The 70,829-nt window shown below is 43.0% G+C and overlaps 4 protein-coding genes across 5 annotated transcripts in view; 3 read left to right on the top strand and 1 right to left on the bottom strand.

Moving 5' to 3' along the window:
* Positions 1-18,790: 18,790 nt before the first annotated feature.
* Positions 18,791-28,216, top strand: LOC125427855 (5-hydroxytryptamine receptor 3A-like). Its single transcript, XM_048487410.1, has 8 exons — positions 18,791-18,835; positions 19,532-19,641; positions 20,989-21,158; positions 21,952-22,109; positions 24,441-24,651; positions 25,639-25,803; positions 25,991-26,172; positions 28,202-28,216. The coding sequence occupies exons 1-8, from the start codon at positions 18,791-18,793 to the stop codon at positions 28,214-28,216; spliced, it is 1,056 nt and encodes a 351-aa protein (XP_048343367.1).
* A 3,073-nt stretch (positions 28,217-31,289) lies between these two features.
* Positions 31,290-37,939, bottom strand: ATP5PD (ATP synthase peripheral stalk subunit d). 2 transcript variants are annotated; one of them, XM_048488161.1, is made up of 6 exons: positions 37,449-37,939; positions 36,618-36,748; positions 35,164-35,260; positions 32,940-33,011; positions 32,013-32,075; positions 31,290-31,494 (listed from the first exon to the last, which is right to left on the bottom strand). In XM_048488161.1, the coding sequence occupies exons 1-6, from the start codon at positions 37,542-37,544 to the stop codon at positions 31,363-31,365; spliced, it is 591 nt and encodes a 196-aa protein (XP_048344118.1). In that variant the 5' UTR covers positions 37,545-37,939; the 3' UTR covers positions 31,290-31,362. The 2 variants fall into 2 exon arrangements, with proteins under 2 accessions (XP_048344118.1, XP_048344120.1); XM_048488163.1 differs by having other exon boundaries at positions 37,415-37,509.
* Positions 37,940-38,011: 72 nt separating this feature from the next.
* KCTD2 (potassium channel tetramerization domain containing 2) lies at positions 38,012-54,783 on the top strand. The gene is made up of 6 exons (XM_048488160.1): positions 38,012-38,462; positions 41,256-41,364; positions 42,494-42,585; positions 45,034-45,129; positions 50,240-50,365; positions 51,144-54,783. The coding sequence occupies exons 1-6, from the start codon at positions 38,169-38,171 to the stop codon at positions 51,171-51,173; spliced, it is 747 nt and encodes a 248-aa protein (XP_048344117.1). The 5' UTR covers positions 38,012-38,168; the 3' UTR covers positions 51,174-54,783.
* A 4,251-nt stretch (positions 54,784-59,034) lies between these two features.
* LOC125427854 (E3 ubiquitin/ISG15 ligase TRIM25-like) overlaps positions 59,035-70,829 on the top strand; it is a 22,358-nt gene continuing 10,563 nt past the window's right edge. Inside the window, exons 1-3 of the mRNA XM_048487409.1 lie at positions 59,035-59,625; positions 62,621-62,716; positions 68,417-68,650. Of these exons, the coding sequence (XP_048343366.1) occupies positions 59,035-59,625; positions 62,621-62,716; positions 68,417-68,650 (921 nt within the window). The remainder of the gene's footprint in view (positions 59,626-62,620; positions 62,717-68,416; positions 68,651-70,829) is intronic.

Genomic DNA, 70,829 nt, shown 5'->3' with positions numbered 1-70,829 from the left:
TCAGGTCATAGTAAGGAGAGTACATCCCTGGATATGCTAAATAACTGTGGCTTAGAGCAGATGGTTGTAGAACCAACCAGGGGAGAGGTGATCCTAGATCTAATTCTATGTGGTACCCAGGACCTGGTGCAGGAAGTCAGTGTTGTTGAGCCAATAGGGAACAGCGACCACAATGCTGTCAGATTCGGTATCTCTGCATGCGAACAAGTGACAACTACTAATGTAGTTACATTTGCCTTCAGAAAGGGAAACTTCTCAAAGATGAGGGGGATAGTGTGCAGGAAGCTGAAAGGGAAAATCAAGAGAGTCAAAACTATCCAAGATGCTTGGAGGTTATTTAAAAACACAGTCTTAAAAGCTCAGCTGGAATGTGTTCCACAGGTTAGGAAAGGCAGCGCCCAGTCCAAAAGAAAGCCACCATGGTTAACAAGGGAGGTTGAGGAAATTATTAGGGAAAAAAGATGTCTTTTAGAAAATGGAAGTCCAACTAAACTGATGAAGAATACCAGAGAGAACACAAATGGTGGCAAAAGAGAAGCAAGTTAGCTGTAAGGGAGGCAAAAAAGGATTATGAGGAACGCATGGCTGCGAACATCAAGACCAGCAACAAACAGTTCTTCAAGTACATCAAAAGCAGGAAGCCAGCTAGGGAAGCGGTAGGCCCGTTAGATGATGAAGGAACAAAAGGTGTGCTAAAAGATGACAGGGAGATTGCAGAGAAGCTGAATGAATTCTTTGCATCTGTCTTCACCCAAGAGGAGATGAGGAAAATTCCCACACCTGAACCAAGCTTCTTAGTAGGTGAATCCGAGGAACTAGCAAAGATAGTGGTAGACAAGGAAGAAGTTCTGGCAGCCATTGATAAACTAAATGCTACCAAATCCCCTGGCCCAGATTGCATTCATCCAAGAGTTCTTAAAGAGCTCAAGCATGAAATTGCTGATGTTCTCACTTTAATATGCAACTTATCCCTCAAAGCTGCCTCCATCCCTGAAGACTGGAAAATGGCCAATGTCACCCCAATCTTTAAGAAAGGGTCTAGGGGGGACCCAGGAAATTACAGACCAGTCAGTTTGACATCTGTTCCTGGTAAATTAGTAGAATCTATCATTAAAGATAAAATTATTAAACATGTAGAAAAGCAAGACCTGCTGAGGAAGAGTCAGCATGGCTTTTGCAGAGGCAAGTCCTGTCTTACAAACTTACTAGAGTTCTTTGAGGGTGTAAACAGGCATGTGGATAAGGGGGAACCAGTGGACATTGTCTACTTGGATTTCCAAAAGGCTTTTGACAAAGTTCCTTACCAGAGACTGTTGAGAAAACTCAGCAATGAAGGAATAAGAGGGGAAGTCCTCCTATGGATTAAAAACTGGTTGAGGAACAGGAAACAAAGGGTGGGTATAAATGGGAAGTTCTCACAATGGAGAGATGTAGGGAGTGGTGTCCCCCAAGGATCCGTATTGGGACCAGTGCTCTTTAACTTATTCATAAATGACCTGGAAGTAGGGGTGGGTAGCGTAGTGGCCAAGTTTGCAGATGATACCAAATTGTGTAGGGTGGTGAGAACCACAAAGGATTGCGAAGAGCTCCAAGCGGACCTTAATAAATTAGGTGATTGGGCTAAGAAATGGCAAATGCAGTTCAATGTAGCAAAATGCAAAGTTATGCACATAGGGGCTGTAGTAGTGCACTGCCGACCCAGCAGCGCCGTGGTAGAACGTTGGGACGCCAACGGACCCGCGGCCTTGCCGGTCGCATCGCACCCCCACTCCTCATCCCCCCATGAGTCACGGGTCATGAACTGTCTGGCTCAATCACCGGGCGCAGGGACAATGGTCTCGCCCCCAGGTGAGGATTAGGCTCAGACGCGTACGCTCCTCTCCGCACGTAGCCAGATGAGATCATACATCACATGATGATCTCCCGACCTCCCGCCTCCCGTTCTCCCGGAACTCCCCCCGGTCCTCCCTCCTACACGCCCCCGATAGAGTAACAATAAAAGGTGCCAGGAACCGGCAGACGGGAGATTCGCTAGGAACACGGACCTCCGGTCTCCCGCTGCTGGCGATCTCCACCAGATGTTATCTCCGCGTCTCGTCTCGTTCTTACGCTGACCGCGTGGGTCGACTACAGGGGCAAAAAATCCAAACTTCACATACACGCTACAAGGGTCAGTGCTATCAGTCACAGACCAGGAAAGGGATTTGGGTGACCGCACTTGGAGTACTGTGTTCAGTTCTGGTCGCCACATCTCAAAAAGGATATCGAAGAGATAGAAAAAGTGCAGAGAAGGGCAATGAGGATGATTGAAGGATTGGAGCACCTTCCTTATGAGGAGAGGCTGCAGCGTTTGGGACTCTTTAGTTTGGAGAGGAGGCATCTGAGAGGGGATATGATTGAAGTCTATAAAATTATGCATGGGGTAGAAAATGTTGACAGAGATAAATTTTTCTCTCTTTCTCACAATACTAGAACCAGGGGGCATTCATTGAAAATGCTGGGGGGAAGAATTAGGACTAATAAAAGGAAACACTTCTTCACACGTGTGATTGGTGTTTGGAATATGCGGCCACAGGAGGTGGTGATGGCCACTAACCTGGATAGCTTTAAAAAGGGCTTGGACAGATTTATGGAGGAGAAGTCGATCTATGGCTACCAATCTTGATCCTCCTTGATCTCAGATTGCAAATGCCTTAGCAGACCAGGTGCTCAGGAGCAGCAGCAGCAGAAGGCCACTGCTTTCACATCCTGCACGTGAGCTCCCAAAGGCACCTGGTGGGCCACTGCGAGTAGCAGAGTGCTGGACTAGATGGACTCTGGTCTGATCCAGCAGGCTAGTTCTTATGTTCTTACGTTCATACAAGGATGCCCATCTCTTGACACAGTATGATGGGGTGCTAGTAGAGCTCCTCAACTGGGAATTCTGACCACCACCAAACAAAAATCCCCAGGATATTGGGGGTTAGGTAATGAATTGCATAAGAAGAAGTTGGTACTACACATCAGTCAATAAAAAGTGACAGGTGTCCTACCCCCTAGGATCCTGACCACTGCCCCTTTGTTGTCTTCCAAAAGCATGCTAACAAAAACGTCTTTAATTTAAAAAGTCTACAAACATCACCTCTTTGCTAATACATATAACAGCCATTTCACTCAGAAAAATTATAACTGTCAGCAGCCTCCTGTCCCCTTGTCCCACTGAAGCAGTACTGCTGTCCTGTGCCAACTATCCTAAAGCCCATCCTCCACTACCAATGGTGAGAACCTTAGGGGAGGCAAGGCACCTATCACTTTTTATTGAGTAATGTGTGATACCCCCTTTTTTCGAACAAAAAAATGGATACATGGGGTAATATTAGATTTGTTTTTATGGTACTGATTTTAGTGATTGTGTAACTGATTTTATATTGTGACCAACCCTGAGCCCTGAGGGAATAGGGCGGGATACAAATAAATAAATAATATAGCCATATTCCAGTGTTCCATTTACCAAGCCAAACCCATCATATTTGCAAAGAGTGCAGTACCCACAATCAATCACAATATCTATCAAAGAGGATTTGCAAAGTCAATTAAATGGAGTGGTTACTGTCTGGAAAGCAAAGTATGTTATGCATATTAAAGTATATAGCAGCTCTGAAATCAAGCACAAGAGGAAACATTTCTGAGAAAGACAAACCAGCAGGCAAAAATGGAGGCATTCCAGAGCCAGTAGCTAGGTTGAATGCTTAGAAGTGAAAGAAACAATCACAGATATGAAAACCATTATCGCACAGCTGAGTGGGAATTCAGTTTAATGTGAAAACTTGCCTCAATCAGTTGGGGCAGCCCAACAGTTTGGCATCCTACTTTATATCTTCTCCTAAATCTGTAAAATAGCAGAAGAATGTGGAGAGCTGCTGCAATTATTTTTCTAATCTTTTCTGTGTCAGGTAAGACAGGTTGAAGCAACTTCTTATCCTTCCACACAGCAACCAAATCAAGAATGATCATAGATTCACCGAGGAGTGAAGACCAGCAATTTTCCACTAGCTTTCAATATGATTGTGAACAGCTAAGCAGGTGAAGAAGAATGAGGTATGTGATTTTGCTTTTTATGAAACGGTACTGAATCTTGCTATTGTTCTCCTTTCACTCAGAAATCACACCAGAGGAGATCTGTAGATATTATGATGTGGCTAAGCATCTGAACCTGTCTGCTAATAAGGAACTTTTCTCATACACCATACCCAAGAGGAACTGGAAAGAACCTTTGGAAGTTGGTCTGGAGTTCACCCTGGTTTCCATCCTTTCTGTAGTAAGAGAAACATGTCACTCTCTTGTTTATAATGGAACTAGCTTAAATATTAGAGAACAACAAAAGGGCAAAATAGTTGCTAGTGGTGGGAACTCTATTAGATATGTAAGCTGTCAGGATGCAGAACGCTCATTTACTTGTTCATCAGCCACACTTGCAGCTCTCAAAGTCTAGCAGTGCCACTTTTCCACCCAAGGGAGGGTAAATAGTTTTTGAATAATTTCATCTACTTTGTCCCTATTTAGTGCAATATCTCTCTCTCTCTCTCTCTCTCTCTCTCTCTCTCTCTCTCTCTCTCTCTCTCTGACAAGATATATTCATATTTTCATTCATCCTTCCAGAATGAAAAATTGCAAGTGGTCACATTCTATTTTTGGCTCAATCTGGTAAGGCATGCTTTTTTCTTCCTCTTTTTATGACAATCAGATCCATCCTCCAAGAGAACTCAAACTAAACTCAAGCTAATTGATTTACCTAATTTTCACCTCCACTAGATCTGGAACAATGAGTTTGTTTCCTGGAATCCCTCAGATTTCTGTAATATTACCAGCATCAGCCTTCCTGTAAACCTTTTCTGGATGCCTGACGTCTACATAGATGAACGGTAAGGTGGCTTTCTTTCCATTTTCTCATTATTTTCAGACTCTGTTCATGTGATTGCTTTCCCTACTGCAACCATATAAAGTAAGTTCAAATTACCATTCTCATGTCCAGACACTGAAAACCCTAAAATCATAGGCAGAGGTTTAAGAATGCTGGGTCATGAGATTAGTATAAATACAGGAGATAAATTGGAAGTTCCTGTGAATTTTGCTCCAAGGGTTGACCTTTTTTTTGGAGCACCTGACATATGCTTGGAAAAAGAAAAATTGATCTACCAGTATGTGGTGGTTAGTTAAAAAACATTAGAGCTAACTTGCCTGAAATGCAATCCAAATATCAACCTTAAAAGGTAGCTTGAATTTTCTTTCTCTTCTATTCCAAACCTTTTTACAAGAAAAATCAGTATTCTGCCCCATTGATACTACTGACACAAAAGCACACATATTCAGATTTGTAAGATGTATCATAGAAGTATGGGGTGCCCCTTAGTAGAAGAAATCAGATATCAAAGAACTAGGACAGAGTAGGACTGAATATTTTGCTCTCCATGAAGACAACGGCAGTCCCTCAGGCCATTTCTTGGCTCACCTTCTTTTTATTGCCTTCATAGGACTGGTAACCCTGGGGTGGGAAATATGAAGTACTTGGCAGGTCATCATAGTACATGACTGGTGGTCTGTATTCTGGTTGGTGGCCACATGTTTTGCAGGCAACAGATTGCATGCTGAACTTGGACCTCAGTTTAAATGTCAGCTGAGCTAAGGATAAATTGGAAAGGATCTACTCAAATTGCTATCTCCTCTTCAGTTCTTCTTCTACAAAATAGGAATCAATCTGAGGTCGAATCCCCACTAGCGTCTTAGCCAGGTTTCAGAACACAAACTAACCAGGTTTGAGGGACGACCTCCCCATTGCTTGGGTGGCAGATTCCGTTTCTGGCGCTCGTTCTCCCAGTTAATCCGCGTTTCGGCAGGACCTAGTTGCAAGTGGCATAGACCCCATTAACACGGTTCAGAGCTGATCCGAGGGGAGGGATGAGAGTTGAAACCCTGACTCGTTTCCCACCCTGGAGTGTGACATGTAATTCGGGCAACCAATCAGCGCTGAGATGCGTGCGCAGCCTTTCCTTGGTTTCATTTCCGCTTTTGTGAAGGGTATGCAAATGTTAAATAGTCAAACGAGTAACTTTGAATTGTTAATGGTTTACACAGGTAATGATTAACTGTTTATACAGTTAAACAGTTAAACATTAAACTTTTACATGCTGGTTTTTTTATCACGCCCCTACAATGTACGTTTCCACAGTGGGAAAAGGTCCCACCCCATCAAGGCATGCCAGCCAATCAGGGGAGAATGGCGAAGCAAGCTCGCCTGGTAGTGGGGATTGCTAAGAGTTCTGCAACCGGGGTGTGTCTGCTGTGTGCTCGCTGCAGTGGGGAGGGAGAAACTCTGATGAAGAGGACACGGTTTCACAACAAACAGGTTTGGATCTGCGTGCAAATTTCAAGTGGGGATAAAACCTGAGTAAATTCACAGCTCAGATTCAAGTACTGAATTTCAATACAAACATTTTCATGGCAATTCCCTGCATCCAAGTAGTTGGTGTTAAAAAAAAATTCAAATTGAAGTGAAATTTCAGTTCAAGGTGAATCTCAAATTTATTTTACCACTCAAATTCTTATTTTGTCATTGTTAATGTGTACAATATGGTTAGACATTTAAGTGATGTTTCATTTCAGTATCCGAATAAAGTACACTTTTGTTACTGAAGCTGAAGGGTGGGAGATTCAGGTTTTTTTGAAAAAAATTGAAGACTATATATTGCTGGAATCAGCAGGAAAAGAAGAGTCAATTCCTGTACTTTATTCACTGAAAAGATGCCCAGCCAAGATGCCTACAGAGAAAATGTCCTAAGGCAACTTCATCAAATGGCAGGCGGCATGGAGGATCCAAGTCTCACAAAATGGCTAACTGAAGAAAATGAAAGTGAGAGCTTGCAGTTTGGGCTGGGGGGGGGAAACTGCTCTCTCCTCAGACGCTTCGTTTTTGTCCTCTCCAGACAAAAAATGAGGAGACAGGTTCCCCAGGACATCTTATTTTGGTTATGCGGAATCAGCCGATGATTGTATAGATATGGAGAATGCTCACATAGATGCCAAAGTCCTAGATTGCCTAATATGTGCAAAATACAACCCCTGCCTGATTATAATCCCATGTCTTTAGGGCTGATGAAGACAAATTCACATCCAGCCCCTATGTTGAATTGTCATACGATGGTTCTGTTTTTGTACACCAAATATATCGACTCACCTCAACTTGCAACCTGGATGTCCATGCATTTCCTTTCGATGAACAAAAATGCAATTTAACTTTCACATCTAGTTTGCATTCAGGTAACCCAGCCAGAGGCGTAGCTTCAAGTGGGAGGTGGGGCAGGGGGGGGCGCAACGCACTTGGTGTTCGCCCATGTGGGAGTGTGGCAAGGGCATGGTGGGGGCGTTCCGGGGCGGGGGCCTGGCGGGGTGGGACAGGGCGGAGGACACATTGGTCACTGGGCGCTTCTCCCCCTTGCTACGCCTTTGAACCCAGCTAAGCATGGTGAAATTTTTCAGCTAGGATTTTCTTCTCCCCATCCACCTAAAATATTTTCGAATATTGCCTCTATCATGTACCCCATTTGATTTATGTTCATCTCTAAATTCCATCCCTTTCTCACCTATGTCTGCAGCCTCTGCATGATCCTGTGTGCATCCTTCATCCTCTATCCACTTTCCTTTTTCCTTCAGCAACTACACGCTTTCCTCCATTCTCCATATTACTGCTGTTCCTTGTACATTTTTGCTCTTTCACCTACATACCCTAGTGTCCCTCCAAAATTAGTTGCTGCCACAGGTTATTAACCACTATAAATCAGTTTACTATTGATACAAATTTTACAAATGGCCACTAACCTGGATACAATTGACCGCTAACCTGTATAGCTTTAAAGGGAGCTTGGACAGATTTAGGGAGGATCTATGTCTACCATAGATCTATGTCGATCTCTGGCTACCAATCTTGATCCTCCTTGATCTGAGATTGCAAATGCCTTAGCAGACCAGGTGCTTGGGAGCAGCAGCAGCAGCAGAAGGCCATTGCTTTCACATCCTGCATGTGAGCTCCCCAAGGCATCTGGTGGGCCACTGCGAGTAGCAGAGTGCTGGACTAGATGGACTCTGGTCTGATCCAGCAGGCTCTTTCTTATGTTCTTATGTTCTTACTATGATCTCACACCATGCAATTTGAGCGGCTACTGAAAAAGAATTGTGACCAGAATACATCTCTATGAATTTTACTTTCTACAAACATTTTGCATGTCCATGATGCACATGATAGTCATTTGTCCCCAAAGTAGCAAACTTGTGTCCTCTGTTGATTCTAGATAAGCAAATGTTAATGAAGAACATGAAAAGCTCCAAAAAGACAAACCAAGATAGTCGTGAGAATTACCTCATAAAGGGTGAATGGAAATTTGAAAAATTGAGGATCACGGAGGAAATAGTCCCTTACGATGATAACTACAGTACAGTTGTATATGAGGTATTCATTACAAATGCTTGCTTGCTTATGTTGGAAATATGGGAATAACATAGAAACTATCTCTGCATAAATTTGAGTTGTGTTATCTTTGCAGATTTGTATCACCATTTATTAAATATAGGGTTTTTTCTAAACATACTACTTTCTGAAGAAAAAATGATCATCTCATTCTAAAAACCTATGCTAAATTATATGTGCATTTTTATCCTAAATAATTGTTTAAGTGGCAAATTTATTCATTTATGTCATTTCTAACCATCTTTCTCCCAATGTCAATCAAAGCAGGCAACACCTTTGGGACTGTTATTCTATACATATTGACCTCTAAGTAAACATGCATTGAGTCTGGTTATATTATTATTGAAATAGGTGATGGCTGGTAGGTTTATAATACTCGCATACCACTTTTTAGCCACAATAGCTCTCAAAGTTATTCACAATAATAAAATCACTCAATAGGTAGACAATATTGTCCTGAAATGGATAAGCCTTTTGAAGTGTTTCAGTGGACTTGAAGAGATACTACCTGAACACTGTTATCTAGCGGGTCTCAAACACGTTCTAGACATGTGGAAGATCAAGGTGGCAATGAGAGGGGCAGAATACCAAGGTGGCAGAATGAACAGAAGCAGGCGAGGGATTACTGTTGCAAGTGCCATTCACCCAATCCAATAATGAAGAAGTTAATATCGTGCATGCTAATTAGTTAGTGAGGTCAGAAGTTAGTGACCTGGTAATTGACCCCCATTGGTCAGCCAAGTCTACATGCAGATCTGTATGTAAGCAATGGGTATATATCCTTTGTTACTTTCTGCACCTGCTCTCTAGTAGCTTATTAGCCATGTGATAGCCAGGCACAAGCTAGCTAATGGAGCTAGCCAGTTAGAAAGATATTTTCTTGTTTTGTATCCAAGTTTACCCTTCCCTTCTTTTATAGTCAGTAAACTTTATTTTCAGTAAGCAATTGCCTCTGCCACTCTATTGTGCAAACTCTGCATTTATAAGAAGCGTGATATAATTATCACAACTAAGATTCACATCAATTACACTGTTAACAAATGTTCTACTGTAAATGGGAAATTGGCACAGCATATGAAGGTCTAGGCTAGAACCTTTCTCCCTAACGTTCTAATTTTTATTGTGCAGGAAGTTTTTTCCAAACAATAATATTAAAAATACGGATTTCCCCACATGCATTCTGAAATAGTACAGCTCATTTTATCATTTCAGAATCCCATTTGCTTCATTCTTCTGCATGAGTAGATTGGGCTTGAAAGAAGCTCCTTACTAAAGGCAGATGAGCCTCATCTCCCTTTGGAGCTGCTGATGGTGTTAAAAAGCCTACGCTGATGCTCAAATGCTGCAGCTCCTCCTGATTCTGTTTTTCCTGAGCAGCTGTCATTGGAAATATGGGGCCGGATGGTCTTCAGAGTCCACTTCCCAAACCTCTAGGTGCTCTTGCCGCTACTGCTGCTGCACTGGTCACGTAGCATCAATGACTGCCAGATTTCTGAACTTTTGGTGGTGCTGGCTGTTGAAGATGCTGTGGGAGCTGTGATTGATGAAGGCATCTCCTCAGATCTCAAATCTATTTGGGTGCCACACTAAATAATGAGGATGGTGTTATTTCTTGGGTTTAACTAAGTATGATGTGCAGTATAATTAAGGCTATAATCCTAAACGTACTTCCTTGGAAATAAGTATGTTCATCAATAAGCATGTGTCTGAGTGAATACTGTTAGTATTTTATACATGGTGTTGGTTAAAACAGAATCTTTCATTTTAGACTAAAAATGCTAACTTCCTGGTGAGCTCTGAGGATCCTCCAGAATTATAACCCATCTCCAGAGTACAGAGATCTGCTCCCCTGAAGAAAATCTATGTTGGGGGTGGGGGTGGGGGTTTGTGGACTACAGTTCCCATCATCCCCTGCCAGCATCATACTGGCAGGGGATGATGGGAACTGTAGTCCATAACATATGGAGGGCCGCGAGTTTGACACCTGTGCAGTAGACCATAAAGATTCACATATACAGACAATAAAGGCCAGAGACCAGGTGGAAGTTTAGAGAGGGACAGGATTGCTGTTGGCTGATGTATCTTATGGGACTGAAAACCCTGGAGGCAGTTTTCAGAGCTTTTTCAGGTTGAGTGATACCAGGCAGGAAATATACGTTTTAAATTTAAGATTGCTGAGGGAAAGACCTCTTAAGAAAAGGGACAGCTGAAGGGCTGGGCTTTGATCTGGATGTAATTACAACTGATCTCCAGATTTCAGAGATCAGTTCCTGTGGAGAAAATGGCTGCTTTGGTGGGCAGATTCCTTGGCCTGATAGTCTACCGAGTTTCCTCTCTTCCCCAAGTTCCATCATCCCCAGTTCCACCCCCAAATCTTCAGAAATTTTCCAACATCTACTTAGCAAGCCTAATCACATTTTTGCAGAGCTCCCACTGCCCCACCACCAACACTGCCCTGTCTAAGCACTGCCCCTATCTCCAGGAATTTCACACTGGATTTGTCAGCCCTACCTATTGTTCCCACCTAAGGCTTGGCAGTGGCTCCATTATTTCCCCACAATATGAGAATTAGGGAAAATGTCAGGAAAAAGATCACTATGGCCTTGCATTCCATTAAATGCCATTCTAATCAGAGCTATACTTAGAGGTGGGATCCAGCAGGTTCTCACAGGTTCCCGAGAGTAGGTTACTAATTATTTGTGTGTGCCGAGAGGGGGTTACTAATGGGTGATTTTGCCATGTGATTTTTGCCTTAGTTACGCCCCTCCTCTCAGCAGCAGCGCGCAGAACTTGAAGCAGTCTAGCAGGAGGTGCACCGGTGTGCGTGGCAGCCTGCCCCTGCGTGCATTAGTTTCCCGCCCAAGGACCGGTGCAGCGGCTGCATCCTTGCCACAGCCCCGCCCAGGAATGCCCCGCCCCCGGAATGCCCGGCCACGCCCCCGGAATGCCCCGCCCAGCCCCATTGGCGCTACGCCACAGTTTGAATCCCACCCCCATGGGAACCTGTTACTAAAATTTTTGGATCCCGCCACTGGCTATACTGATTGACTTTAGTCATCTTAGAAAGGTGTAACAACTTTGCTGACACTGTAAGAGTGCTAAGAATTTAGGCTCTTGTTAGGAATGACCAAAAAGATTAATGCTCTGTAATAATCTTTGCTCTCTTTTTTTTGACAGATTTCAATGAAAAGGAGGTCGATTTTTCACGTGCTAGTTCTGATCGTACCAACCCTCACTCTCTTTTTGCTGGATATGGCTATTTCTTTTGCAGTTGTGTCTGCGGGAGAGATGATTGCCTTCAAAGTCACACTGATCCTGGAAATCTCTGTCCTGTCATTGATCCTTAATGAAATGCTGCCAGCAACATCAGATGACCCACCAGTTATAGGTAAATGCCTTACTTCTATGGATTTGTTTTCATGTGGCATTTAGGGCCTGTCATATCATTTGGGAAGGTCCCAGAGATCCATTCACACTCTAAGTCAAACTGAAATTAAGCATTTATGTAGTGTCTTAAAACAGTCAAAGGACTTCTTCATGTATATTATCTTGCTGTACTTACAATGTCCCAGTAAGATAGGCCTGTATTATAGGGGACTCAGGTTGAATAACTTGCCTAAGGTCATCTTATGAATTAATGGCAGAGCTTTCTTTGCATCAGGGTCTTGCAGATATCTGAGCTGTGACAGCTCTCAATTCATTGTTCAGTTGAGCTAAGAGTAAGGGGCCAGCAAACATTTGGTCCACCCAGTGATTCCTACATGAGTTAAGAGAATGGCAAAGATCTTCTTAAGCCCCTCCTCCTTACTGTGAAGTGTAGCATCAAACATACTCAATTAAGTATCAAGTACTTCAAACATACTTCAAACATAGTCAATTAACAAATACAAGAATGACCAGACTTGACTTCAGTTTCCTCACATACTGTAGGTGTTAATGTCTCAGCATGACCCACAATTTACAGGTGCTAATTGATTCAAGCTGCAACCTGATATGTCTCCATAATGCTCCATGAGAGTCTGCTTAACTATTCCACACCCTATTTCCATTAGTTAGATTTAAGACACCTTAAATTGCCACTAGCAAAGGCTCTTTCTATCACCCTTTTTGAGGTGTTTCAATTTTATGGTGCTCAACCTACTTTCTACTCAACTTACCCCAGCCACACACTAAACCAAGCAATTCTACTTCATAATTTGTTTTCAGTGGTTATGACATGTATTTGTGTATTTCTGCCACCGTTAGTCACTTTTGATGCTAAAATTAAATTATTGATGATGATAGTGATGATCCTCCTTGAATAAACAGCTTGGCTCTGAGGTCATTAAAAAAACTGCCTGTGAAGCCCATTTTTTGCCACACTGTTTTTTTCTTCTGTATAGTGATGTATTTCACTGGCATATTCATGTTTATGGTGCTTGGAATCCTGGAGAACTTCCTGATGATGTATCTCAATGAGACGAAACCAAACCTTCTTTTCTTCAAGGACAGGAAATGTATGAGCAGGTTCTGGAGAAAGAAAACAGTGGACCCTGTGATTATTCCAGGTAAAATTTTGATACAGTTTTCAGTATGGGAAACAATGAGTTAAATCCAGCAAAGCATTTATGTGGGCGCAAGAACCTGCGGAGCATGATTCTGTCAGTTCCCACTTCCGCATCGGCATGAAATATCCCTTGAAATCCTGTTCTTAAGAGACCCACCTTCTTCAGATACAGAATTTCAGAGGGCATTTCAGACTGCCATGAGGGACAGCAAAAGTTGTGTTCCACAGACAATACCTTCAGCTATGGGAACACTGCACTGAAGCCAACCCACTGCATGCAGGTCAGAAAAAAATGAATGCCCTTATTTTCTTCCATACAGCAGGAAATGTGACAGATGAGACATCCATGGAGAACAAAAAGGTCAATGAAGGTATTTTGCCAGAAACAGATAATGCAAACAGCTTGGTGCTTCTGAAACAACTGAGTGTGGAACTGCAGCAGATCAGAAAACATCTGGTTTTAGAAGGACACCAGGATGAACCAATCCTCGAGGATAAAACTGTATTCTTTGTGCAGAAGGGACTAAATTATACCCGTTTGGTTTTATCCATCTGTTTTTTAACATTTATTGTTATAAAGTGGAGACAATAAATTGCTAGCAAAAAAACACTGGATGCAGAGCTGTACTCTATCACCTTTCCTGACCTCCCAGGATAACCAGGACCCTTGCATTTCATACCCCTATTCCTCCCACTAACAGCCCTAACTGCATGAAACTTATATTGGGTCAATCAACCCAAAGCAATCATCAATCACTGGAGTTGCAGTTGCAGCAAACACAAAGAAAGCTGCCTGGTTCAATATTAGGCTCATTCCGCACATGCAGAATAATGCACTTTCAAACTGCTTTCAGTGCTCTTTGAAGCTGTGCGGAATAGCAAAACCCACTTGCAAACAGTTGTGAAAGTGGTTTGAAAACGCATTATTTTGCGTGTGCGGAAGGGGCCTAGGAATCTTGCCCCAGTGGAAAGGAGTAACTGGAAGATCCAGCTATTGATCCTATTGTGAAGAAAGGCCACCTTTTAGCAGGCGTTATTCTCCTATCCTTCTGCCACTTTGGTGACAGAAACTACGCACATCACAGCTTTCACTTTGACACAACTCAGGAGCCCTTTGCTGTCTTGCATTTGACCACCCCAGGGGGGAAATTAATATGAGAAGTGAAGTGATTCTCAGTTGTGATAATTATATCACACTTCTTAGATATGCAGAGTTTGCACAATAAAGAGGCAGAAACAGTTGCTTACTGAAACTAGAGTTTACTATCTATAAAAGAAGGGAAAGATAAACTTGGGAGCAAAACAATAAAATATCTTTCTATCTGGCTAGCTTCATCAGCTAGCTTCTACTTTGGCTATCACATTGCTAAAGAGCTACTAGAGAGCATGAGCAGAGAGTAACAAAGATTATATACCTATTGTCTACGTGCAGACTTGCATGTATCTCATGCCGGGTCTGCTTGACCAATAGGGGTCGATTACTTGGTCACTGACTTCTGACCTAACTAACTAATTTGCATGCACAACATTAACTCCTTCATTACTGGATTGTGTGACTGGCACTTGCCAAATCACATCAAGAAGTAGTCTTAACTTTAATCAGTAATTAGATATTAAAAGGAACAATAATTAATTTAGGCATGGGCTTTTTGAACCTAATAAAGCTTTTTAAAAATATAATTACTGTCAGAAACATGCTAGTTGTATGACATGAGAAAATAGGTAATAAAGAAAATAAAGATGATGCATTATGGCAAACTGAAAGCATTGGCCTCAGTTTATTCATCCTCCTAGCAAACATCTTAGCTATAAAGTGATTGCAGGCAATCACATTGGTTCAAAGCAAATTAAAGCTACCCTTAATAATACTTTTTATTAAGACCAGTTAAAATGACACAAAACAGTGTTGGAGTTCTCCAGAAGTCTTCACTATGTTGGTTGTGTTGAAGAAAGGATGTGGGAGAAAAATGTCCTAAGCCATGGTCTTAAGGTCTCAACTTGTATGTAATTGGCCTGCGCAGAATGCCGAGAAGTTATACGCATTTAAAATGATAACAGGTTGCTCCCTTGGCTTTTGGGGAGGAAGAAGACAAAAATGGAAGCAGCTCACTGACGTTACAAATCTCAGAATATTTCCCCAGAGTCATTTATGTGTGTGCGTGCGTGCGTGCGTGCGTGCGCGCGTGTGTGTGTGTGGAATGAGTGTGGGAGGGCAGGATCTCCACCCACCCCTTCCTCAGGTCTGTAACATGAACTGACAGCAGCTGGCTCATAGGGGAAATAGTTTTAGAATATTCTGTGCTCTTTTGGAAGTTGAAGCTTGACGTTCAGAAAAAGAAGGGATAGGTGGTATCCTGCAACAGGCGGGAAATCCACTAGGAACTATAGCAGTGATGGTGAACCTTTTCGAGACCAAGTGCCCAAATTGCAACCCAAAACCCACTTATTTATCGCAAAGTGCCAACATGGCAATTTAACCTGAATACTGAGGTTTCAGTTTAGAAAAAAAACGGTTGGCTCCGAGGCGTGCATTACTCGGGAGTAAGATTGGTGGTAGTCTGTGGCTTTGCTTTGAAGCAACCATGCAACTCTTCCAATGGGTGAATCAAGACCCTAGGAGGGTTTACTCAGAGGCAAGCCCCATTGACAGCAACCGAGCTTACTCCCAGGTAAAGGATCAAGCTTTAGTTCTTTGCATGAAATTCAGTGGGGTTTAACAGCACTTAACAGGGTTACCTACACTGCTTCCCCAAAACTAGGTCTTAAGTTTAATGCTAATAATCAATCCCAGCGGCCCAGGCCAGCCTAGATGTGTGGGGGAGGGGGGCGACTCTGCGCGTGCCCACAGAGAGGGCTCTGAGTGCCACCTCTGGCACCCGTGCCATAGGTTCGCCACCACTGAACTATAGTGTAAGCACAGGTGTATCTTGGGGGTATGGGAGGGGTCTCATGCTCTGAGCGCCACTTTTAAAAGTCACGTGGAGGTGCATTTGTAGAGCACATCCCTTCCCCTGGTGCTCTTTAAGCAGCCCATTTTCCAAGCACATAGAAGTACAACCCAAATAGAGGAAGAACAGTCTGGAGGCAGGGTAGCGGTCTTGAGGGAAAGAGCAAGCGCCTGCACAGATGTGTAGGGTATACATTGTATTGGGTCAGGAGGCAGCATTCAGAACCAGGTGGGAGGAAGCAGTGGCATATCTGCCTGGGGATATGGGGTCACCCCTGTCCCTGGGTGCATGCCTTTTGGTCATGTGGGGGGTTCCAGGCATCCCCCCCACGTGACCAAATGCAATGTGCTGCAGCCACCAAGCCAGAGCTTTTAAAAGCACAGAGGAGAAGGGGGTGGGGCCACACCCCCAATTTCTGTGCAGGCCAAGGGGTGCAGCTGAGGGGCAGCACCCCCCACCCCGCTCCATGTAGGCAAGCCGGAGCGCCCAACCCCTGAGCCCCGCCTCCTGGTCTTCAAGGAGGTCCTTTTTTTAGCAGGCCCAGTCCTGCCTTGGACTGTCTTTTCCAGTTGTAGTGTGCATTTCAACAACATATCCATGAGCCTTTGCTAAATATGCAAATTATATATGTAGGTCATACAGAGACTCAAGCAGTGGTGACTGGCAGCTGAAAAATGCTGTTGAAAGGAGGTCTGTGATCTTAATAAGAAAGAAAGAAAGAAAGAAAGAAAGAAAGAAAGAAAGAAAGAAAGAAAGAAAGAAAGAAAGAAAGAAAGAAAGAAAGAAAGAAAGAAAGAAAGAAAGAAAGAAAGAAAGAAAGAAAGAAAGAAAGAAATAGTAGAGTAGTAGTAGAAAAGATATTTAATTTATCAATTAGCCATTCTAGACAGAGGTAGGATCTCAACTAATAATCTGACCAAAGGAATGCTAGTATCAGGATGTCTCCTATATCAAATGTAGCTTTAATGTCTAGCTTGAGGTTTAAATTGCATGGCTTTCTTTTAAAGATTAACTAGGACTAATACTGATTCCCTCTCTCCAAAGAATCTTCCTGCCAGTTCTAACCAGCCAAAGTGATTTAATTCTCCTGTCTCTCACCTGGGACCCTGGAATTAAGCCCTTTTCAAAGTTGCTGTAACCTTGCATACAGGAAATTGTGCCAATAAAAGCTTTGGGCTTTATTTATATATAATATAGAAGGTTCAGGTACACACTTTCTAGACACAATATGATGGGGAGCTAGTAGAGCTCCTCAACCTAGAATTCTGACCAACACCAAACAAACATCCCCAGTTTAATGGAAGTTAGTTAATGAAATTGCATAAGAAGAAGTTGGTGCTACACATCAGTCAATAAAAAGTGAAAGGTATCCAGTGGCGAAGCCACCAGGGGACAGGGGGGTGCGCAATGCACCGGGGGCACCGATTCTGGTCACGTGGGGGATGGAAAAATCCCCATGGCCCCCCTTCCGCGGTGCCCCCCCGCCCTCCCACAGCGCACCGCCCTCCCACTTACTTTTAGGAATGGAACATCCCAGCGAAGAAGCCTGCCTGCGTTGCCTGGGCCTGGTGGGAACTACGTTTACCATGGGCTCCTGGGAAATGTAGTTCCCACCAGGCCCAGGCAACGCAGGAAGGCTTCTTCGGCCTGCTCCTTTCCTAAAAGTAAGTGGAATGGGGTGCTTTGGGAGGGGCTGCCGCGGAGAGGTGGGGGAGCAGGGGGGTGAAAAAGCCAGTGTGTGCCCCAGGCGCACTCTGGCCTAGCTACACCTCTGCAGGTATCCTACCCCCTAGAATCCTGACCATCGCCCCTTTGTTGTCCTCCAAAAGCATGCTAACAAAAAGGCCTTTAGTTTTAAAAGTCTACAAACACATCACCTCTTTGCAAACAGCCATTTCACTCAGAAAAATTATAATTGTCAGCACCCTCCTCTCCCTGTGTCCCACTAAAGCAGCACTGCTGTCCTGTGCCAACCCTCCTAAAACTCCATACCTCCACTTCCACTGCCCATCCTCCACTGCCAATGGTGAGAACCTTGGGGGGGGGGGGGATGACACTTATCACTTTTTATTGAGTAATATGTGGTACCCCCTTTTTATTCTGCCATAAAATGGATATATGAGGCATAGCCATATCAGTAATGTATTTACCAAGCCAAATCTTATCAGTGATGTATTTACCAAGCCAAAACCATCATATTTGCAAAGAGCGCAGTACCCACAATCAGTCACAATATCTATCACAGAGGATTTGCAAAGTGAATTAAGTGGAGTGGTTATTGTTTGGAAAGCAAAGTAAGTAATGCATATTAAAGTATATAGCAGCTTTGAAATTAAGAACAAGAGGAAGCATTTCTGAGAAAGACAAACCAGCAGGCAAAAATGGAGGCATTCCAGAGCCAGTAGCTAGGTTGAATGCTTAGAAGTGAAAGCAACAGGCATAGATATGAAATGCATTATCCCACAGCTGAGTGGGAATTCAGCTTAATGCAAAAACGTTACCATTTCCTTGCCTCAATAAGTTGGGCAGTCCAGCAGTTTTGCATCCTACTCTTTCTTGGCAGCAGACCCACACAAATGCACCTGAAAAAGCATCCTGCTCTGTATCTTCTCCTAAATCTGTAAAATAGCAGAAGAATGTGGAGAGCTGCTGTAATCACTTTTCTATTCTATTTCTGTGTGCCAGGTAAGACAGGTTGAAGCAACTTCTTATCCTTCCACACAGCAACCAAATCAACAATGATCGTAGATTCACAGTGGAGTGAAGACCAGCAATTTTCCCCATCCACTAGCTTTCAATATGATTGTGAACAGCAAAGTAGGTGAAGAAGCAGGTGAAGAAGAGGTATGTGATTTTGCTTTTTATGAAACGGTACTGAATCTTGCTATTGTTTTCTTTCCACTCAGAAACCACACCAGAGGAGATCTGTAGTTATTATGATGTGGCTAAGCACCTGAACCTGTCTGCTAATAAGGAACTTTTCTCATACACCATACCCAAGAGGAACTGGAAAGAACCTTTGGAAGTTGGTCTGGAGTTCACCCTGGTTTCCATCCTTTCTGTAGTAAGAGAAACATGTCACTCTCTTGTTTATAATGGAACCAGCTTAAATATTAGAGAACAACAAAAGGGCAAAATAGTTGCTAGTGGTGGGAACTCTATTAAATATGTAAGCTGTCAGGATGCAGAATGCTCATTTACTTGTTCATCAGCCACACTTGCAGCTCTCAAAGTCTAGCAGTGCCACTTTGCCACCCAAGGGAGGATAAATAATTTTTGAATAATTTCATCTACTTTGTCCCTATTTAGTGCAATCTCTCTCTCTCTCTCTCTCTCTCTCTCTCTCTCTGATAAGATATATTCTTATTTTCATTCATCCTTCCAGAATGAAAAATTGCAAGTGGTCACATTCTATTTTTGGCTCAATCTGGTAAGGCACGCTTTTTTCTTCCTCTGTATATGACAATCAGATCCATCCTCCAAGAGAACTCAAACTAAACTTCTCAAGCTAATGATTTACCTAATTTTCACCTCCACTAGATTTGGAACAATGAGTTTGTTTCCTGGAATCCCTCAGATTTCTGTAATATTACCAGAATCAGCCTTCCTGTAAACCTTTTCTGGATGCCTGACGTCTACATAGATGAACGGTAAGGTGGCTTTCTTTCCATTTTCTCATTATTTTCAGACTCAGTTCATGGCAACTCCCCGCATCCAAGTAGTTGATGTGAACCAAAATTTCAAATTGAAGTGAAATTTCAGTTTAAGGGGAATCTCAAATTCATTTTACTACTCAAATTCTTATTTTATCATTGTCAACTTGTACAATATAGTTAGACTTTTAGACATTTAAGTGATGTAGCATTTCAGCATCAGAATAAAGTGCACTTTTGATACTGAGTAGTCTCAGACATGTTCTGTAACAGCAGGCATATTCCATGAAAATTGTTAAAAATCAAAACTTAAAGAATCCACAAGGACTTGGTTAAATTAACAGTTCTCCTACCAGAAACATAATTTATTAAGTCTCTTACTATGTATATATATCCTTTATTAATGACCCATTCGGCACAGCACAAATAAAACAGCCTGAAGATGGGAAAAAACAGGGTCTTGGGGAGGAAGAAGCCCTCAGATTGTTTTTTTTCCTGCTCAAGCCAGTGTATTTTGAGGATGCTAAACTAGGTATCTTTTTCCCCAAGTCAGCTACAAGTCATCTCCTGCTTGCTGGGCAGAGCTCAGGATAGGTGATATTTCTCCTTCTCAAACTGCAAGCTCTCACGGTTGTTTTGTCCCGCTGGCCATTTTGTGAGATTTGAATCCTCCATGCCGCCCACGATTTGGTGAAGTTGCCCTGGGTCCCTTGCTCTGCAGGCATTTCAGCTGGGCATCATTTCAGTGAATAAAGTATATGCATCAACTCAGCCTTTCCTGTTGATTCCAGCAATATGTAGTTTTCAGGATTTTAAAATATTTTTGATGAGGTGTCTTCAAAGCCACAATGACACGATATGAGAATCATAGTCACTCTCATATATCATGGCTTCAAAGACACTTCATCAAAGTTTTTTTTAATTGAAAACTATATATTGCTGGAATCAGCAGGAAAAAAAGAGTCAATTCCTGAACTGTATTCACTGAAAAGATCAGCCAAGATGCCTACAGAGAAAATGTCCTAAGGCAACTTCATCAAATGGCGGGCAGCATGGAGGATCCAAGTCTCACAAAATGGCTAACCGAAGAAAACAAAAGTGAGAGCTTGCAGTTTGGGGTGGGGGGAAAAACTGCTCTCTCCTCAGACGCTTCATTTTTGTCCTCTCCAGACAAAAAATGAGGATACTTTTTTTTAAGACGACCCTAGGACATCTTATTTTGGTTGTGCAGAATCAGCTGATGATTGCATAGATATGGAGAAAGTTCACATAGATGCCAAAGTCCTAGATTGTCTAATATGTGCAAAATACAACCCCTGCCTGATTAAAATCCCATGTCTTTAGGGCTGATGAAGACAAATTCACATCCAGCCCCTATGTTGACTTGTCATACAATGGTACTGTTTGTGCATTCCAAGTATATCGACTCACCTCAACTTGCAATCTGGATGTCCATGCATTTCCTTTCGATGAACAAAAATGCAATTTAACTTTGATGTCTTCGATGCATTCAGGTAACCCAGCTAAACATGGTCATATTTTTTCAGCTAGGATTTTCTTCTCCCCATCCACCTAAAATATTTTTGAATATTCCCTCTATCATGTACGCCATTTGATTTATGTTCATCTTCAGATTTCATCCCTTTCTCACTTACGTCTGCAGCCCCCGCATCTTGTGTGCATCCTTCATGGTCTATCCACTTTCTTCAACACCTACATGCTTTCTTCCATTCTCCATATGACTGCTGTTCCTTGTACATTTTTGCTCCTTCATTCACATACCCTAGTGTCTCAAGAGTTAGGAACCTCTAAAATTAGTTGCTGCCATGGGTTATTAGCCACTATAAATCAGTGCGGCTCCAAGTGTTTTCTTTTCCATGGAAAACGGGTCCAAATGGCTCTTTGGGTGTTAAAGGTTGCTGACACCTGATCTATGGCTACCAATCTTGATCCTCCTTGATCTGAGATTGCAAATGCCTTAGCAGACCAGGTGCTCAGGAGCAGCAGCAGCAGAAGGCCATTGCTTTCACATCTTGCATGTGAGCTCCCAAAGGCATCTGGTGGGCCACTGCGAGTAGCAGAGTGCTGGACTAGATGGACTCTGGTCTGATCCAGCAGGCTCTTTCTTATGTTCTTATGGTCTTACTATGATCTCACACCATGCAATTTGAGCAGCTACTGAAAAAGAATTGTGACTAGAATACATCTCTATGAATTTTACTTTCTACAAACATTTTACACATTCAGGATGCACATGATAGGCATTTGTCCTTAAAGTGGCAAACTTGTGTCCTCTGTTGATTTTAGATAAGCAAATATTAATGAAGAACATTAAAAGTTCCAAAAAGACAAACCAAGATAGTCGTGAGAATTACCTCATAAAGGGTGAATGGAAATTTGAAAAACTGAGCATCGTGGAGGAAACAATTCCTTATAAGATGAACTTCAGTACAGTCACATATGAGGTATTCATTACAAATGCTTTCTTATGCTGGAAATATAGGAATAACACAGAAACTATCCCTGTATAAATTTGAGTTGTGTTATCTTTGCAGACTTGTATCACCATTTATTAAATAAAGGGTAATCACACTACTTTGTGAAGTAAAGAAAAAAGGGATCATCTCATTCTAAAAACCTATGTTAATTATGTTACAGTTGTGCATTTTTATCCTAAATAATTGTTTAAGTGGCATATTTATTCATTTATGTCAGTTCTAACCATCTTTCTCCCAATGTCAATCAAAGCAGGCAACACCTTTGGGACTGTTATTCTGTATGTATTTAAATAGGAGGAAAAGCTGTGTAACACATTGAAATTTATTTCCAAGTAAATATGCATTGAGTCTGGTAATATTATTATTGAAATCTGGACTGGAAGAGATACTACCTGAACACTGTTATTTAGTGGGTCCAAAGCACATATAGACATGTAGAAGATAAGGGTGGTAATGAGGTGGCAGAATGAACTGCACTGCTTCAGACTGCAGACGAGGGATTACACTATTTACAAATGTTCTACTGTAAATGGGAAATTGGCACAGCATATGAAGATCTAGGTTGGAACCTTTCTCCCTAATGTTCTATTTTTTTTATTGTGCAGGATGTTGTTCCAGAAAAGAACATTAAAAATACAGATTTCCCCACCTACATGCTGAAGCAGTACAGCTCACTTTATCATCTCAGAATCTCTTTACTTCATTTTCCTTCAATGGGTAGATTGGGCTTGAAAGAAGCTCCTTAGTAAAAGCAGATGAGCCTCATCTTTCAGCCATCTCCCTTTGGAATACCAGGTGCTGCTGATGGTGTTAAAGAGCCTGATGCTCAGAAGTATAACTCATCTCCAGAGTACAGAGATCCGCTCCTCTGAAGAAAATCTATGTCTTTGGGGGGTTTATGGCATTGTGCCACCTAAATGGCATTGAGGTACCTACCTTTCCCAAGCTCCATCTCCCGAATCTCCTGGAGAGTTTTTTCCCAGCCTGGATCGGGCAAATCTATCTCCTCGTCCCCCTTCAGTGGCCTGGGGGACCTGGCAACCCTAGCTAAGTCCTGTCAACAACATAAAAAGTGGCTGGAAAAAAACGTTTGCAGATAAAATGGCCATCGTTCTCTCTTTGTTTTTCCGACAGGGTTTGTGTGCTTTCTGCAGCTACATGACAGGTTATAATTTCACAGTGTATCTTTTTCTAATATCAGCTGCTGCAGTGGTAGGGAACTTCGCTTGTTGACTTTTTTTGCGTGCTGGGTTACCATGTCATAGAGAAGGGCAGCTCTGTTAGAAAAAAAAGAGAAAATCTATTCACAGCCACAGACCTCAGGCAGAGCATCACCCCAGTGCTGGGAAGCCACTTTAGACTCTTCCCAAAAGCTCTACTGATATGGTTGGGGCTTAGACTTCTCATGGAATCTCTTAAATCTGGAGAAATCATAAAACCTAGGAGAAATGGAAGTCCTAAAGTGCCTAGACATAGTGGATACTCTGGGACTTTCATTTCTCTTACAGTAGACCATAAAGATTCACATATACAGACAATAAAGGCCAGAGACCAGGTGGGAGTTTAGAGAGGGACAGGATTGCTGTTGGCTGATGTATCTTATGGGACTGAAAACCCTGGAGGCAGTTTTCAGAGTTTTTTCAGGTTGAGTGATACAAGGCAGGAAATATACGTTTTAAATTTAAGATTGCTGAGGGAAAGACCTCTGAAGAAAAGGAACAGCTGAAGGGCTGGGCTTTGATCTGGATGTAATTACAACTGATCTCCAGATTTCAGAGATAAGGTTCCTGTGGAGAAAATGTCTGCTTTGGTGGGCAGATTCCATGGCCTTATATTCCACTGAGTTCCCTCTCTTCCCCATGTTGCATCATCCCCAGTTCCACCCCCAAATCTTCAGAAATTTTCCAACATCTACTTAGCAAGCCTAATCACATTTTTGCAGAGCTCCCACTGCCCCACCACCAACACTGCCCTGTCTAAGCACTGCCCCTATCTCCAGGAATTTCACATTGGATTTGTCAATTCTACCTACGGTTCCTACTTAAGGCTTGGCAGTGGCTCCATGATTTCCCCACAACATGCTAAACTGAGAATTAAGGAAAATTTTAGGAACAAGAGTACTATGACCTTGCATTCCATTGTGCCATCCTAATCAGGGTTATACCCATTGACTTCAGTCATCTTAGAAAGGTGTAACAACTTTGCTGGCACTGTAAGTGTGCTGAGAATTTAGGCTCTTGTTAGGAATGACCAAAGAGATTATGCTCTGTAATAATCTTTGCTCTCTTTTTTTGACAGATTTCAATGAAAAGGAGGTCGATTTTTCACGTGCTAGTTCTGATCGTACCAACCTTCACTCTCTTTTTGCTAGATACGGCTATTTCTTTTACAGTTGTTTCTCCTGGAGATATGATTGCCTTCAAAGTCACACTGATCCTGGAAACTTCTGTCCTGTCATTGATCCTTAATGAAATGCTGCCAGCTACATCAGATGACCCACCTGTTATAGGTAAATGCCTTGCTTCTGTGGATTTGTTTTCATGTGGCATTTAGGGCCTGTCATACCATCTGTGAAGGTCCCAGAGATTAGTTCACACTATGTCAAACTGAAATTAAGCATTTAGGTAGCGTCCTAAAACAGTCAAAGGACTTCTTCATGTATATTATCTTGCTGTACTTACAATGTCCCAGTAAGATAGGCCTGTATTATGGGGGACTCAGGTTGAATAACTTGCCTAAGGTCATCTTATGAATTAATAGCAGAGCTTTCTTTGCATCAGGGTCTTGCAGATATCTTAGCTGTGACAGCTCTCAATTCATTGTTCAGTTGAGCTAAGAGTAAAGGGCCAGCAAACACTGGGTCCACCCAGTGATTCCTACATGAGTTAAGAGAATGGAAAAGATCTTCTTAAGCCCCTCCTCCACACTGTGAAGTGTAGCATCAAACACACTCAATTAAGTATCAAGTACTTCAAACATACTTCAAACATAGTCAATTAACAAATACAAGAATGACCAGACTTGACTTCAGTTTCCTCACATACTGTAGGTGTTAATGTCTCAGCATGACCCACAATTTACAGGTGGTAATTGATCCCAGCTGCAACTTGGTATGGTCTCCATATGGCTCCTTGAGATTCTGCTGAACTATTCCACACCCTATTTCCATTAGTTAGATTTAAGACACCTTAATTTACCACTAGCAAAAGCTCTTTCCATCACCCTTTTTGAGGTGTTTCAATTTTATGGTGCTCAACCTACTTTCTACTCTACTTACCCCAGCCACACACAAAATCAAGCAATTCTACTTCATAATTTGTTTTCAGTGGTTATGACATGTATTTGTGAATTTCTGCCACTGTTGGTCACTTTTTATGCTAAAATTAAATTATTGATGATGATGATCCTCCTTGAATAAACAGCTTGGCTCTGAGGTCATTAAAAAAACTGCCTGTGAAGCCCATTTTTTGCCACACTGTTTTTTTCATCTGTGTAGTGATGTATTTCACTGGCATATTCATGTTTATGGTGCTTGGAATCCTGGAGAACTTCCTGATGATGTATCTCAATGAGAAGAAACCAACTTTCCTTTTCTTCAAGGACAGGAAATGTATGAGCAGGTTCTGGAGAAAGAAAACAGTGGACCCTGTGATTATTCCAGGTAAATCCTGTTCTTTGGGGACCCACCTTCTTCAGAAACAGAATTCCAGGGGGTATTTCAGATTGCTATGAAGCACAGCAAAAGTTGTGTTCCACAGCCAATATTTTCAGCTATGGAACACTGCACTGAAGCCAACCCACTGTATGGAGATCAGAAATAATGAATGCCCTTATTTTCCTCATTCCAGCAGGAAATGTGACAGATGAGACATCCATGGAGAACAAGCAGATCAATGAAGGTACCTTGCCAGAAACAGATAATGCAAACAGCTTGGTGCTTCTAAAACGACTGAGTGTGGAACTGCAGCAGATCAGAAAACATCTGGTTTTAGAAGGACACCAGGATGAACCAGTCCTCCAGGATAAAACTGTACAGTGTGTGCAGAAGGGACTAAATTATACCCGTTTGGTTTTATCCATCTGTTTTTTAACATTTATTGTTATAAAGTGGAGACAATAAATTGCTAGCAAAAAAACACTGGATGCAGAGCTGTAATCTCTAGCCTCCAGTGGCACCTTTCCTGACCCCCCAGGATAACCAGGACCCTTGCATTTTGTACCCCTATTCCCCCCACCAGCAGCCCTAACTGCATGAAACTTATATTGTGTCAGTCAACCCAAAGCAATCCTCAATCCCTGGAGTTGCAGCAAACACAAATAAAGCTGCCTGGTCATATCCAACAATTCTTTTCTATTCGGAATCTTGCCCCAGTGGAAAGGAGTAACTGGAAGATTCAGCTATTGATCCTACTGTGAAGAAAGCCCACTTTTTAGCAGGTGTTATTCTCTTAACCTCCTGCAGAAACTGCACCCTCACAGCTTTCCTTTCGACACAGCTCAGGAGCCCTTTGCTGTCTTGCATTTGATTCCCCCCAGGTGGGAAATGAATATAAAAAGTAGTCTAACTTTAATCAGTAATTAGATATTAAAAGGGACAATAATTAATTTTGGCATGGGCTTTTTGAACCTAATAAAGCTTTTAAGAAACCTAATTACTTGCAAAAACATGCTAGATGTATGACATGAGAAAATATGTAATAAAGAAAATAAAAATGATGCATTATGGCAAACTGAACGCATTGGCCTCCATGTTCTAATTATTTATCCTCCTAGCAACCATCTTGCCTTCAAAGTGATTGCAGGAAACCACATTTATTCAAAGCAAATTAAAACTACCTTTAATAATACTTCTTATCAAGACCAGTTAAAATGACGCAAAACAGTGTTGGAGTTCTCCAGAAGTCTTCACTATGTTAATTGTTTTGAAGAAAGGGTGTGGGAGAAAAATGTCCTAAGCCATAGTCTTGAGGTCTCACTTTGTATGTAGTTGGACTGTGCAGAATGCTGAGAAAAGTTATGCACATTTAAAATGATGATAACAGGTTGCTCCCTTGGTATTTTGGGAGGAATAAGACAAAAATGGAAGCATCTCTGTAATCCTGGCTCCACCTGGAGGTTGCCAAGCCTAATTTAATGTAATTTCCCTGAGGCCCCTTCCGCACACGCAAAATAATACGTTTTCAAACCACTTTCACAACTGTTTGCAAGTGGATTTTGCCATTCCGCACAGCTTCAAAGAGCACTGAAAGCAGTTTGAAAGTGCATTATTCTGCATGTGTGGAATGAGCCCTAGTATATGTAGATTGGCTCGAGAACAGAAGGAACCTTCTAGAATCACTGCTGCCTCCACGGATACTCTTGGGGGATGGGGGAATGTCAGAAGAGTTGGTGCTATTCAGTGTTGGGACTCAAATAATTTAACAACCGGTTCCGTTGGTGGGATTCAAATAATTTAACAACTGGTTGTTTACAAGCACAATTTTAACTACCGGTTCTGCAAATCTGCTGAATTCCACCACCGTTTCCCACCATCTCTTCTGACTTGTCAAAGCAAATGATATTCTGTTTTGACTCACAGCGAAGATATCCACAGGACCTGAGGAGGAGATATGCAGGAGAAAGTATGGTATCAAGTGGGCTACGATGACCCACAGAATGCCACAAGAAAAATCACAGAAAATATCCTCCTGTACAGAATTCCTGTAACTCTTCAGGATGTGACCATGCAAATGACTGTTTGGGCCTTTAAATGTGAGGTAATTAACTTTAGGAAATCAACTTTAAGCAACTTTATCCAACTTTCTTCCACACATTTACTAAAGTGTAACATCCCTTCTCCATTATCTATCATCTGGGGAACCTCAGACGTTGAGAGCATAATGCATTTTTTGAGATTCATATTAATAATGCGCAGTTCTAATCATTAATGGCAGCACCAGAAACGCAAGCAGTCAGATCTGGGAGGGATCATAAATGTTCCATTAGGGACATGGGGTTCTGCCAACCCAGGCTGTCTTCTGTTCTTGGCTTTTTCCTGCTCCTTCTCTTCTGTGATTTAGTTTTACCGCAAGTAATAGATCAAGCAAGCAAATGGAATAGAGTACATGAAAACAGCTGAACTTTTGAGAAGACACAGAAGAAAGGGTAATAATTATTTGGAACATGTATCTCCTTTCTGCCACAAAGAGAAAAAAATGCTTAGAACTACTTTACTTTCCATTATTGGACTTCTGAGTAAGCATGAAAGAGTTTGAAAGGGGTGGGTTGTTGCCATGATGCTTGATGCTGACCATATCCTAAGTACGCCTGATCTCTGCAACCCAGTCCACTGCTGTTCTCTATCAGACACTCCAGAGAGAGATGCTAGTAGGTTTTTTTAAATTTCTCAAGCGTAGAAGAAGAAATCTGGAAATCTTTCATCTCTTGTATATTTTTTGCTCTGTTTTCAGATAAGATTCACAGTAGTTTGTTCTTAAGCAAATATAAGAACATAAGAAAGTCTGCTGGATCAGACCAGAGTCCATCTAGTCCAGCATTCTGCTACTCGCAGTGGCCCACCAGATGCCTTTGGGAGCTCACATGCAGGATGTGAAAGCAAGGGCCTTCTGCTGCTGCTGCTCCTGAGCACCTGGTCTGCCAAGGCATTTGCAGTCTCAGATCAAGGAGGATCAAGATTGGTAGCTATAGGTCGACTTCTCCTCCATAAATCTGTCCAAGCCTTTTAAATATGCTGCTCAACTGAAATTGTGTGTGTGTGTGTGTAAAGTGCTTTCAAGTCACAACCAATTTACGGTGACCCTGTATGGTTTTCAAGGCAAGAGATGGACAGAGGTGGTTTGCCATTGCCTTCCTTTGCATAGAGACTCTGGTATGCCTTGGTGGTCTCCCATCCAATTACTATCCAGGGCCAATCCTGTGTCCTGGGCCATCCAGGTTAGGACAAACTGAATTGGTTCCGGGCAAAAGCAGGTTACTTTTCCATAATGATGGAACAAGGGTGGTTAGTCTGTGAAAAGAGGCCAATTATTTTTAGTTCATATTTTGCCACCAATAGGAGGTGGAAAGTAGATAGTACTGACTGCAGTGGTTGGGATAACATCTCTTCTTTTCATTTTATACTTTACCAGGACTGTTCTGGAACAAAACTGCATATAACTCTATGAGGCTCAACGTTTGAACATTTCTAATGGCAATAAACTCCTTTTATATACCAGACCTGAGAAGAAATGGAAAGAACCTTTAGAAGTCAAGTTGGATTTCACTCTGATCTAAAGCATGGAAGTGGTAAGTAAACAAACATCCTTGACTAACTTGTCTCTCAACGTCAATTATGAAGAGGGGAAAAGGTCACAATCCTGGCCAAAGCAGAGTTTTTATGTCCCACTGAGGTGACATGAAATCAATAAGACTTATATGTACTTAACTTTGGGTGGATTGTGCCCCTTTTATTTATCTCCTTTTTTGCAAGTAGAAACTTTGCAGGTGATAACTAACTTTGGGCTTGTTTGAGGTATGGGTCATTTTTACCATATAATTTAGGAGGGTTAGAGAATTTGTTTTACATTTATTTTTTTCTCTCCACATCAGTACTTAGAAATGGAGGCCCATTATGCATTTCCCTAAAGCTTTTAGCTCATAATTGGTCTCCTTGCATTTCTCTGTTTACACACAAGGAAGTATCCCACTGCCTACTGTGCAACTTGCAGTCATTTTGCCTGCTCCCACTTCCGGGTCATTTCCAGTTACTTGCTAGATTCCCACTTTCCCCCAAAAAAAATCCTTTAATTTTTAAAATCATTCTATTGTGCCATCCCTGCTACAATGGCACGTTAACATTAATTTTAGTAGTTGTTGTTTTTAAAAAAGCTGCCCATCAGTTTCCTGGAAATGCCTTGCAAGGAGTGCACAGGGGAAGATAGAGAGTAGCAGAAACCCTGAAGCCAGGGAAAACACTGGAGTTTTCCTGCTCTCAGGAATTGCGGGGCTTCTGGGATCTGCCACACAGTAAGAATGAGCATGTCTACAATCAAAACTCTGCCCTGAAGGAAACATATCTTCACTGTGGGGCAGAGCACCAATGTATAGTTGGCTGGAGAAATTACTTTGTGTCTTGGAATCCCTCTGACATCTGTAACATTTCCCACATTACACTATCAGCAATGAACTTTTAGGTGGCTTGAAATCTCTAAAAAGGAAAGATAAGGATGGTGTGTTCTTTTGGCTGCTTCTGTGTATTTCTTTTCCAGACTCATACCAAGAGATTTCAAGGAAAAATCAGCTCACCCTCTATGAAACTCCTGCCTCACCAATCTTTCACAGAAGGCTTTTGACAAGGTACTATTCCAAAAGCTCCTTTTATGGATTAAAAACTTATTAACTAGCAGAAATTTGGGAGTAAGAATAAATGGACAGTTCTTACACTGAAGGAAAATGAGAAGGGTTACCCGCAAGGTTCAGTATTAGGACACAGTCTCTAATTTTTTCAAAAATGATTTGGAATTTGATGGGTGGGGTGAGAAGTGTAGTAGCTAAGTTTGATGTGGTTAAGTGTAAGGTGATCCACAGCGGCATGTTAGTCCCAGGTTTAAATACATCCTGATGAAGGCTGAACTGGTAGAAACTGACAACCCCATTCAAGATGCTAGGCTCCTGGCTGTGGAGTCACAGTTGTGCTGAGCTGGTGCTCCCACAGAGGCTTCCCAGTGGCACAGGGAGGCTTAAAATGCCAAAAGGCCTCCCTGCCACCAGGAAGTCTCTGTTGGAATTAATAGAATTAAGCTACCTTTTTGGCAGTGTAGGTCGGCAGCCCTGGCTGCCAGCACTATGGGGCAAATGGCCAGGAGGAAGCCAACTATTGTTGGCTACTCCCCAGCCATGCCCCAGACCATCCCGCTACACCAGTGGTAGGGATGCAGGGATGCTGATGCAGCATCCAGCACTGCATCCCACCACTGAGGAGAGCCACAGCGGCGGCACATCAGCAAATCAGCCCCCTCTACTGGGGCAAGTGCCCCAGGAAGTACAAATCCACCAGTGCAGTACCACTCTGCTCCCACAGGCAGATTCCCCACCACCACCTTTGGATGAGGCTCTGGGAGGGAAGATCACTTGGGGTGTAGTGGATAGAATACGGAAAGATACAAATACTCCAATACAATTATTTTATTTAACAGATTCTATATCTGACCATCATCACAGAGTGCTTCCAGACACAAAGGTTTCACAAGTCCGCAATGGGTCTGTGTGGCCAATATGGATATTTTTCTTTATCCAGTTTAGTTTCAGGAAATGCCTCATTGTAATCCTCAAATGTCATCTGGTCAAAAGGAATCATGCTTTTTAACTTACGGAGCTTGAAAGAAGAAGAAAGAACAACAAGCCATTAGTTCATAAAGACAAATACTAAACACGTAACTTATTTGATTGGATCCAGTGATGCCCAGGTACAGGAAGTGCAGATGTTTGCTGCATTCTCTCAGTGGGAGCCACATATATTAACAGCTGCACAAGCTGGGGTTAAAAACTGAGGAGGGGGAAGAAAGCAAAATCCCCCTCCCCATTCACACACACACACAAACTCTACCACCAGAAGAGGAAAGAGGGGGCAGTTTTAGCCTCTTTTCCCTCCATAGTGCACCTTCTGACCAGCAGCAGATTTGTCCATTTGTTCAGGTCCTGCAGCCCCAATTAATTAACTTTTCTGGAGACCAAAGGGGCTTCTTGGTGTGTGTATGTATGTGAAGGAGTGCAGTGCAGATCCCCATCCACCAGCAATTTTTGCTGACAGATTGCTGGATCCATTCCCACTGGCAGAAAGACAGCACAAACTTATGCAGCAGCCTGTTTGTATCATGAAAACCACCAGCGTACCTCCTTTTCATACTGCACAATACGAGCTTTTGAGGCTTCTGTATAGGAAGCAGCACTCTTGTTCTGTAAGGAAGTAAATTATCCAGTCAGCATATTGATAAAACTCTAGAATGCTGAAGATGCCAAGGAGGCTGAACTTTGGTTCAGATTTCACCATGACATTTTTGATGAACAATTAAGAAAACAAGCTGCAGTAAGCCAGATAAACTCACTTGCAAAACTGCAGCCTTTAATATCTGCAAATTCCATATAGTGAAGGTATCAGGGATACACATTCAATATTACATTCAATATTACAATGAATACAGTAAATATTCCAGAACTAATGTCTTTTCAGTGATGGCCTTAGGAAGCCAGTAAAGCCTTCCAATGGGCCTTTGAAGAGGGTTAAACCTGTAAATTGTTTTCAAGTCAGGCTTTCTAGTCTGTGGGTTTTACTGGGTCTCTTTCTATCACTGCTGAACCTTGTGTGTAATTGGAGTGTTACAGCCATTTCAAGTATTATAGTGGGCTGTAGTCATTGAATTTTTGTTGCTGCTTTTTGCCAATTTCAAATGGTTGTAGAGCACTTAGCTTTCTTCCTTCTACCCACCCTAATTAGCTTTATCAAATGATGTGAGGTTCGTCGGAAGATAGTGAGAGGTCTCTACTATTTTCTCCAACAAAAACATACTCAATTTGTAACTTTACATTTCCAGAGAATTTAGCACTGGTCAAAAAAAGTCCACATATTTTCTCTCCCACAACTAACAGATTATGACAAACTATGAGCTGACAATTATGCCCAAGCTGTTCTCCCACGATGCAATGTACAGAAAATTGTAACCAAAAGTTATAGCTCAATACAGCTTTCTAGTAGTTCCCTTTACTGTGCAAGTCATCTGCATATACTCAAGAAATGCCACACAGCTGGGCAAAACTACTTACAGCCTCTTGTTCTTGGGCTTCGATTTTAGCTGTCTGATTATCCACAGGCTCAGGAACCTTGACTGCCTTATACTGTAAGAAGAGAGATCAGAGATACTTGCCATGAGTTAGCTTTTCTCAAGCAACTCATCTATTAATATTATAGAGTACAGTTCCAGATACAGTCATTAAACCTGAAGATCCAAGACGGAAAATGCGAGGATTGCTCACCCTAGTACAGTTCACCACCACGGCCCTAATACATGAACCAAACTTCATCTAAGCTGCACTTAGTGGCTCATTGTCAAACCAGCCATGAGACTAGGAACTTGAAATCTAAACTAAACTATTAAGGCTAGCCAGGCAATAACCTTAGACAAAATCATGTGGATTTATTTATAAAAGGAGACAAGATCTGTTGTTTCGCTGTTAACTTGTATCGTGAAAGCAAGTTAGAAACACCTTAGAATTGTATTAGTATAGAAACAATAATTGCTCATTCAGCAATCCTCCCCTGGCTAACCAAACTTCAAATATATAAGCTGTTTTTTACTAGGTATGTGGTAAGAAACACCCAGATATAAGGGAGGTACAGTTTCGATCATTAATGTACATTGCACATAGAGATTTACTGGTAATATTAAAGACACTTTAACAGCACCTAAGTTACAACTTTCAAACCACCAGTGATAGTTTAAAAAGAAAAAAAGCAACAATAAAGATTAATAATAAGATCCAGACAATAAGTTCAGGCACCAACCCCACCCCCGATTTGGTTTGGTGAGCCACGCTCCACAGCAATCTGAGCTGGGAAGTTCGCAGCAAGCTCGCCAGCTGAGGCAGCCACTCTCCCAATGCTGATCTGGACTCACAAGCCTGCTATGAGCTCACCAACTAAGCTAAGGCAATCTCCCCCCCACCCTCCATACTGACCACCTTCCCCATATGCGCCTGGCCTGGTGTTTCTGCTGTGGGACTTCCAGCTGTGGTGGCCTTCTCCCCCCATGCCATCTCACCCCTGCTGATCTGGGCTAGCGAGGCTGCTGTGGGCTCACCAGGCTGAGGCAGCTCCCTCCCCACGTGCTGACCAATTCTTCCCAGTCATGATCGAGCCCCGTGGGGGTGAACCTATGGCACTCCAGATGTTCATGCACTACAATTCCCATCAGCCCCTGACAGCATGGCCAATTGGTGGTCAGGGGCTGATGGGAATTGTAGTGCATGAACATCTGGAGTGCCATAGGTTCACCACCACTGAGTTCACCAGCTCAGGCAGCCACCCCCCTCCAGTGCTGACCACCTCCCCCAGTGCTGTTCTGAGCTGATGACCATACTGTGGTCGACAAGCCTACTGGGGGCTCATTAGCCCCAGACCAATCAAGTTACATTTAGATCATATCCAGCCCTTGTAACAAATCATCCTGACGTTCCTTAAATACATAAAGTGTTTGTTTAAATCCCTAATGCCATTAATGAATTCCTCTCTTATCTGTGATTAAGATAAATGGGAGTGTGTTCAATACCAAGCCCTTTGTCAATACCCTGTTTCAACTTTATGTAATTTTGTTTTGTTTTGTTATATTGTTTCTAGATTTGTATTCTGAAAGAAGAAGAGTTTGGATTTATATCCCCCCTTTCTCTCCTGTAGAAGACTCAAAGGGGCTTACAATCTCCTTGCCCTTCCCCCCTCACAACAAACACCCTGTGAGGTGGGTGGGGCTGAAAGAGCTCTGAAAAGCTGTGACTAGCCCAAGGTCACCCAGCTGATGTGTGTGGGAGTGCACAGGCTAATCTGAATTCCCCAGATAAGCCTCCACAGGTCAAGCAACAGAGTGCGGGATCAAACCCGGTTCCTCCAGATTAGAACGCACCTGCTCTTAACCACTGCATCACTGCAAAGGGTTTTTTGTTGTTTTTGGGTGGAAAATTAATAATTTTTTAATTTAAAAAAGTTTAAAAGTTGTATAACTCTAGTCTTAGAAGAACACGAAAGGGTGCATAACTACATTCCCTTCCCGTAACAACAGGCACAGTGCTGAGGATGGACAGAACATTTTAACACAAGAGAATCCTCTGGTGCCTATGGCCGGAAACAAAACGCTACAGGACATTTCCCACAAGTACATAACCCTGCTGGAAAATAGCATTCCAATCAGTGTGAATTCTGGACTTGATTCATGCACAAACAGCCCTCAATGAGATTCTCGAACATTTAAAGCAATCAAATATTACAACACAGGCTCACCTTCTGCTCAAATTCATCCACCATGCCAGGTCTGGCTATTGCAGTTTTGTAAAAAGCCCAGTCTATGGCTGGAGGAGATTCTGGCAAAGTAGTAAGCCTGTTAATAGGAAAAGTACACTTTACTGTTAGAAATTTTAGGCTATTTTTAGTTCTGCACCTAATCGCCATTCTTGTAACACATCCTAACAGTAGCTAGTTAAAGTTGCTAACGCTGCCAGATATTCAACAAGTCACGAGTGAACTTTGTAAGGACCTGCTTGAAATAATCAACAAGTAGTGAGCAGCTAAGATTTAATTTTTCACACACAACCAAATGTGGTACATTCCGGTGTTTTTCTGAACATTGCTCTGGAAAGTCAACCAGCATGGTGATAAGGATGTCAAACTAGGATCTGGGTGACCAAGGTCTGAAACCCCCCTCTGTCTTGGAAGTTTGCTAGATAATCTGAAGCCAGTCACACACTCTCAGACTAAGCTACATCACAAAGTTATCATGAGAAAAATAAAATTATGTAAACCACTTTGGGCCCCCATTGGGAAAAAGGCAGGGTATAAATGACGTAAAATAAAAATCTGAAAGAGTGTTCTGCTAGTAGTTTGTAAGGCATCATTTGATGGCTTTTTCTTAAGGTACACAAGACTGCCCTTTTCCAACAGGCATAAGTTGTCATAGGCTTCTCAAGAATATGTCTCCAAATGGAGGCTCCAAGAAAAAAAAAAGAAAGGTGAAGGCATAAGACTAGTGCTTGGCTTCGAGGTTATGTTTGTAATCTGCCTTGTGCTAAACAGGAACAGCAAGACATAAATATTTTAACTAAACAAATGAGCTTGCATTTAGCTAACTGTCTCAAAAAAAGAGGACAACTGTGCTAAAGGACTTTAAGTTAAAATGTAAAACAAATAATTGAACTTCAGTAGCTATAAAGGAAAAGCACATATAATATGCTGTATTTCAATCATAGTTTTCAGAATGCAGCTTTAACATGTGTGTGTAAAGTGCTATCCAGTCACACCTGACTTATAGCAACCCCATAGCTTTAAGATACCAAATTGGTTACACAGGTCATTAATATTTCATTAAGACCAGTTTTATCACAACTATGGGGAGCATATAGGTGTTTAAGCCAAAGAAAGGGTATAATGAAGTTGCCAAAGAGAACAAAAGACAGTACTCTTATTTACATCTGTCCATTTCAGTAAGTCAACCAACTACTTCATGAACAAAAAATGGAGCCCACATCTTAAACTAAATATTTTGCGAAATATGAGATTTAGATCCATTGAACACTGCTGTAGTCAAAGGAATCTCTACAAAACATAATTCTTTCTAGCAAAAATTAATACCACAAATAAGGCAAAGCTTGAAACCTCCTGCCCCAAATAGAAAGAAGCATTTGTCAGGAAAAAGGTCTTCCTCCCACACGGTGCACTTCTTACACTTAGAAAATACTCACTTGGCTGAAAGTGCATCACTGCGTGTTTTCAGGGCATTGAACATAGGTTTCTGATTGGGAGGCACTCGTTCAGCAAATGCCATCCAATCTATTGCTTTCAAAGTAGCTCTTCGACCAGCCATTGCTGCAATCTACAAAATCAGGAGAAGAAAGTAAACTGTGCAATAGGGAGAGCAAGGCTACAGTAGTTTGTGCCACAATAATTTTACATCCTGCAAAATTCAAAAAAGTATCCCAACCCTTAAAAATAGATTAAACTAAATCTACCATAAACCTCATGAACTACGTAACATTCACTTCAAGTAGGCCTATTTATGGTGTAATTGTAAAGTTTAGAATTGTATTATATACTTTTCAAGGCTTACCCAATAAAATAAGAAATTGTTCATTCAAAATATTAAGTCAAAAGTGTTAAGCATCATCATATTGTTCCTATAACAGTTCACACATATTCAAAGGGCAATACACGCAGAACTAAAGACATGATTAACTTCCTTGCATGGTGCCAGTACACTATTCCTAAAACTAAAGGCAGAGACAAATCAATAGTTGACCACAACATGCCTGCCGTCACCCAATATAACGAAACGCCAGCAAAATGCAGGAGAGTGATCCACAGAAAGACAAGGAAGTATATAGTTCAGCATTTTGAATGTACTAGAAAAACCGGAGTCTGGTCAGTGCCAAGACAGAATAGCTGGAAACCCCATGGAGTGAGATCCACTCATTTTAAATAATACTCAGTACCCAGACGCTAAAAAAAGGAAGAAGAAATGCAGCATAAGAGATTTACTCACCGAGAACTAGAAGATCTGGGTATTCTTCACTCACCTTCAACAATCCTTTACTCCTTGCCTCTTCCGGAAAGGTCCAAGAGAGTGACCAATCAGAACAAAGGTTCCCGGAAGCACTCCTCCACAAAACCATAAACGTAAAACAAACCCACACTCTATAAAAAAGACATGGCTATCATAGAACCGAAATACAATCGCGCCTTCCACACCTTATCAGCGTTTCAGGATTAGATCCAAACGATTTTTACGCTATTAGTAAGCAGGCCAAACGCATCAATTATAGAGATGCCTAAGCCTAGAGCGGCACCACTGTGAACGCACAGAAACTCGGGGGCTATGGAAGATTTTCAGTTTTTACCGGAAGTTCTCTCTTGCCAGTCAAGTTCAGGACTCTATGCTCCGATTTCTTCCGGTGTTCTACGAACATATTGATTTTTTGTCTCTTATTTCCAAAATTATACTTCCCGTCTACTTCAGACATTTACTTTAAAAATCATCTGCCTATATCGGCTTCCTCTGAGGTCCATTATGATAAACCAAGTTATAGGAAAGAAAGATCGGAACTTTGTCTAGGAAAACGGTCGGCGACCCGGAAGTGGTTTTTCATCCCGGAAGTCCGGCTCTCCCCTGTCAGCGGGGGCCAGGGAGATGGCTGTCGAGCCCTGTCGAGTGCACCTCCCGTCTCTCCATCCCGGCCGTTGAGCGAGAGCGGTTGGGGCCTGCCTGTCTGACGCCCAGGGAGAGCCCGTAGTCGAGGATGGCGGAGCTGGCGGCCGGGGAGGGGCCGCCGCGGGGCCGCACTCCTAGCCCGCTACCTCTGACCGGGCCGCCCAGTCCTCGCCCGGCCGGGGCTCCCACTTGCCCGCCGCGCAGCCCGGAGCCGTCGGCGGCCGAGAAAGCCGTGCCGGGAGGCGGCGGAGGCTCGAAGTGGGTCCGGCTCAACGTGGGAGGTACCTACTTCGTCAGCACCCGCCAGACGCTCTGCCGCGAGCCCAAGTCTTTCCTTTGCCGCCTCTGCTGCCAGGAGGGGCCCGAACTAGGCTCTGACAAGGTGAGCGGTGGCGAAGCGCCTGCCCTGCACAGCCGCCTCGTTCTCCCTACTCGCGGCATGAAAGCGTGACGCGTCTCCGCTCCCTCCTCCTTCTTTGCCTCCTGATGGAGACAGACCGAAGAGGGTGAGGCCAAATGTCCGTTGGAATGTATTAGGGCCTCTGCTGCTGTAATGGAGTAGATCTGTTTACGTAAGGCGAGATCAAGCAAGCTATACAATGTATTGTCGAAAGCTTTCATGGCCAGATTCAATTGGTTCTGGTGGGTTTTCTGGGCTGTGTGGCCGTGGTCTGGTGGATTTTGTTCCTAACGTTTTGCCTGCATCTGTGGCTGGCATCTTCAGAGGTGTATCACAGAGAAAAGTCTGTTTCGCACAGTTTCTCTGTGATACACCTCTGAAGATGCCAGCCACAGATGCAGGTGAAATGTTACGAACAAAATCCACCAGACCACGGCCACACAGCCCGGAAAACCCGCCAGAACAAGCTCTATACAGCTCTCTAGCTACCTGAGGCTGTGGTAGGAGCCTCCGTTGTAGCAAAAGGAAATGGGCAGGAGGAGCTTCATACATACACAACAGGCTGCTGAAATGTAGGCCTGTGTAAACTTTCAGTAGCTTACACTGGAGTCATATGTGAAAGTGCTGTGTGTACCTTTACCAATAGTTCTTCTGTGTCCCACACATTTGATGTGAAATGCATTGTACTCAGAGCCTGCTTAAGAAGTGGTGTGTAGTTGACCACCTGGTAGGTGAGGTAAAATAATAGTTATTTGGATTCACACGAAATCATACTATTAAAATATTTCCAGTAACTTAGCATGCAGATATTCAGCTATCTGGGGAATTGTGTAAACATGTTTAAATGAGCATGAGCTTGATTATGTGTCCAAAAACCCAAAAGAAAATTTGCAGTTGTCTATCTCATTTTTTAGTATTTTTAGACAGTTTATTAAATTTCTTGTTGGAATTAATGTACTACAGTTTTCTAACCAGAGGAGAATGTTAGCTATTAATATTAAACTAACATAACGAGCAAAGAACTCTCCCAACTACCACAGCTCATTCTACAAAAAAAAGTAGAGTTCTGCAAAGTCCAATTATGTTTTGTTTCATTTTTTAAGTTAATCAGTTGTGTGTGTCTACACATAACTACGCATCTTGTTGCATGCAAATGCATGCCTCCTTTTTGAAAATTCACAGGATTGTTGTATCCATACCACATAACAGGCAAAGCACAGTTCTTCCTTGAAAATAGCATTAGTAGTACCCACTCACAACCTTTTTGGCATCAGATCAGTATTCTCTTTTCCTCCAAGTCAGTTAACCACTTTCACATCACTGTGAGCCAGTAATTATAATCATGACATTTACTATAATATGATAATTCATACCTTTCTAGTGAAAATATTGACCAAAAATATCCAATTATGTTTTGCCACAATTGCCTGCTCTCTCTTATGCAAAAATATTAAATTCACGTCTGCTTAAGAATGGGCGCAAAGAGGACTGAAAAATGTACCAGAATATGAACCCGGTCTTTGGGGCACAAGCAGTGTTATGTGCTATCAAAGTTAGCACACCAAACCTAATACCAAATTCTGCATGCCAGGTCTAACTTTGTCACAACTGTGGTCAGTGATGAAGATACCAATCTTGGAGTAATGTGGAAACCCATAAGAAAACTCAGAAGCTATATTCTGAGGCAGCTTGTGTGCTGTTTTAAAAACTTAAAACGATGTCCCAGAATAAAATCTGTCTAAATTGGATAACTTCTTTAGGAGTGTCGTGAGTGATAATTTTGAAATACTGTGAAATGTGACTGCAATTATATGATCCTATACAGTGGAATTTTAATTGAAAAACTGTGGACATGCTTAGCTCAGGGAAAAAAGGCAACATATGTTCTAGAGAAAGTAAGTCATACAGAAATGAGCAGTCCAATCCACAAGCCCCTGGCAACTGTTGATGGAACCACTGCTGCACCGCCTCCCAAGGACTTTCGTGTCTTACATGCCAGAGGATTTACAGTTGTGTCCTCTGAAGTATCACGAGTTTTAAGATGTTGCCTCTAATCAGACATCATCAGTTTATTTCAAGCGTAAGAATAAGATTAAGTAATTAAGCAGAATGCCTTTATGAAGGCAGTGGCCTACTTTTTAAAACTGCACCAGTGTGTCATCTGATTCTAAAAGCAGGATTGCTTGCAGGAGCTTAGGAACACACATGCACATCCATTCCATTTCCCTGATTCCATTAGAAATCTCACACTCTAACCACAGCAAAATTTCCAGTCTGTCTCTAATTTGCTTAAAATCCTTAAAATGGGGTATTCCTGCCTTCCAAATAAAGGCCAGAAACTGGTAATCCATTGTTTCACTAATATGCATTTGGATGTTATTGTTTACTATGAGTAATAACTGATTAAAAACAATTCTGAATTGAATTTCACTAACAACTTTCATGACAATTAGTATTGATCCTAAGTCTCAGTTAATAAAAGTTTAAGTTACTGTCTTAAATACTTCTGCAATGAGTTGACCCAAGTTTTATTTAAGAAGCGGGCTGGTCAAAATGGCTAGTCTAGAAATTGTTGTGACTTAAGGACTCCATTCCATTTGGCTGGGTGATTCAGGATAGATTTCATTCATTCAAAAAGAACCCACTTGATTTATTGAAAAGAATACAGAGTTATAGAAGGAAACCAAATTCCCATTTGTCCCACAGCCAAATATCCTAGTTACATTGAATTGTCCATTGTGGCATCAGAATCTGACGCTGATGTATCCTTGACAGGATGAGACGGGAGCATATCTCATTGATAGGGATCCCACGTATTTTGGTCCGATCCTGAACTACCTCCGACATGGAAAACTCATAATAAATAAGGAGCTAGCAGAAGAAGGTAAGCAGGAAGGATTGTTGTGCTTGATATTCTTGCTATGTTACGCATATGAATAATCAAAGGGACTTGGATGGAAGTAGGCCAGAATTCATTGTGTTTAAGTACACAAATTTCACCAGAGTTTAGTGTCTCCATCTTCACGCTGGAGTGAGGCCACAGTCCGCATATTCTATTATCAGAATGTGTGGTTTATCATAACGAGATCCACCGAGGATTAGTACAAAACCAGTTTTGTTGTTTGTAGCAGCTTGTATTTATTTCTGTGGCACATTTTGATTTAGTCCAAGGCATTCTATCAACAATTGGTGACTTTTTTATATTTGATTTTGTTTTCTATTAGAGAAGGGTCTGAGAAAGCAAACTTCCTGGGAAAATCTTCAGAAGGGGGGATACTTCTCTGCTAGAGTCCTAGTCTATTGTTCTGGTTTTCTGTGGTGAGAATATATTAAATTGTGAATAGAAATGTCTTCAGGTGTTTCTAGCAGGGGCAGTGTCAGCATACTCTGAGGACCTCTGCCAGGGCACCCAGCCAGTAAATTTCCTGCCCAAGTTGTTTCTCTGCCACTTACCCATGCACCCTTCCCCCTCCATTCACAAGCACTCCTCCAGTGAGTGCTTGGTACTCCTGGGTGAATATGCAGCCCAGTGCCCCCAGGGAAGGGCATGCAGGTGGTGCACAGTGGTGACAGCAGTTCTGGTAGCCATGGTAGCAGCTCTTTCATCTGCACCTCTGTCCCACATCATCAGTAAAAGAGCAGATAGTGAGTGAGTTTGCAAGCAGGTGAGGAAGCACAGGTCTGGTGATCATTCAGGTGGGTGGGCAGGAAGAGAACCACAAGGAGGAAGACCTAGTGGTAGATATGGGAGGGGAGGGAGCCTCTGGTCACTCTCTGCCCCAAGTTGCGAAAGGCCAGGGACCAGTCCTGGTTTCAGTACTGTTACTGTGTTCTTTTGCTTCATTATTTGTTCCTAACAAAATGAGATTTCCACAGCTTAGTTGGTCTGCAGATTTGATACATCTGAATATAGGAAAACATCAAGAGTGTGGGAGATTTTAGGAGTTGGTTTTCTGTCCTCTTTCTGAAGATTGGAATAATTCCATAACAGCTCGTTTTATTCTCATTCCTAGGTGTTCTGGAGGAAGCTGAATTTTACAACATTGCATCTCTAGTACGACTTGTGAAGGAGCGAATACGAGACAATGAAAGCAGAACTTCTCAAGTAATGCATGCTAAAAGACAGTAGAAGGGGGAAGTTAATAACCATAATGTCTTGCCACTAAACCCTTACTTTCCTGGGTCCTGAGGCATGTTCATTTGGATGAACAGATGAGGACCTTCTACAGAAGTCCACGGTGTTGTTTGAAATAATTTATCTCAAACAGGAGTAACTGAATAGGATTGCATTGTAAGGTCTCTGTGAAGGGAAGGGGGATGGTTTCCTCTTCTTTTGCAGTGGGCCTTTCCAGGAATTGTGAGCACCTCCTGGGAAGGTCCACTGAGAAGAGAGAATATTGTTTCTTCACTCTGCTAATTTTTAAAAAATTATTATTATTTATTCGTTTTATAAACCTCCCACCCCCGGAGGGCTCTGGGCGCTGTACAACATAGAGGAAAACACAACGTACAGGAAGAGCAAAAACAAAATTACAAATATATAATAAATATAGCTCTATAACATTAAAATAATAACTAAAACCAAGTAAATGCAGTGTACATAGATTAAACAGCATCCATAATTTATCTACGGACTACAAAAATACCAGGCATTTTCAGGGGAAGGGCTCGGCCCTTGTGCCCTATTTTTTTCGTCCTCCAGAATAACTGGTTGCTGGTTTCTGAAACAGGTTATTGGACTAGATCAGGGGTCCCCAAACTACGGCCCGGGGGCCAAATGTGGCCCCCTGAAGGCATTTATCCGGCCCGCCAGGTATGGCGACAGGCGTACATGGCTCCGGTATTCGTATTATTGTGCAGTGGCTCAAGGGAGAGAGGAACCCGGCCCCAACGGCTGTTGATTGCAGTTACATGATGGCACCCCCAAATCTCCATGAATTTTCTGACCCAGAGTTGGAAACCTTACATGTGGCAACGCCTTCTCCGCCCTTCCCTCTCGGCTACTCCATGTGTTGCTCTCAGGCTTTCTGTTCCACCTCTCCCATTGGCATCAGCCAGGCTGGCGAATCGCTCGCTGCTAGGGAGGAAGATACCTGATCCTGGGTTAGATGGAATGCTTCATTGGGAAAGTTCTGTTTTTTTTTTTTTACAGGGGAAGGTATTCCACAGCCTCCCCAATAATATTTGGAACCCACTCTGTACTTGACATACTTTGGTCACTGTTCTAAAAACAGACCATGACAGAAAGGCTGAAAGGTGAAATCAAACATTTTACAATCATTTGTGCATAGGAATTTGTTCATAGTTTTTTTTAGTCCGGCCCTCCAACAGTCTGAGGGACAGTGAACTGGCCCCCTGTTTAAAAAGTTTGGGGACCCCTGGACTAGATGGACCACTAGTCTCATCCAGCAGGGATCTTTTCATGTTCTTAAGAAGGGGGAGGAACATTTTCTCTCCCTGCAGGTTGTCTTCCACCAAGAACTCAGCAGTTCATAAAACGCTCTGTGTAGCGAAAGGATCTTTGTAGGGGTGCTGGGAGAGACACTCACCAGGGTGGGGAGGAGAACTGGCTGTTAGCAAGTGAGTGGATTTTTGGAATCTGATTCAGAATTCAGATTTGCAAGATAAAGATAGTTCCCTGTGCAAGCACTGGGTCATTACTACCCTATAGGGTCACAAATGTTGCCACATTGCAACATTTACTGGGCAGACTTTGTTTGTGGGGTGATTTGGCATTGCCTTCCTTAGTTGTCTATACTTCACCCCCAGCATGGTGAGTAGTCATTTTACTGACCTTGGAAAGATGGAAGACTGAGCTAACTTAGATCCAGCTACTTGAAACCGACTTCTGTCAGGATTGAACTCAGGTTGTAAGCGGAATTTTGCCTGCAGTACTGCAGCTTACCTCTCTGTGCCACAGCTCCTTTTTAATGATACCGTGTCCAAAATCTCCAGTGTTGCTACAGAGTTAGAAGACTGGAGTCATACTGCAGGAATAAAATATGTACCTTTGTGAATGTTTAGTTTTCAAGCTTTCTAATAATATATTGAGAATTTAAGGTATATTTTCTTTCAAGAGGAAGGAACGGTAAGACGGTAACTCTGGTGGCAAGAGGTATGTAGCCATGTGCAACCAAGAGAAATTCATGTAAGCATGAATTCTAAATGAAGTTTATGCTCAGTTGTGTTATTTTAAGGCACCTAAACATGCCACTCTCTCTGGCTGTGCCCATGTTCAGAAGGGAAAAATGGGATTTGTGCTGTGATCAGAAATTCCATGTTGCTGGCTTTTGGAGAGTATAACCAGTTAGGAATGCAGGAGAGAATGGTGGACTGGTTCTCCAGGTTTCCCCATGGAACTTTTAATCCTTTGTGGTTGTACCTGTGACACCTTTGCATTTTTAAATATGCACAAGCTTTAATACAGTATGTTGCTGTTTATTTTGATGATGCAAAATCATAGCTGCATTTCATTTTAAAACAACCATTTGGAACTTTAAGTACTTAGCTACAAGGTTATGACTTGTGTGCTGTTTTGCCTCTTGTGTTTCAGGGACCTGTCAAGCATGTGTATAGAGTCCTGCAGTGTCAAGAGGAAGAGCTCACCCAGATGGTGTCTACTATGTCTGATGGCTGGAAATTTGAACAGGTATCCAGCGCTAATGAATATTTTCTTCTCCAAAACAAGGGGGCCATTTGTGTGGGATTGCCCCCAGTTCTCTGGCCTTATATTAGGACTTGGGCCCAACACGACATAGCTAGAGATTAGAGGCCGCAAGCAAGGGAAGGCTGGTAAATCAGGTGCTTTCTGAAACCCTGGCTGAGGGTGGAAGGGCAGCAGCCGCAGCAACAGGCACTAGGAGATTGCCTATTTTGAAGAAACCCATCTCTGGTCAGCTGTCTGGCCTTGGCAAGGGCAGGATGGAGGCATGAATGGCATGTGCATGCTGATGCCAACTTGGCCCTCAGCATGAGGGCAAGAATGGCACAACAGCTGGCTCTAGCCAGCCCCCAAAGTCCGACTTTGATGTGCCACTGCCACCTGGCCCTGCCACAGTCTCAGTATATGCCCTTGATGAGCAGGGAAAGAAGAATGACAGCAGCCTAGTTATCCGAGCTCAGCCGCAGAGATTGCCGTGGCGCCCGGACTCGCCCCACTGGGTCACATGCGGGCCGGCACTGCAGGGCAGGTAAGGCTGCAGAGGAGTCTCTTGCAGCAGCTGTGGAGGCCTTAGAGGCCTTGTTCAAAGAGGAAGGCAAGGGAGAGAGGAGTTTTAGGCCCTGCAGGACCTGCCCGCCCACAGCTGGGGCGGATGTGGGAGATGGGCTGGAGAAGCAGCTTGGCTCGCCCACCCACAGCTGAGGCAGATTTGGGAGATGGGCTGGGGAAGCAGCTGGGATGAGGGAGAGAAATGAGAGGGCAGAAGGGATATAAGGAAGTGGGAAAGGGAGAGACAGGAGCTGCCGCAGCAGCAGGGAATGTGGGTGGTGGTGTGAAAAGGCTAGGGAAAGGGACAGCTCAGTGGTAGGAAGTAGAAAGGAGGGAAGAGGACCCTGTAGCCAAGAACCGCTGCCAGAACCTAGAGCACTGTTTAGGCTGGTCCCAACTCTGTGAAGTAACAGGGTGGGAACCTTTCACACAGGCTGGAAACCTCCTCTCCCTGTGAGGCTACAGGGGAGAGGCAAACCCCTAGAAACTCCTCTCCCTTGAAGCAGCAAGGGAGAGAGAGGGAGAGAGAGTGCAAACTCTCAGGTCAGCCAGGGGAAGGAGGGCAGAGAGACCTGCTAGGAGAAGGGTGGGGTGGGCAAGAGCTGCCGTGTACACCAGGCGCCCTGTGGGCGCGGTTGTTTCTTGGCTCCTCGGGCCAGTTGGAAGAGTCACCGTCTGGGGCGACCAACCCCCAGATTAGGGTAGGAGGGAAGGATCCGCCGCCTGAAGGGAAATGCCAAACTAGTAAAGCATGAATATTGGTGTATATTTTCACTGCAACCTTTGCAAATATTACAAGTACTATACTTAATCTGCTGTTGTGGCCATTCTTCTAATGTAAGGAGAGATACGATTTCTGAACGTACAACAATGTTCTCTGTTAGAGAAGCCTGATTCCAGGCTCTGCTTCCTGCGTTTTCATCTCCCCCGCCCGTCCCTGCCCCCCAGCCATATCAGCTAATCACCTCTGTGAAGCTCGCCATCTGTTCAGTGATGGTGGTTTTACGTTCAGCAGTGGGCATGCTACTTGCTGAGGATCTCTGGAGTGAGCCCAGTCTCATCCCTGTGGGAGGCTTTTACAGAATTCCCTTTCGCTAACACGTTCTGTTATTCTCAGATAAGTGGCTTTGGATTGAGACTTAGTTTTGTGCAGCATGGCCAACAGGTTTTCTCTGAATGAACTGGAATTCTCAATTTTTTCCCAAATTGGTATTTGTTATTACATTTAGTCACCATTAGGGGACTCTGTAGAACTCTGAGACTTTTCTCCAAGACATTTGCCACTATTAGGGTATGACCAGATGACAACTTCCCACACTCCCTGGTTAGGAAATTGTAGAACTCATTTGCAAATGCTTTCTTCAGGAAAAGTAAGTAACCGCCCCCCCCCCGCCCCCCCCCGGGGTATTGTTCAGCTCAGGTCAGCCACCCACATAGGGTGAGTTTCCAGCATTGATTCTGGAAATCTGTGTCTGGGAAGAAACCTGCGCAAATGCTGCCTGGCCACTCTGGATAGCAGAAATCAAGCCAGTGTACTCACTGCTTCAGAATTACCCACCTGCCCTGATGCACTTCACGAGAGGGCGCAGAACACAGTAAAGTCTATTTCACATGAATGTGTTCACTGAATGAAATCATTGAACTAATCCTTATGCTCAGGTTGTTCATAAGCTTAAGAGAAGCAGGTCTCAACATTTAGCAGCCTGTGGAATCTCCATTCCTCCCTGTGATGTGCCTGCTGTGTGCTGTGCAACACCCTTTGAAAGATGGTGGCAAGCCTCGGTGCACCGTGAAGACCTTGTGTCCTCCAAATAATACAATGAAAACCAGATCAGATACACTTGAAAAGCAACTTTAAACATTTGTATGGTCTATATACATAGCCCACAGTGGTGGCGAACCTTTGGCACTCCAGATGTTATGGACTACAGTTCCCATCAGCCCTTGCCAGCATGGCCCATTGGCCATGCTGGCAGGGGCTGATGGGAATTGTAGTCCATAACATCTGGAGTGCCAAAGGTTCGCCACCACGGGCCTATAAGGTAAAGTCTCAGTTGATTCTATAAGGGTACAGCTCAAAAATCCCTGACCCAAGTTTTAATCCATCATGCCCCTACGAAAGTGAGAACTTTCTTTGTTGGCTGAGACTTCCAGCTCTAGAGGGTGGTAGGATGAGGAAAGGAAGAGGGTGAGAAAATATTTTTTTCTGCTCATAGAAATAAAAGGCCAGTGTCACACAAAACCTACATTTCTGGTGTTGTTGGAAGCTGCCATTGACTGCTGTTTTCTGTAGATGCAGTGTAGTCTGTGTTTGTAAACTGAAATGCTCTGTTCCATGAGAGTTTGATTTTTATGCCATCAGTAATTGGCGATTCGTTTTTATGTTGCAATTATTAGTACTGTATTAGAAATTTATTAGAACTGTACATCCTTGGCATCTCTCAGGCAAATTGCATTCTAGATCAAAGCTGTTGTTGGATTTGGGCAGTCAACACATTTTCTGACTGATGCTCTGAGGAGATCTGGAAGATCTGTTACCACAAATGGTGGTGACTTTATGACCCTCTAGCCTTGAAAGAAGAGGAACCTGATTCCATCTCCTGACCCAGAGAATTTCTGCAACCCTTTATAGAAAATGAGGAGTCTATTTTCATATTAACCAGGTGGATTTTGGAGGGATTGTAATGTAGACCCTTAGGTCTCTGGGCCCCAGTTTAAGAGATGCTGCTTTACTGGGTTTTGTTCTCTAAAAACTTCCATGATCCATTTTTCCAAAATGATATAACTGTGGTAGTCTTGATAATTCAGGTGTACTGATAAAAGATTCATCGCAGTGTTGAAGTGGCTAAAAAGGAAATACACGACCTATGGGTTTTGAATGAATTGTTAAATGAATTAAAATGTATATATGTAATTTATTGTAATTAGAAAATATTGGAAAATATTGTAAATAGTCTAGCACATTTAGTGGGAATATTTGTCTGGCATATGGATTAATTTAATACATTGCACAATTGCCATTACAGTATTTATATGCAGCGCCTTTGGTATTTTGGATCATACATTTCTTGATGATTTCCATTGCACAAGGTCGTTTATACTAGCATCTCTGATCAGTACACTGTAATCCTAAAAGCACCCAATCTGAATTCCAGTTCAAGATAACAGGTAGACCTGTGACATTCCCTAATACAGAGCCAGCATTGCATAGTGGTTTGAGTCAGAATAAGACCCTGGAAGACCATAGTTCAAATGCTCATTCTGCCATAAAAGTTTGCTGACTGATCTTGGCCCAATCACATGTTCTTTGGATAACAGTATAAGCTGCTTTAGGGTTCCATTGGGGAAGAATGGTGGTGTATACATAAAGTTGATTGAAAATACAAAAGAAAATTCATTTGTCCATCAAAGTAACGTATCAGAGAAACCCATTTAGTCCAGCATCCTGTTCCCTGCATGACCTAACTTCTGAATGCTTGCTCACTGTGGCTTACACAAAGTGGGTGTTAAAGGCAGTCACCGCTCCCACTATAGCTGGTGCTCAATGATACACTCTGGGAAAATATACCCCAAAACCTGATAGTTTCAGAGAATCACATCATTTCTAGGGGGGATTCCACATGGGCCAAAAACAGCGGTGTGAAAACAGTGTTAAATGGTTTTAAACCCTTTTATGCCATTTTCACACTGCTGTTTTTGGCCCACGCAAAATCCACCTAAGGACTTAAGAAACAAAAATTTGGATATTCCCTTAAGCTGTCTGAAAACTTGGAAGGCAGAAGGGCATCGTGCTTTTCATGACTGCATGCTGTCGGATGCTTCTTCCTGTGGTGTTTGGAGCTGACTTCTGTTGGAGAAATGGTACCTATGGCGTTTCATACGGCCTCGGTAAGCCATTATTGCGCCCGCCAAGAAGTTCTACAGCGAAGCGATGAAGTAGGCTTTCCGGTCGCGTAAAGCATCTTGAGCGAGATAAGCAGACTAATTTTGCCGACAGGCCACGACGAAGGCGGCTCCGCGTAGACAGCATACTCTTCTCCTTTCTAAGCCCCCACTTTCACAATGTCCTGCGTCGTAAAAGGTCGCCTGCTGGAAGTGGCCCATACGCTGCCCTCCGACCCCTGGAAGTGGGAGGACGGTATTGATAGCGGGAACTCGGCGCCAACGAGTACGCTTTGCTTTAGGTATTCCGTGGTCAAGTAGCTGCTTCCCAGTACGGCTTCCGGTTCGCAGCGCGCCGCCCGGGGAAAGCGCTTCCTCCCCAACAACAACCGCTTTAAAAGGGTTGTTGTTTTGCCGCAGAAGCGGACAAGGCCGCCCTGGAAGGAAGAAGGCGGAGTCAGGTCACGCTGCTCGCGTTGCAGCAGCAGCGCCTGTCTTGAGCAATGACCTGGAAGGCAAATTTTTTAAAGCGCCCCCAGGCCGTCGATTAATGGGCATCTTCTTGAAACGGCCTATGCTAGGTGAAATATTAGTTGATTTTACTGGCTGTTCCTTGCATACACTCTTTTAACGCATACATTATCTGTGCTGCTTTCCTTGTCATCAGCTGATCAGTATTGGATCTTCCTACAACTATGGAAATGAGGACCAAGCAGAATTTCTCTGTGTTGTATCCCGAGAGCTCAATAACTCTACCAATGGCATCGTCATAGAACCTAGTGAGAAGGCAAAGGTGAGGAACCCTTTTGGGAATGGACTTTCTAAGAAGCGTAATCATTTATCTTTACACCTAGAGTGAAGTAACAGCTTTGAATACTATGAAGAGTGCAAATCCTGCACATCTCTGTATTGTAGGACGTTGCAAAGAGTGTCCATTATCCCAGAATTGCACTGAGCCTGCTAACGAACCTGAAGGAAAAGAGACAGGAATGCAGAGTGGTGGAGGCTGATATTTCCTAGTACATCAATCAGCCGTCCTGAGTACTCAGTGTACTCCTCAGACTGGCATTAAGAGAAGAAAACTTCTCTTCCTGCTTCGATTTTCTGAGAGTAAAAGTTGAGGGCTTCAGTTTTTTAAACTGAACACATGAAGCTGCTTTATAGTGAATCAGTTCATTAGTCCCTCAATGTCAGTATTGTCTATTCAGACTTGTGGCAGTTCTCCAGAGTCTCAGGTGGGGGTCTTTCACATCACTCTATTCTTTTAGTGGGAGACACTGGGGTGTGAGCCTGGGACCTTCTGCATATCAAGCAGGTGCTCTCTTTCTGGACCACAGCCCCTCCTGTCCTGCTTACCCCCCCCCCTTCTATAAGTATCAGCAGTGAGCATGTTCATGTTTACGCAGACCATTAATTTGTTGTCTTCGTTGCTACACTTTATATTGGTATTTAAGGGTGAATTTTGGGAAAGGATCTTATTTTCCTATTCCTTTTTTTCCTTACTGCAAGAAAGCGCAGCAGAAGTTAAATCCACGCTAACTGTTGTTCTGTTGGCGCTTCTCTTTTCTCAGATTCTTCAGGAGCGAGGATCCCGGATGTGAACTGAGCATCCAATGCTTTAGAACTCCCAGAGGTCAAAAGGGCGATCTAGCTGGGCAGAGCATTTCTCCTGCAGTCCAACCTTGCTTATGTACAATAATCAAAATAACACAAAGCAAAGCTGAGCCTGTCCCGCCAGTGGAGAATTAATCCTGGTAAAATCCAAAAGCTTGTGTCACCCCTGTTGCAGAAAGCAAAATGGGGGAAAAAGAGGCTCTTCTAGCCTGGTAGCCCCCTTTCTGTTTTGCCTTTTTCTCCTCGGCATTGATATAATTCCCCCCCCCCCTAACAATAGGTGGTTTTATTTCTATTTTATTGTGAAAAAGTGTCCATGCATCATTAGTCTGTAGTTAACAATAGAGAGCATTGGTTGAAAAGTGCCATTTCTTATACCGAAGCTAGGAAATTTCTCCCAGTTAGATTCACCCAAATGTAATGAAAATAGATTTGGGGGTGTCTAAAAGGAAAACTTTCCTTAGTATTTGTTTTTTTGGGGGGGGGTGTCTCCTCAACTTTTGTTCATGTTTTATATCGGTTACTGACTCTCATACTTGTTAGGACATCTAATGGGGGATTATATCTACCATGGGGCCTTGGCTGAAGATTTTTCTTCTGATAACACTAAAATAGGAACGCCAGGCATTCCTTACAATGTAGTTTGGTTGTCACTCATCTTTACAAATGTGTGATCACCTGCCCCCAATCTTCAGATTCAGTTGTGTCATCTTTTATTCTCTCAGTGTCTAAGAATAACAGCAATGGAGAGTATGTCCCATTTGTCCTGCCTGCCAGAGCCTTGAATATAGTCCCTTGGTTTAATTTAAAATGACTCTTTTATCTGGCAGATTTGTTCCTGCCAAGTTCAGCTTTGCCTTGTCTTGTCTCCAACAGCATGAAGTGACCGCCTTGTTCTCTTGCTGTCCTGCATAAAAGCAACTTTTCTTTTGTACTATAGTTAATTTGGTAGGCTGTAACCGTTCTTATCCAATACACCTGGGGGATGGAGGGTCCCATATTTACACTTGGTGGTTCTACACCTGCAGTTCCCTGCTTCCTTTATTATGTCATCTTACCCAAAATAACTAAAGGGCATTGCACAGATTTGGGCGGGGGGAGGGGAGGGGTGGTGTTGAAAGTTGCCAAACTGTTGTGATGTTCAGTGTCCAGTGGTGTGTTAACTTTTCTGTGAACTTTTCTTTTCCTTTGGAATGCCTTGAATGGACGTGAAAATGTCGTGCCTCTCTTGAATTCTAATCTTAGCCAAAAGGGACTCGCTGATCTTGTCAGTGAATTTGTGCCATCCCTAATCAGTGAAAGGTCCCCTTCTAGTTGTTGGTAAATTGAATCCCTTAAGCGTATGCTGCATGATACTTCCCTCTCACATCCTGTCTTTGTTCCTTGCTAGTCATCTTGGCTTTGGGCCTCTGACTTAAACCCCAAACATACTAAACCAAAGTTTCAGATTAAAACAAAATAATGCTTTGGTCTCCCCCAGGCAATAATGGAACCTCCCATATTAGCCTGTGATCAGAAGGCCCAATATTCTAATTGGGGTGCTTGGAATTTCCCACCAAGGGATTCCGGGCACCTTGTCTCCTTAATGTTTTATGGTGTAGGGTCACAAGGCTTCCCATTCTACTTGTTCCTTGAGGGGAGGAGTGGGGAGGGCAGGGACAGGAGTGCTGCTAAAGGGCATGGAAGGATCTCCTCATGGATGCAGCCAAAGAGGCTAGGTGTGGCACCCAGTCCTCCCTGCCCCACTCCGTCCCCTGCTCTTCAGTTTTCCTGTGCATATATCAGTGAGCTTCCCCACCACTTTTGCCATTACCCCTCCATTTATGTTTTGGAGGGTTAGGGTTTGATTAACAATGACTGATTTAGTCTCTGTAACCATAGACTGTGCCAAAGGTCTTGAGACTCTGTGTCAGCGACAGGCTGCTGAAACTCATCTGGCTCCATACTGTGTTGGATTAAACAAACGTTCCTATCCTGCCCTGACCTTCCCGTTTATGATGTGTTAGTATTGGCTCAATTAGACTGTATGTCTTGGCTGGATCTAACTTAACACTGTGATGTGTATATAAATCTGAGTATCAGCCGTTGTCGGTGTACGTCCACAACTGAGAAATAACCAGATGTGTGCATACTGTTAGACCGTACAAGAACCACAGATGTATGACATTCGTGTGTATTCTCATTATCTCTCCTTTTTCCCCGGGGGGGAGTGGGGGGAAGTGTTAACTGGAAGAAGGAACAGGCTGATAATGTGACGAGTAGCTGCCGTTTTTGACGTGGCCTAACCCAACTCATTCCCCACCTTGCTGTGCACATAGCAGTGTTAGGTGTACTTGGAAGGAGACATTGTTGTGTAGCTTTAGTTGATCAAAACAAATACCTCATTGCTTTATTTAATTTGTGGCCACCAAAAACATTGTCCATGGAGAAGCCCTGTTCAAAGAGTGCTGATGGCAGGATAGCAGTCTGAATAAAAGGAGTCTCAGTCTTTTGCCCACACCACTGTGCCATTGGGAACAGCTCTAGAAGGGGGATGAGCTGCAGTTGTCCTGGCAGCAAGACTGGAGATTGATTTCTTGTACTAAGGTTGGAGCTGACCTTCTCTGTGACCATCCTGTAGTCCTGTGTGTTTCTATCTGATAAGTGGGGCAGACCTATCCTATCCACTGCACTCTAATACTGAAAACCAGTGAGAGATTTATAGTGGATTTAGTTCTTCACTGGAATACAGTTGCCTCCTCTTTACCCTTCCTGCTTAAACACTTTCAACTAAAGTAAATAAACTTGTTGGAACCCTCCCTGGAATGGCACGCCATTTGGTTGGAGCAAGAAACAGTATTAGAGATTGGAAAAGCTGTTGGCTTTCCCAGTATAAGGGCTTGAAATCCAGCTACGGCAAGACACTGTTCCAGGTCATCCGCTCATGATATTCTCGTCTTTCCCTGCTACAGCAGGTCACTTTCAGGTCCTGCTAGTCTCAACTGGCTTCCATTTTCTCCTCCAGTTGCACCTTTGCCTTTTATAGCAACAGGGCTTTCCCTTCCATTTGCCTTTATAGTCGTCAAAATGTTCTCTCCTAAGCTGTAAAGTTGGAAAATCATTAAAAGTCGTGTTTTCCCTGTGAAAGGCAGTCAGGGTGGGGGTGGGGGGGAGGGAGGGGAGAAGCAAATGGTAAGATAGATATGGATTTGGGTGATTTTGCATCTCTTAGAAAGGTTTTGTTGAAAACGTTAGCTAGCCCCTGGGGATCAGTAGCAGGTCCAGTTTCCCAGTGGTCAGTTGTCCCATTATACCAAGGTTGGAGCTAACCTCTTATAAAAGTGTCTTTGTTTCTGCACATTTTTAATCAATTTTCTCAGGGGTGACTGAGTGGTCCGAGGGGAGGGGGTTGCCCACGAAAGGGCTGGGGGTGGCTCCTCGGACCCCTGCAGCTGGGCCGTGGGCTCCTCACCCTCAGGTTTTGCCTGCAGACCTAGAGGTTTTGTACAGTTTGTCACATGTCAGTGCCCTTTGCTACTGTTTCTCTTTGTTTATTAAATGTGTTTGAATAATAATGGAGATGCTGTGATTTTTTTTCCAATAAAGATTCTGACATGACTTGAGAGTTTGATCTGTTTTTTTTTTGTTACTGGTTCCAGTTCTTATGTTAAGAGATCTTTGTGCCTGTTTCACATGTAGTTTCTCCACAGCAATGAATGGTGTCAGGTGCTTTTCTTTGTATTTTCAGTCTTTTCTCAGAGTTAACTGAGATGCAAATAAAGATAAAGCAGCAGGTTCTAGCAGTCAAACTTTTGTTGATGAAAAGTCTTACCAGACTTGTGAAGCAGACCAAAAAAACTGCTCAAATGAAGAAGCAGCAGCAAAAAAAGGAAGAAACATATCTGTTTGCAAACCTAATGGCCCAATCCAAATGGAGGGGGTGGAATGGGCCGTGGGTACAGCACAGGGCTACGCAGATGCGTTTGCCCAACCTGCCGACGTAAGGGGCAGCTACACTGGTTGGGAGAGCAAATGCGCCAGCAAGTGTGTGCCACAGAGCTGTTGGGTGTCCAAACCCAGAAGGGCTTCCCACTTGAAGGCTATGCCAGCATCCAGGAGCACACCGGCACATTGGGGCAAGCAAAGAGCATTCCTGGGGTGGAGTCAATTCTCGTTGGCTTCCACTGGGCTCTTAATCCAGGAATGCTCCAGTGCAGTCCTCTGACTTACACCACAGTAGTGTTAAGTCATTTGTTCCCATGGAGCTTTTCCAGGCAGCGGGGGGGGGGGGGGGCCTCCCCAATGCTTGCTGCCCCATCAGGAGCTCCATTGGAGGCAGCACAGTGGCAACTCCCCCATGCTGTCCCCAGCTGCCACCATCTCTCCCTCCCATCTGAATTGGGCTGTAACTTGCACAGACCAGAAACTAAGAGGGAATGTTGACATACTATCATGTGTGAATCTTCTATTCCTAGGAATAATACTACTTCTAATACACAATGTTTATAAGGTTTCCTTTGTCGACCCAGTTACGAAAACATAAGCATATTTGCATCACAGGTTTTTGAAAAGCAAAGACTTAGCATAAAATGGACTGGCACCTTGGAAATGTGGGAAGCAGGCTTTAATTCTCTGAACATTCTGTGATTTTAAAGACCTATAATGACAGAGGAATCCCAGCTCCAAGCCTCAAGGAATGCATTTAGCAATTTCTTGCTGAAGTTTCCTGAGAGTTTAAGGATGCTCTAAGATTCTTCAAGCATTACAGGTATTAATCTGTTTAGCAAAATTTGGAAAATCACATTTACTGCTATTTTGATTGATCTCTTAAGTTTTAATTTTACATTATTACATCTTATTCTATTTCCTGTATTCAGGACCACTTAATCCTACAGTTGACAATATTTTTTTTCATTATCACCTGGATGCATTAAGTGGATATTTTAAACAACTGGCCAAAACTTCCAGATTACTTGTATGAGATGCCTACAGCCTGCCACCTTTAGCCAAATGCATTACAGAGTGGAGCTTAATGTATTTATCTGTGCAATGACATCACAACCAAAGTGCCTAACCTCTCTTGCAGTTTGAACTGTGATGTCACCTAGCAAAGCTAGACCCTCCTTGAAAGTCTTCAAACAGGGTGAAAGACTCTTTGAGCAAGAAGAACATAGCTTGTCAGTGGAGTGAGAATGATCAAGAGATGGGTGGATCAGCTAGGGTGTTTTGGCTTTCTGGGAATGCTCACTGGTTGCTGATTTGCCAGAATTTTTTCGGTGTTGCTGGGGACAACGTGTGACTGTATACCTCCGATGACCAAGTGAGTAGAAATAATTTGTAGTACTGATTAATATTCTGCAGTTGACATAAACTCATAACATTTAAGTCTTGAAGGAATGTAACCTAACCTTGCCCCCTTTGTACTGATTTGACCAATTAGTTAACCTGTTTCTATATGCTAGTAATTCCAAAACAATGTGCTGGGGCACACTCATTTTCTTGGGCTAAACAAGGTGAGAAATAAATTGGAAATAATTACATGGGCTTCTACAAGCCATTAGTAATCACCCACAGAAGAGGCTGTCTGCAATAACTGTGTGATTTACCATATCAGTCTTGCTTCTCTCCAGTCTGCTATCTGCATGATGATTCAGTTACACCTAATGGGTAGGTGCAGAAGACTTCTTCACCCTAAAAGGAGGTTGCTTTCTCTGCCTGAGCCACTGGTTTGAGTTGACTGCCTTCCATGCCCTTAACAGAGACTCATGCAGAAACATGGAGTGGGCTTCTCAAGACAGATTGTTACCATCACATACTCCAAAAGGACGTTGGAAGCATACAGTGTTAATCCAATTGTTTGTTTTTTTAAGTGGCTCAGCTATCTGAAAAATACTCTGGGTTAGACCCAACACTTACTTTTCTTTAAATGGTGGAGCCCTCCAATGTAAAGAATATTTCACCAACCTGTCCTATTGTACCAGCGGAAGGCTCCTTGAGTTGAAGAATGGTTCCACTGCTAACAAAACAGGAACGTTGGATCCAATTTCTGCTTTGAGGTGCCATAAATAGAGAAATGGAGGGCCTGTCTGTGTTATCCATCTTTGCACATTAAAAAAAGATTTTATTTTCATTTGCTCGCAGAGTTTGTACACTCTCTTTCCAGGCATCACCTTGATTGCATGACACTGTGTTGTCAGAGCAAGTGCTGTGATAGGAAATTGTGATGTTTCCCTCAGATATGCATTCCTTGTCACAGCAAATGCCCAGTGGAAGGTAATTTCATAAGTATCATGGACAACAGTTGCTCATTTACGCCTCATTTTGATTGTATTGACCTACACTGTGTTTATTAGATGTCTCTTTGCATGGACTGGTATCAATTTATACTCTAATTCACTTTGACTCTGTGAGAAGTGTGGTCTATAAACACAGTAAACAAATTAACAAACTAATGATGAGCGATGCAATTCATTCCTCCCTTACTCATCACATTGCCTGCTAGTAGTTGCTCAAACATTCCAAGCCATTTTGTGAACTGTATTTTCATCTTAGGTGTTTTTTCAGTGGCTTGAGGCTATCTTTCCCCTCATGTCAGCGAGCACACAAACCGTAGACTTCTGTCTTAAGCAGCAAACAGCAGTAAGGCTGCCTCTTTTCCGCCCTAAAAGGTAGAACTCCTCTAATATATGGATGGGGTATTCCTATATTGTTATATTTTCAGTGTGAAAATAATGCATGATGGTATTGTTAGGGCATGACTTGAGTAACTGGATGAAAAGGTGGACCACACCAAAATTCAGAAAATGAGGAATGTTTAGAAACTTGTTTAGAAACCTACCATACCTGTGCAAGTGGGAACAAAATGAGCTGTTCACAGGTAAGCCAATATTTGCAGTTGGTGCAGCGTAGATCATCAAAATAGAGGGCCATCAGGGCTGGGGAAATGAAGTACATGTGTGACTTGCAAAGAAAGATCAGGGCACTGCAAGATCTGCAGATCGTGGGATCTGCACAAATACGCCAATACATTACAACTTCCTAGGCCTCTGGGTGAGGCTCAAATTGTAATGAAGGCCAACAACCAGCTAAAGATCTGGCAGCTGTGAAATCTACAACAACAATAACAATAATAATAGCAGCTATATAGATGCTGGGATCTGATGGAGCAGAGTCCTTATATGCTCTTGTCACTGAGGTTCCAACATATTAAGCCCCACTTCTGACCACCCATCACCCTTGTCATTATCAAGGTATTGATTACTGCTATCTAAATGAATTATGCAAATTGGATTACTGACTTCATTCTAAATCCAGATATGACTATTTCTGGAATATGGTCAGTTATCATCATTCTCTGGAAATGTGTGTTTGTTTTATGCATCACAACAAGGCCTCAACGGTTATAAGCTTGTTCCCATAGAATAGTGTTAACTTTTTGTGTGACCATTACATTTGTGTATTTTAACTACATCTTCAACAATTTAAGTGGCTAGAGTAATCAGTTAAAATCCTATGATGGGTTTAAAATAATCAGGCAATACTTCTTTAAAATACATTAGTTTTAATCTCTGCATTATAACAGCAACTGGGAGTAGGCACCATCTTAGAAATGTCATTGCCCCTGTGTTCTTACAGAGGGAGGGAAGCCTCTTCTAAAAACAGGACTGGCTGCATACATATATGTAAAGATTACATTTTCCTTCAAAGCTATTATTTTATTTGAATGTAAATTTATGCTCAATGATTAATTGCTTCGAATGCCTTTAAAGAAGTTACAGTACTTTTCCTAACATTTTCTAGAGCATTGCAGGGTCGACACTTATTTGCTGAGTTCTGCCTGACATCCCCACTCCCAAAAAAGGTTCTTCTATGAAGAAGTCTGGCTTTCTTTTCCTTGAGGACAACATTGTTTGTCCAATATGCCTTGAAGTGTTCAGAGACCCTGTCACAACAGCCTGTGGGCACAACTTCTGCATGGATTGTCTGCAGGATTACTGGGATCATCAAGCTCTGATTGGGGAATGCCCCTACTGCCCTCAATGCCGGGAGCCCTTCAACTCAAGGCCTCACCTCCGCAAAAATATAACCCTGGGAGAAATTGCCTTGAGGTTTGAACAAGATGAGGCTCAGGGGTCAAGAAGGCCGCCCTTGGCAGGTCCACGGGATGTCCCATGTGACTTCTGCTCCCCTAAGAAACTCAAGGCTATCAAGTCTTGTCTGCAGTGCATGGCAGCCTTGTGCCAAAACCATATCCAGTCCCACTATGAAGACAAGACCTTCAAAAACCATCAGCTGATAGAACCTCTCAGTGACCTAAAGGCGAATATGTGCCTGAAGCATCGCAAGTTGTTGGAGCTGATCTGCAAAATGGAAGGCAACTTCATCTGCCAGATGTGTGTCCAGGAGGAGCACAAGAATCATGAAGCCATCCCTATGAAGGAGGAGAGAGCCGAGAAAGAAGTAAGTATTCTAAATTTAAATACCATTTTCCCACTGAGAAATTAAATCCAGATACAATCAGGTTTTTTAAAAAAAACAACGGCATCTTTTCATCACAGTTTCACCCTCCCCACTGCAGTGTATGTGTGATGAGGACATCCATGTCTATCACACTTTCAAACAGTGCAGCACTCCCCCACAAGGAAGAAAGAGCCACTATCGAATGCGCGATATTCTCAGTGGCTCTTCCTCGTCCTGATTGGCTGTTGTGCTGCATTGGGGTGGGAATTTTTAAAACTTTTTTTTGCGCACCTACGTCATCACACGCATGTGTAGATACGATGTGTAGATAGGTAGCTGTTTTTCGCACTAAGCTACGTTTATGCGCGGCTTCAGCACTTTTTACCCACGCAGCTGCTCTGGCACAAAAGTCTAATTTCAGTTTACAGGAGCAGCAGCGGCATATTGGTTAAGAGCAGGTGCATTCTAATCTGGAGGAGCCGGGTTTGATTCCCCGCTCTGCCGCTTGAGCTATGGAGGCTTATCTGGGGAATTCAGATTAGCCTGTGCACTCCCACACACGCCAGCTGGGTGACCTTGAGCTAGTCACAGCTCTTTGGAGCTCTCTCAGCCCCACCCACCTCACAGGGTGTTTGCTGTGAGATTGTAAGCCCCTTTGAGTCTCCTGACAGGAGAGAAAGGGGGGTATTCTCTTCTTCTTCTACAGTTGGCACAGAAGATCTTATAGCCATGTTTCAATGTAGCCTCCGCTGACGTGAAACAAAAAAAAGGGCTGCGCATGCTTTGTGCACACTCCACTGCGCTCTGATTGGCTGGAAGGCTCCATGTCACTCCCTATGGTGGGAAATTAAATCTAGAACCTCCCCACCAATCTGTGTTCGGCATGTGTTTTTTCAAAAGGTGCATTTCCATGCAGGTTCTTAAAAAACACACGATAAGGGGGAGCGGGAGCACCAAGAACCGGGATGAATCCTTGTTGGGCGGTTGAGCGGTGGGGAAATCTTGCTGAAATCTGGATATTTTGCGTGAGTATCACGCAATTCATTGACCGTGAGGATTCCACCGAAGCCAACTGGCTGTTGTGGGTTTTTTGGGCTGTGGGGGCCAAGTTCTGGTAATTTTGCTCATAGTGTTTCACCCACATCTTCAGCCCAGAAAACCCACAACATCCAATTGATTCTTGTTGTGAAAGCCTTCGACAATGCACTGGAAGGCAACTTTGAGAATAGAGGAATGAGTTGTGAAGACTACCCTAACTACCATCTCATAAAGCTACCCAACAACACATTCTTACCACACATATTTTCTTTATAACTCCTGGTCCTCTGGGTTTATTTATTATTTTATCTAGCGTTTGCATTCAGTTAATATTTTGATTCCTAGAAGATTGGGGAGTGGAGCCTGAAAAGGACAGGGTTTGGGGAGGGCAGTGACCTCCTCAGGATAAAATGCCACATAGTTTGCTTTCCAAAGTGTCCATTTTTTCCCCAGGGAACTGATCTTTATTGTTTGGACATCAGTTATATGATCCTGCCAAGCGTAGTAGTCCCAGAGACTCATGGTAGGCCTCATTAAACTCTTGGCAGTAAGCGTAAGCATATTAGTAACAAGAGATTGTTACAGTGTTTACAGCTTGTTTTTCACCTGATCTATCTAATTGTCTAGCCAGGCTGGGACTGAGAAGTGGACATAGAAGTAGAAGTGGTTGTAAAGTCGGCCTGTCACTTGGAAGTGAAAAGGAAAGTATATGAGGAGTATGGGGTCAAGTGAACAGTAACAAAACCATGATGGGGTGGGGGAATGCAGAGATGACAAGAGCTGTTGGAGTTTATGTTGGAGCCGGAGCATAAAAGTGGGGTTGATCTCTGTGCCATCATCCCATCAGTCCAAGTTTGCAGATATATTAGAAAACACCATGATAGTAATCTTTCTCATATTTTTGATAATATAACCATTAAAAATAAGGGACACCAACAGTGGTTATAGATTTCTTTGTTCTTTTATTGTTCCTATTCAATAAAAAGTTAAAAAGAGAAAGAACTCCGTTGATACATGGAAAGAAAGCACTGCAACAATACTTATCCTCATAGAATTTTATTTTTGTACATTTGCTTTTGATGATATGATGGAATTTGATGTAATGATTATGACTATATGTACGGTGATATATGCATGTTCAAACAGCTACAATAAATATAGAAGTGGCAGCTAAGGAAAGATTCCCCAAAGCTTTTGTTCCTTTGTTTGTTGCAGATTAAATTGACAGGTAGCATTCAGACCTGGGTATTTTTTGCCATTTTAATCAAGTGCTTTTCAGAAAGTTGTTTTTTGTCCCGTTCAAACACTTGTAAACTGTTGAGCAGCTTGAAGTCACAAACCAATGTAAAAACTTTCAATCTTTCTTTAGCCTATTGTTCTTTGTGAAATTAGTTTAATTTGTCAGGCATTTATTCACAATAGTCTGAGGATTTCAGGGGGGGCACAAAGACTGATCAAAAAGCAGAATAATTATACAGGCAGAATCATTTGCTTGCAATCTGGATCATCATCTCGTCACTGGCATGACTGCTGTGAACCAGCTAATTCTGAGGTTGACATAAAGATTATTATTCTTATATTTTGGATGTGATTCTTTGTTGAGATTTTCTTTGAGATGTTTCTGAGAACTTTTATTCCAAGTGGAACAAAGAGGTCAGTAGAAGGCAGCATCGTATCCAGTTACATTCAGCTCATGGCTGAGCTGGAACGGTTTTGAAAATTCAAGCACATAACAGCCTTACTACGTCATTCCATTAGCTCTGTTCTTCCTGGTATTTTGCAATTGGAGTTTTTGCTTGGTATTTTGCAATTGGATTTAACGAGGTTTTTTAAAAATTAAAGTATAATGTGTTGGAACACAAACCAGTTGCGCAACTATAGATTCTCAAGGATACATGCTGCAAGAGGTATGTGAATGCTCCAACATCTTTCTTCATTCTTTTTTAATCTTTCCTAGGTGGAGGCCAAGCGAATTCAAGCCAATGTGGAAAATCAGATTTTGATGCTGGCATTGGAGGGTCAGAAACACAGGGGTAGAGTGAACTACCTAGTGGTAAGAAAAGCTTTTCAGAATACACCCACCAAAGGTGAATATTCATGCGGTCAAATATACAGGGGGGTACCACCAAACTTTGTATTGGTGTCTACCAGTATGGTTTGGAATCAGTTTTTGGGTCTAGAGACCATGTCCACCTTAAAAGGTCTATCAGCTGCTGAATATGGGGTACATTCCCCTCCTTCTATTCTATGGAAAATCCTGGGTCCTGGCTGAATCCCAGCCTGGAGTCAGATAGATAACAGCTATCCTTCCAAGCTAGGTGCAAATCATATTTGAGGAAAAATACAGAAAGCAAAGCCAATAAGGTTTAATTGAAGCCCCTTCTGCCAGCCCCCTCTGCAGGGTAGGCCACGGCCTCCTAAGGCCTCAGCTGACCTCTTGAGTCAAAGAAGATATGATTGTGGCTTCTATTCACAGCTTCTTTATTTCCATCAGGTAGTTAACAGCACTCCTGGATCACACTAACCAAGAACCCTGTCGTCATGCTTCTCTTTTATTTCTCTTGGGAGGTTTCCTCCCTCCTGGGAGCCTCCTGTTCCAGCCTCCTAGTGGCTGGTGAGCTGTCTGTCTCGCCCTGCCGGCCTGGTACTGGATCTTTAGACTTCCTGGCCCTCCTCCTTGGTTGCAGCCTGACTGAGGCTGTGCTGCTCGAGCCCCATTCTCTAAGGCCACAGTGGACTGCTGATTACAGTTTGACTCCACCCTTTCCCCTGAAACTGCTGAGACTAGTTCTTGCTGCTGAGGCTCTCCTGCCATTTCTTTGCAGTCTGTCCTGGCCCCTGACTTCCTGGAGACATCTGCTCCTGCTGGAAAGTCCAAGGAAGGGGCTGCCAGTTGTGGGGTGCTCCAGGGTACCTGAGAGGGGCATCTGTGACAAAAGGAGGAGTGAAACAGGCTGGCTGGTGCTCACAGATAGCCCCATCCCTGAACATAGTTTAATTTTAAACATGCTAATGTGTTCGCAGATCTTCAGTGAAACATATAAACACATGTATAGCCAAATATCCAATGAATCATTTCATAATAAAAAAGTACAAAATGCTATTTATACTACGTGATGATAAATTCATGGGCATCCCAAAAGATCATTGTTAATGGACAAGGAGGCCTGCCCTTCTACATAATCAAAAGGGAACTTGTGGTAAAAACATTTCTAAAACTGTTTTGTATATGTCTTTCAAAAACTGTTTACATTAAACATATACACAGTCTAAGTTTCCAGTCAATAAAACCAAGGCTGAGTGAAAAAAGCTGAAAATAAACTCTTACGGGTGAGACTTGGTCAGTGTTTAAATGGACACATCTGCTTTTAAAACTGAGAGGTTGTATTTGAGGCAGCAGCAGCTCTACTATAAAGTCTACCCATTTAACTTCTCATCAAGTCAGTTTCCTCTTGTGGCTGTGTCCTGAAGGGTTTGTTCTAAGTTTTCTCTTGGCCTTGGTTTGATCGACTTAAAACACAGGTGAGCTATGTATTTATTAAAGTCAGGTATACAAAAAATAATTTTAGAGAGGTTTTTATTCTGTGCTCCATCGTGGTTTTGTTGAACTGTTAGCTTTTTTGTCCCTAAGAAAAGGTTTTCAGGGTACTCATGAATGCATGAATAAAAATAAAAAATGACCAAGGCATAAGTAGCACTTTAAATGACGTGAGTAACAGTTATCTTATTACAGATAAATGGCCAAAGATATGGTGAATCATAATATTTGGCTTTGGATGTTTCCCTGAAGATTTGGAAAATAGATGTGGGATGTTTAGTATTAAACTACAATTGCATCTTAATGGCTTTGCTTTCTTTCTTTTTTCTTTTCTTTTTTTGCATTTGGTGTGCCCCTTGCCTTTGGCATCTGGGAAGCATCTGTGCCACTGCTGTCTGCTACAGACTGTTTCATGTCCTCTATTGCCACCCACCTTGCTTTCTTCTTTGCTGCCTCTTTGGAGTTTTTGTGGCTGTGCTCCAGTTGGACTTAAGATAACCTAAATTCTATCCCCATGGGGGGCAAGTACATGGCTTATCTTCTGTCAGTGGATCCCAATGGGAGCAGGAAGCCAAAGGAAGTGTCTTGTGAGGCATTGTGCAGGGCTAGTCTAAAGTGTTTTACTCCCCCATGTAGCTGCATCGCCTAATGGGAGAGGCACAACCCACGACACTAATTAGTCCATCATCAAAAAGTCCTTTTATGACTGGTGCCAGTCCCTCTTGGGATTCTCTGGGAACAGGGTATTGCTTGATACCCATGCAGGAGACACATCCACCCAAGACACCACACTCTGTCCTGACACCTTTTCTCTCGTACAAACCCATATCGCCAAGTCATAATGTAGGAGAGCTCTCCCCCAGGTCCGGACATGGACCCTAATTCTGATAAATAGGTTTGTACTTCTTTACAAATATCCTCCTTACAGGTTCCAAACCAGGGCCACCTGTCCCGATTCTAAATCATAGGTGGGCCAAACGTCTGTGCACAGCTTGGCCATTACATTCCTTTGGAAATCTACAGTACCTTCCAGGGCCTCCCACTTCCCGAGTACCTGGCCCAGTGGACTGTTCTCCGGGATCTCTACCTGCTTCTGCTCGGGCTTTGCAGGCAGGACGTCTCCCTCGAGAATCCCCTTCTGTTTCTCTGTAACTCTTCTCCTGCCTCCCATCCTATTACCCATCGTAATATAGGGTCCCAGAAGATTTTATCAACTCACCAAGTCAGAGGACGTCTCTCAGTCTCCGCCGCCTCCGGCGACTGGTTACTGCTGCTGTGCTGGGGTTCTTTGACGTGGAGAAACAGAGGGACTATCGTGCGAGAAGCGGGCCGAACCAAATAAAGGCCGGGGTGCCTCCCTGTTCCCACACGAGTCGCTCCTTTTTCTCTTCGGTCAAGAGGGATCGAACCCCTCTGGCCCAAACGGGCACTACAATCCCACTTCTGATTGGTATGGAGTATTATATCCCCAATCAAATCAATACTCACACACGCAGCAGTCAGCAGTAAGCAGTTTATTCACATCTATAGAGGTGGAGAGAACCAACCGAATCAGGGTGTGGCTCTCTGAAGTCTGCATCGCACTGCAGCTCAATTTAAAGCATCCCCTCTCTGTCTCTTGAACCAATCCCAAGACCACCTCCTCAGGTCGCTGTAGGACCTTTGAGGAATAATGCATCCGCCCCTATTCAAATTCCTATAGTAAGACCAAGAGAAACACCGAAATTAAACATAAGGAAAATGACAAGAGAATTGCAGGACATACAAGAAAGGGATGAACGATGGGGGGTGAGCAGACCGGGCAGGTCAGGAGATCCTCCTGAGGACCCCGAAACTCTAGCTTCCCTTAGACAAGTGCCACAGGGAGCGGGGACGATAGGATACGTCGAGGTACCCCTAACCTCCACAGACATAAGAGAAATGAGAGGCCATTTGCCAAAATTTAATGAAGATCCTGAAGGATTTATAAAAGAGTTGGGCGACTCCTTGGGCCCGTCCAACTTCACCCCCACTGAGCTGTTGCACATATTGCAGCAGTTAACAAACGTAGAGGTAGTCAATCAGGCAGTGGAAGAGGCTAGGAAAACTTGGAGGGGAGAGAACCCAGCAAGGACAGAGCAACAATCCAAGGAGGAGATTCCGTTAACAACCCCAGACACATGGGATTTGCAGACCCCTGCAAGTCGAGATATGCAGTGTCTAAGAGGTTTCTGTGGTGCAGTTCTTAAGCACACAACCCAATGGTTGTACCCCAGCATCCTTTACAGTATTGCAAAGTATCTTGGGATGCACCTTTTGGGTTGCATGCTGCTTCCTTATTAATATTGCTGCCCCAAACACCTACTTGAGTTGCTTCTGCAGTTAGGCTGATCTTCTCAATCCACCCAGTCGGGTGTGAAGAAGTAGAGGTTGGATTTATACCCCATCTTACTGTCCTGTGAGAGACTCAAGGTGGTCTACAAACTCCTTTCCCTTCCTTTCAGGAGCAGCAGTGGCGTAGGAGGTTAAGAGCTCATGTATCTAATCTGGAGGAACTGGGTTTGATTCCCAGCTCTGCCACCTGAGCTGTGGAGGTTTATCTGGGGAATTCAGATTAGCCTGTACACTCCCACATATGCCAGCTGGGTGACCTTGGGCTAGTCACAACTCTTCTGAGCTCTCTCAGCCCCACCTACCTCACAGGGTGTTTGTTGTGAGGGGGGAAGGGCAAGGAGATTGTAAGCCCCTTTGAGTCTCCTGCAGGAGAGAAAGGGGAGATATAAATCCAAACTCTTCTTCTTCTTCTTCTCTCCCCAAAACAGACCCCTTGTGAGTTAGGTGGGCCTGAAGAACTGTGACTAGCCCAGTGACGTAGGTATAGATTTTTTTAACGGAGTGGATTCGTGGGGTGGAATCATGCCCCTACCCACCCCTGGGGGCCGCTCAAGCAAGCCAGACATGTAATGGGGGGTTGAACCCGTGAACCCTCCCTTACCTACATCCTTGGACTAGCCCAAGGTCACCCAGCAGGAATGTAGGAGTGCAGGAACACATCTGGTTCACCAAATAAGCCTCTGCCATTCAGGTGGAGGAGTGGGGAATCAAACACGGTTCTCCAGATTAGAATTCATCTGCTCTTGGTTACTCTGATGGACCATTTAATTAAATACATCTGATAAATATCACTGGCTGCTCTGAAAGGGGTCACAGTGCAAGTCTGCGGACAGACATTCCTGTACAAAACAGCACAAATTCTGTCCACAGCGCAGCTAGCAATGATGCCTCCTACAATTAACTCAAACAACACACAGTGCCAGTTTCCTTTTCTCTACCCCATCCTGCACTTCAGGCAGACTCTCTAATTCTGGGATTGTTGTTGTTGTCATTATTTTCAAGCACCACTGGTACAGTGGAACTTCCGTTTTTGTTGGTAATCTGTCCGAAAAGAATCGATGAAAACCGAAACCGATGAAAACTGAGGCAAACTTTTCCATAGGAATCAATGTAGATCCAATTAATCCGTTCTAGGCACTCCAAAAAACATACCAAAAACACATTTTTGGTGAATAAACATAGTGTTTAATGCTGAAAATAGTAACAAACAATAGGACCAGCTTCAGAGCCAGTGGACCAATGTCACACCAGAAAGCTGTCCAAAGAGGTCTATTTCTGATGCCTCTTTAAGATTTGTCTGAAATGGGGCAAGACATTGTCATTAAACAAGTTGCAGACACGGCCTGGAACAGCTTTGTCTGGGCGATTTTTGTCCACAAACCACTGCACCTTACTGCAAATCGATGAAAACCAAGACAAATTTTTCACTGAAAACACAGATGAAAACCGAAACCGTTGAAAACTGAAGGCAATGAAAACTGAGGTTCCACTGTACATTTTATCACATGTCACATTTCTGGTGACATTTTTCTTCTAAAAATAACCTTTGATCTCTTTATAAGCTGAAAGTAACTGCAGGGAGAGAGAGGAAGAGGTGGGATATCATAAACATCACGCCGGCCATCAGCATTGTGCACAGCGGGTTCTGTTGGAATCTGGCAGAATGAGTTTCTCCTTCAGCTTTGCCAAGAAGTTTGTGTATCTGTCCAGAATGTGGATGGGCGTGCTTCAGCAGTGGCTTGACCACTCTCATGATGTGCATCTTTGTTCAGAAAAAGGTATTAAATAAAGACAAATGGTCAGTCAAACTGTAGCATACTTGGTGTTTCCTTTCCATTCTAGAAAGTGGTGAAGACAGCCAGAGATGAAGTGACCCGGACCTTTGCTGATATGTTCAAAGAACTCAAGTGGCTGCAGGCCAAACTGACAGACTTTATAGACCAAGAAGAAAGATCAGCTTTAGTGGAAATGGGAAACTCCATTCAGTGTAGGCAGGAAGAACTGACTCAACTCAAGAAGCAGAACGTGTGGTTGACAGTGCTGATTGATGACCCGAGTAATTATCAGTTCCTTCAGGTAGGAATGCCACTCTTTCTCTGTGCAGTTAGAACACTGTTAAGGTCACTATTTAGTAGCCCAAGAGTATTGTAGTAATGGCCACTCTGATTTTTTGTGAAGAGAGAAGCATTGTGAGAGGTTACTCACTGACAGACACATTCAAATGTATACAATCTTTCAAGGTCAAATTACTATATAAATCAAAATTCATTATAGTCATTTCAGAACAGTATCTCTATGGGGGTTTTTTGTTATGGCAGCATCGTCTCTGCCTTCCTCCATCTAGGGTTGCCAACCTCTAGGTCAGGGGTAGGGAACCTGCGGCTCTCCAGATGTTCAGGAACTACAATTCCCATCAGCCTCTGTCAGCATGGCCAATTGGCCATGCTGGTAGGGGCTGATGGGAATTGTAGTTCCTGAACATCTGGAGAGCCGCAGGTTCCCTACCCCTGCTCTAGGTGGTAGCTGGAGATCTCCTACTATTACATGCAGGCAACAGAGATCAGTTCACCTGGAGAAAAATGGCTTCTTTTGAAAGTGTGTGGCATTGAAGTACCTCCCCCCCAGCCACATCCTCCTCAGGCTCCACCCCCAAAATCTCCAGATATGTCCCAACCCTACCTCCATCTGTCTGATTATTCCACACTTGCTTAGGTAGATGTGTCCAACTCTGGAAAGGTGGGTACTTGGTCTGTGTATCATTGTACTGGCTGTTATTTCTCATGATTGACCTTTGGGATGGTGATGTACACCAAATCTGTTACCTTGACCCAGACCACCTTTTGAATGATGTAGCATAAACCACTGATCCAAAGCTCTACATTTACTGGTTTTTAGCTTGTTTTTGAGCAACTTGACTTTTGTAGGGTACTGCTGAACTTCTTACCATTGCAAATGTACTTATGATTTGTGTCTACCCAGCACTTTGAAACAAATGTTACCATTCTCATCCTGTTTCAGTTAATGTAGTTAATACATTGCAATTAGTATGGTCGGTTAATATAATTAATGCAGTTAATAAAGTAAACTTTTAAAATTGCTTGATAACCAAAAACATTAAAAATAGTTGGGGAGAGGAGAGTGAAGCAGGCTCACAACTTGGCTTTTCCTAACTCCTTTCCTCATTGGCCTAAGGGGCGGAGGGGCACGAGTGAAGCAACCTTTCAGGCTCCCAAGGGATGGAGTGTTGTAAGAAAGCAGCCTCCGAGCTTGGCATCTCCTATCTCCTTTCATTGTTAACCCAAGGGTGGAGGGGCATATAAACACAATTAAAATGATGATCCTCCCTACACTAATTTTTTAATTTAGTAATCTCCCTGCTAAAATCCCTGAAAAACTTCTGATAAAATGGCAGAAACGTTGTAACTTTGCTTTCATATAGTTTTACAATTGAGTCTACAAGACACCCCCCTTTAAAGTAATAAAATCTCATAAATACCCCTATTATTTTTAGGGCCGAGATTTTTACAATTTCTAAATGGACATTCCAGTTTAAGGTCTCATTAAAAGTTATTCCCAAGTATTTAAATGAGCTGAACACCATGACCTTTGTTTTGGTATAGTTAATGGAAAGTGTTTCCTCCTTGTAGTAATCTACCAAACTGTGAAGCAATCTTTTTAGATCTAATCTGGTTTGGGAGATTGATACTATGTTGTCAGCATATAACAATATTGTAATTTTCTGTTGGTTAATAGAAGGGGCTATAAATTCTGGTCCTGATAACAATGTCATTTATAAAAAGATTAAAAAGTAGAGGAACTAAAACACACCCTTGCTTTATTCCTCTTTTAATTTGAATTTTATTTGTTAGAGAGCCTGAGATGTCTATTCAGATTCTAGCATGGGTATCTGTGTGTAATTCACGCAGAAGGAATAACAAAGACTTACTTTTTATATTTATATTTATACGCTTTTATATTTATATTTATACGCTTATATTTAGATTCGCTAGGTTTGTCCAGAGTCTATTTCTGTCAATTGAATCAAATGCTTTGGCCAGATCTACAAAAGCCATGTATAGAGCTCTGGTGGGCCCTTCTGTACTAGAAAATGCCAGGTTAAAAAGACTTTGGCAGTGGTCAGTGGTAGACTGTCCCCTTTTGAAGACTCCTTGATGGAGATAAATAATATGGTTGTCTATAACCCAGTCTTCAAGTTTCTGGTAGAGAAATTTGCCATAGATTTTTGAGGCCATAT

Source organism: Sphaerodactylus townsendi, linkage group LG03 (assembly GCF_021028975.2).
Source record: "Sphaerodactylus townsendi isolate TG3544 linkage group LG03, MPM_Stown_v2.3, whole genome shotgun sequence".
Lineage (NCBI taxonomy): Eukaryota > Metazoa > Chordata > Lepidosauria > Squamata > Sphaerodactylidae > Sphaerodactylus > Sphaerodactylus townsendi.
Note: the sequence above shows the minus strand (reverse complement) of the source record. Positions and strands in the feature narration are given on the sequence as shown.

Bases quoted from the DNA above. Each gene is read 5' to 3' on its own strand.
- KCTD2 (XM_048488160.1), top strand. From the start codon at position 38,169: ATGGCGGAGCTGGCGGCCGGGGAGGGGCCGCCGCGGGGCCGCACTCCT. The intron at 42,586-45,033 runs GTAATGCATGCT...CTTGTGTTTCAG, and splicing joins ATGAAAGCAGAACTTCTCAA to GGACCTGTCAAGCATGTGTA. The intron at 50,366-51,143 runs GTGAGGAACCCT...CTCTTTTCTCAG, and splicing joins AACCTAGTGAGAAGGCAAAG to ATTCTTCAGGAGCGAGGATC.
- ATP5PD (XM_048488161.1), bottom strand. From the start codon at position 37,544: ATGGTTTTGTGGAGGAGTGCTTCCGGGAACCTTTGTTCTGATTGGTCA. The intron at 33,012-35,163 runs GTGAGCCTGTGT...CTCTTCTTACAG, and splicing joins TGGATGAATTTGAGCAGAAG to TATAAGGCAGTCAAGGTTCC. The intron at 31,495-32,012 runs GTACGCTGGTGG...TCTTCTTTCAAG, and splicing joins TTGTGCAGTATGAAAAGGAG to CTCCGTAAGTTAAAAAGCAT.
- LOC125427855 (XM_048487410.1), top strand. From the start codon at position 18,791: ATGATTGTGAACAGCAAAGTAGGTGAAGAAGCAGGTGAAGAAGAG. The intron at 18,836-19,531 runs GTATGTGATTTT...CACCTCCACTAG, and splicing joins AAGAAGCAGGTGAAGAAGAG to ATTTGGAACAATGAGTTTGT. The intron at 21,159-21,951 runs GTAACCCAGCTA...TGTTGATTTTAG, and splicing joins GATGTCTTCGATGCATTCAG to ATAAGCAAATATTAATGAAG.